At 37.9% G+C, this 72,089-nt stretch overlaps 1 protein-coding gene across 4 annotated transcripts; it reads right to left on the bottom strand.

Annotated features, from left to right (window-relative positions):
* Window positions 1-11,822: 11,822 nt before the first annotated feature.
* axin1 (axin 1) lies at window positions 11,823-45,749 on the bottom strand. 4 transcript variants are annotated; one of them, XM_084405885.1, is made up of 10 exons: window positions 45,227-45,749; window positions 42,370-43,344; window positions 27,525-27,665; window positions 23,579-23,675; window positions 20,388-20,525; window positions 17,243-17,790; window positions 16,721-16,891; window positions 16,330-16,578; window positions 14,472-14,621; window positions 11,823-13,181 (listed from the first exon to the last, which is right to left on the bottom strand). In XM_084405885.1, the coding sequence occupies exons 2-10, from the start codon at window positions 43,248-43,250 to the stop codon at window positions 13,055-13,057; spliced, it is 2,502 nt and encodes an 833-aa protein (XP_084262011.1). In that variant the 5' UTR covers window positions 43,251-43,344; window positions 45,227-45,749; the 3' UTR covers window positions 11,823-13,054. The 4 variants fall into 4 exon arrangements, with proteins under 4 accessions (XP_084262011.1, XP_084262012.1, XP_084262014.1 ...); XM_084405886.1 differs by lacking the exon at window positions 45,227-45,749 and adding an exon at window positions 44,148-45,162; XM_084405888.1 differs by having other exon boundaries at window positions 11,829-13,181; window positions 16,330-16,575; window positions 45,227-45,395.
* Window positions 45,750-72,089: the final 26,340 nt, after the last annotated feature.

Here is a 72,089-nt window from a genome sequence, read left to right as displayed (position 1 = left end):
ACCCAGGAACAAAACAGCATTATAGTGTTTCAAATCTGTATGGTTTTATGCGAAACCCCAAATAATATTTTTTTATAACATTGGGGTTTAACATAGGACCCAAATACATTTTTCAAAACGTCTTCTTTTTTTCTTTTTTTTTACCATTTAAAAAATATTTTTTATAAAATTATAAAATAGAGATGTGAATGAATTTATAGAACACAACAAATAACATGTTGGATATTTTTACATTTGTTAGTACTGTCAGAAGAATTGAATTGCTTGCACACATCTTTGATTCCTGCGGGAGAGAAATGTATGCATCCGTATCTATTTAAAGTGACACCCACGTGATTTTCCTTTGAAGACATTCTTCTGTATAATCATTTCCTATCATATTCAAAGTGAATATTTTCAGTAGTCCCTGCATTCGATACATCGCCACGTGAATGACGAACACGGTCTACATCAGTGGAGGCAAAATTTATGCTCATCTTTTTGTACAGCATTTAAGGCATCATGATCAAAGTAAAAGAGCAGTGGCACCCCACAGGTGTTCGAACATTTCTCTGAACAGTTCTGATGCTTTCATACTTGCACTGATCTTAACACTGCTTTTAAAGCAATCAGTCACAGCAGTTGCAGAAAATGGGCCAGTTTCTAGGCTGAGTGCAGATACAGTACAGGGTAATTGACAATGTGCCGTATGTGTGAAAAACACTAAATGGGCAATCCTGCTGCTGAAGAATGAACCCTTTCTGAGTAAGGTTAACAATGCAAAAGTGGGATCGTTTTTGATTCAGAATTGAGCGCTGACAAAAGCTTTCAATCTTTAAACGTTAGTGATCACATAACCCTTCTAAAGTATATTAAACAATATAGCCTATGTGATGATACACTGTAAAAAAATTCTAACCTCCCTAACTCAAAATTTTCTAGTGACTGATGATAACATCTACATTTTTCAATTGGCCCAAGTGAAATTCTGTAAATTATAAAATTAAATTTACAGAATTTCACTTGGGCCAATTGAAAAATTTAGATGTTATCAGTCACTAGAAAATTTTGAGTTAGGGAGGTTAGACATTTTTTACAGTGTAATAATAGACTATTGAACACAAACTCTGACTCGTTTGAAGTGGGATTAACTTGATATGCTCTATATATATGCGTTATGTACATATACATACATATGTTTTGAAAGAAGTCTCTTATGCTTATCTATTGCTATCTCAAAGTTCTGGCCTATTTAGCTCCTAAACTCTGGAAGAGTCTTCCTAACATTGTTCGGGAAGCAGACACACTCTGTCAGTTTAAATCCAGACTAAAAACACATCTCTTTAACCTGGTACACATAACACATTATCAATTTCTATAATTCAAATTATGTAAAATGATTATTAGGCTGCATAAATTTAGTTTTTACAATGGAAATGAATCAATAAAAAAAATAAAAAAACGTACTTAAGCTAGACAATGACTTTCTTCTAGAGCCGCTGTACAGCCAAAACAATCTGTGTTGCATTATTTTCCTGTCATCACTGTAAAGCTGCTTTGAAACAATCTACAGACCCTTTCCAAAAAATTAGAATATCATGGAAAAGTTTATTTATTTCCATAATTCCATTCAAAACGTTAAACTTCCATAGATTATAGATTCAGGGCCCACAACTTAAACGATTTCAAGTATTTAGTTGTTTATTTGTACATAATTTGGGCTTCCAGCTCATAAAACCCACGAAAACAGGATTTAATTTTTTTTGAATATTACATGAAATCACACAGTAATTACACAGTGATACCATGGTCATTGAACCAGGTTTTGGTTATTTTGGCAGTGTGGGCAGGTGCAAATCCTGCTGGTAAATGAAGTCAGCATCTCCATAAAGCTTGTCTGCTGAAGGAAGCATGAAGTGCTCTGAAAATGTCCTGGTAGACGGCTGCGTTGAGTGGACAGCACAGTGGACCAACACCAGCCGATGACCAACACAGACTGTGGAAACTTCACACTGGACTTCAAGCATCTTGGATTGTGTGCCTCTCCATTCTTCCTCCAGACTCTGGGACCTTGGTTTCCAAATGAGATGCAAACTTTGCTCTCAACAGAAAAGAGGACTTTGGTCCACTCTTTATTAAATCCAGAGTCAACGCAGCCGTCTACCAGGACATTTTCAGAGCACTTCATGCTTCCTTCAGCAGACAAGCTTTATGGAGATGCTGACTTCATTTTCCAGCAGGATTTGCACCTGCCCACACTGCCAAAATAACCAAAACCTGGTTCAATGACCATGGTATCACTGTGTAATTACTGTGTGATTTCATGTAATATTCTATTTTTTTTAAATCCTGTTTACGTGGGTTTTATGAGCTGGAAGCCCAAATTATGTACAAATAAACAACTAAATACTTGAAATCGCTTAAGTTGTGGGCCCTGAATCTATAATCTAAGGAAGTTTAACGTTTTGAATTGAATTCTGGAAATAAATAAACTTTTCCATGATATTCTAATTTTTTGGAAAGGGTCTATATATTGTAAAAAGCGCTATAAGGTGACTTGACTTATAAAGCCTGCATTTATTTTATAAAAAAATACAGAAAGAACAGTAATATTGTGAAATATTATTACAATTTTAAATATTTTTATATAATTTCTATTATATTTCTTATATTTCAATTTTAATATACTGTTACGTAAAGCTGAATTACTCTCATTAGCCATGCAGTCTTCAGTGTCACATGATCATTCAGAAATCATTATTCTAATGAAAACAATTTTGGGCGTAAAAATTCATTCTCTGAATCACAGGTACAGACATTTGAGAAATGATCTTAGATCAAATGTATGCAAATGTACGGTTTCTACGCAACATTTTATAAAATGAGGCCCCCGATCTTTAAAAGGCAGTCCATTATGAAGCTTAACCAACCATATTTACTTTCACCCTTTCAAAGTCAAGAGTGAGAATAATTATGCATACATTTCATAAAATAAACATTAAAAACTCTACAGATTAGTGCTTAAAACCTGTCTCCACTGTCCAATGAATGAACGTTAATCTTAATTCGAGTTTCATATTAAGAATTCTTTGCTTATGGAGCAAATAATAGGACTGGTCCAATTGTTTCTACTGTTTTCTGTACAAAGATCAAATTTCCCTTTAAAAAACTATTCAAATTTGGTCAACATCAAGGTTGGTTTTAAGTGCTGCAAAACAAAGACATGGAATTTTTATAGCCATGTATTGGAAAGACTATATTCTTTTGATTTTACATAACATTATTGCTTTATTGTTTTTCTACCCAGGAAAGCATCAATATATATAAATTTTTTGGACGTTTGGTATTGGCTAATCTGTTAGTGACACACACACACACACATATGCTTAGACTTGAGCTTTCTCTCAAAAATAATTAAATTCATCACTTATCACAATCATAAACCTGCTAATGAATGAACTGCATAAATGTGGTTTTATTTAAAATAAAAAATAAAATAAAAGTTTATTTTCAATTAGTTTAGATTTAGTATGCATGGGAAGAACATCCATTTTAACATTAAATATTTTTTTTTCTTCTTAGCGATCTACTCTCAGCCAGGAAAGAGTTCTGCTATTAGTGCCATTATGCAAACAGCAGTGTTGTTAAACCATGCAAAAATTTTTTCACATATTCTAAATGTAAATGGGAACTATGTGTCCATCTGATTTTTTTTTTTTCTGACGTTCTAAATATTCAATTTTGCACTTTCATCATTGAAGCTATTAGAAACCTAGGTGTATTTCAGTGCTGCGGTAACCATGGAGACTGCAGGATCCACTGATGTTAGGCCAGTCTTAAAGGGTTAGTTCACCCAAAAATGAAAATTCTGTCAGTAATTACTCACCCTCATGTTGCTCCAACCCCGTAAGACTTTCGTTCATCTTCGGAACACAAATTAAGATATTTTTGATTAAATCTGAGAGCTGGATCACTCCTCTATAGGCTTCTATGGGATCGAAACTTGCCGGCCCAGAAAGTTAGTAAAGACATTGTTAAAATAGTCCAAGTGACTACAGTGGCTCAACCATAGGTTTATCAAGCGACGAGAATACTTCCTCTGCGAAAATAAAATAAAATAAAATAACGACTTTATTCAACTATTCATTTTCTTCTATGTGAGTGAGTGTGTAGTCTGTAGTGTAACAGTGCAGCGCTTCTGGGTTGTACGTCAGAACGTAGGCTCACGATTTGCTGACACTGTTCAGGTGTGTGATGCTGGCCAATAGTGAGCCTACATTCTGACGTACAACCCAGAAGCGCTGCACTGTTACACTACACACTCACTCAGGCCCACACAGAAGAAAATGAATAGTTGAATAAAGTCGTTATTTTTGAGGGGTTTTGCGCACAAAAAGTATTCTCGTCGCTTGATAAACTTAAAGGGGTGGTTCAGGATTTTCGACATCGGACCTCATTTTCAAGTGAGCCTGGTTGTTATTCATCAGTGGAGACAGTTTTCAAAAAAAATCATCCAGTCCTTACTTTTGGATAGTTCGCCTATGCTAGGCTAGCGCGAGTCAACGGTGCACCGTTGACTCGCGCTAGCCTGCCATTAAAAACAGTTTCACCCACTCCACAGTACAGCAAAAGCAATTAAATTATAACGCCAGACTATCGATGTAAATGTCTGTCGAGAGAATAATGTTAGAAATCAAACTACCCTTTCATCGCATTGTCAGCGGCAGGTAAATACACTTGCATGATAGTTATGTGGACCGTGGCTCTCTCGGTTTCCTAGGTAACCAAATATAACTCCGCCGCTGCTGTAGACTGCTTATAAATACAGGGAACAAATTATAACTAATGCAATGCGATGAAAGGGTAGTTTGATTTCTAACATTATTCTCTCAACAGACATTTACATCGATAGTCTGGCGTTATAATTTATTTGCTTTTGGTGTACTGTGGAGTGGGTAAAACTGTTTTTAATGGCAGGCTAACAGATACCATTGACTCGCGCTAGCCTAGCATAGGCGAACTATCCAAAAGTAAGGACTGGATGAATTTTTTTGAAAACTGTCTCCACTGATGAATAACAACCAGGCTCACTTGAAAATGAGGTCCGATGTTGAAAATCCTGAACCACCCCTTTAAGGTTGAGCCACTGGAGTCACTTGGACTATTTTAACGATGTCTTTAGTAACTTTTCTGGGATGGCAGATATCGATTACCTAGCAGCCTATGAAGGAGTGATCCAGCTCTCAGATTTATGAAAAAATATCTTAATTTGTGTTCCGAAGATGAACGAAAGTCTTACGGGGTTGGAACAACATAAGGGTGAGTGATTACTGACAGAATTTTCATTTTTGGGTGAACTAACCCTTTAACTTTGTGCTCTGAGAGACAGCTTTATTCCTCAGGATTACACCTTATTTTTAATGGAGATTTATGGATTTTTTTTTTTTTTAATAATAGGAACACAGACACTCAATTTGTTCTTCTCTTAGACTATTATAGTCTCGTATTGAACATTGTGTGCTAAATATTTTATATGGATGTAATATCTGAAGAAAAAGTCTGAAAAGCATTACCTGTCCCAAATTTATTTATGTGACCTCGACAATTGTTTTTTCTGCATAAGTGTAACTATATAACCCTTTTTTTTATTTGTTAAGAGTCTATATTTCTGCATGGACCTGGGTGATATATCAAATATCCATGATGTTTCTGGTGATATAAAATATAACATCATGAATTTTGCAATTATTTGAATATGTCTTAATTGCAGAGTTCCTTCTTGTGAGTATGAGAGCATTACCCTGTAGTCAATCATTTTATCCCTTAAAACTCATCTTTGATCACCAAAATGGCATGTTTAAAAGTTTTTTTCTTGAAAAATAGCTTGAGTGTAACTCTACACCTTTGCCTCATTTAGTATATGAGGTTCTATGAATATGCAAATTAGCCCCACCCCCACTCACACCAGCTCAGAGATCCACTCGATGACGATCACACATTGACGTGATTGGTTACAAAGTAGTTTGTGAGGTCAGAAACACCAGTGATTTCAAACCGCGTTTTTGAGACTCTTTGGTTCACTGCAGTTTTAAGGAGGAAATACTCAGCAGTGGTGTTGACTTTGTGCACATGGTTTGTCTTAAAGCATATTAAAACCACCACATAGACATATAAACAACATTAACACTTGATTTTCACCACAGGGGGACTTTAAAACACTTTGGCATTCGAGTTAATTCCCTCAATCAATCAATTCATAAAAATTATCAAACGATTTGCTTACATCACTCAAAAATAATCATGGAAGTTCCTATCTGGGATTTACTTGTTTAACAAAAACATTTTAGTAGGTAGTCATGATAACTAACTACTGTAATATTATGGTAAATAATGATTATTATTAAGGATATTATTAATTAATTTGCAGATAAACAGTGCACCAATCAGATGTTTTGGGTTGGAAAGTTTTTAAATGTTTTTTTTTTTTTTTTATATCAAAGCTGCATTTATTTGATTAAAAAAAAAATACAGGAAAAATAGTAATATTGTGAAATATTATTATAAATTTAAAATAAATGTTTTCTATGCTAATATATGTTAACATGTAGATTATATCTGAATTTTCAGCATCATTACTCCAGTCTTCAGTGTCACATGATCCTTCAGAAATCATTCTAATATGATGATTTGATGCTCAAGAAACTATTATTATTAATGTTGAAAACAGTTGCGCTGCTTAATATTTTTGTGGCAACTGTGAAACTTTTTTTTTTTTTCTGTATTATTTGATAAATAGAAAGAACACCTTTTTACAATATCATAAATGTCTTTACTGTCACGTTTGCTCTGGAAAAAAAAGTATTAATTTCTCTTTTAAAACAATCTTACTAACCCCAAGCTTTTGAAATGTAGTTTATCTTCAGAAACACTACAGTTTAAACGTTTAAGGTAAGATAAAAAAAAAAAAAAAATTAATACATTTGAGTAAAAACTGTCAGAAGAACTTTATCAAGACTCACTATATAGCTATATTGTGCAGTCGCACTTCCTACTTCATTTACCTCCTGAGCTTTGTTTGCTCAAGTGTGAAAACTGTTTTTTGGTGGTCGAGGTTATCACAAAATGGGCACACTGAGCACAACTCATACAGCACGACAAAATCAGTTTCTCACACACAACCACAGGGAGCTCAAAATCATATTAAACCTGCCACAGCGGGCATGAGTCATCATTACTGAAGCCGAGACAGGTCCGGTGAGGATGAGAGAGGTACAGGTGGCCTGATCCGATCCAGCTTTAATCAGAAGTGTGAACCACAGCATCAGATCAGTATTTGATGAGTGAGGGTCTTAAATCAAACATTTACCCAGCAGCTTTGATCACAGAGGGCACAGGGGCACAGTTGAGAAAAACACTGCATATGTATATCCTGGAGATGTACCATCTGCTAATGAAAGTCTTTTTGTTTTTATTTGGTCCTTCTAGGCTTGGGTTGATACTGCGGCAGGACACCCTAATGATCTTTCCTTTTCAATTAAGCATCTCAGTTTCCGTAACCTGAGCTCAGCACGGTGTTCCAGAGTTAATTGGAAGTCCAATACGGGAGAGTGATCTAAATCAACAAACCTCGAGGTACTGAAGAAAACATGAAACGGAACAGCACACACACAGCCTCTCGTACAAGCAAAGCCCTGAGCATATGTTAGGGAACAGGCACGATCATTAAAAACCCCCTTGTGTTCCTCTTCGATGGAAGCAGTAACCGATCAAATCATTTTTTTTTTTCATGCTATATCTATGATGTTCTCAAGTTAAAAAGAGTCCATCAAGCTATATGCATTTTTGTGGCTATTTTCTCCAAGGACCTCTTTAAAAACCCATTAGGTCTCAGAAGTGCCGTCTACAAAAGAAATCCTCTTACCAAAGCACTCAGAGTTCCAACAGTGCCTGGACTTACTGGATGTCCACAAAGACCCAGATCCTGTCATATTACAAAGCAAAAAGGTTGTTTTTCACCATGAAATCAAAATGGACAAACCTGTGTTTATTTTATTTTTTTGGAATATAATGCAGTAGGCCTATTTATAATAAATTATTTATCCATGCACATAATTATGTTTTAAATTCACGTGCCCTCGTAATCTTTAATCAAAGCATCCCCCTCCCTCTTTCCGCGACATCTCTTCTCTGATGATGTGTTTACTGGCGTGAGGGCGGGGCAACCTGTCACTCACATGAGATCGACCAATAGCAAACCACAACCATCCAATCAATTCCCCATGGACTAAATCAAGTCTCTCCCTATACATTTTCTTGTTCGAGAAGCTGTTACACTCACATATACACGTCACAATAGGGAAGAAAAGACTATCGAAACTTCTGTTTCATGCTAAATTTAAAGTTGAAGTAGCCTACACAAAAGTTACCATTAAAGCAGTGCGGGGCAGCACGGCATAAAACATTGCCAACCCAAGAAAACACACCTATCTATAAATTGTCTTTAAATGTTTAAAAGGCAAGAAATGTGGCATTAAATTCAGATCAATTTGAGGGGTGCTTGTCTGGTCTTGACTCTGTCCCACCCTGTCTTGGTCTCGGTTTAGGTGGTCTCGACTACAAGAAGTTAGGTCAGAACAGATAGATGTTCTGGGTGTTTGCTTAAGTGTTGCTATAGGCGGTTGCTGGGATATTCTGGGTGGTTGCAAGGCTGTTGCTATGCTGTTGTCTGGGATTATCTGGGTGACCTTCCGTAACATCCACAGACAGACATTTTGGTTTCACCTAATTTTGAACTACATTAAAGTCACTTGTATATTAATACTCATTGGGCGCTGAACAAATACGGTTAACGTAACTTGATCATTTAAACAAAATTTGTGAATGTAGCACATGAGGTTGTACCAGACAGTCAGTTCTCTTTTATTTCATTATAAACTCTCCCGGTCCTTTATACCCCCGGTTTTGCAGACAAGGCATATAAGGCCCAGAGAATAAAATGCATATTTGAAGGTTTAACTGAAAGCAACAGTGTGACTGACATATCTTAAAATATATGTCAGTGCCATTTTTTTTCTCTCAAGATACACACCAGTAATGTTTATTTTTCTACGGCACGTTTATAAAAGCTACGTATATGCCATGACTTAATTGAACTAAGGCCTAATCCTGGCTTAGTCTAAGCCTTGTCTGTGAAACTGGGCCATAGTTACCTTTGATGGTAAAATTCGTAGACCTTCGTTCGTTTCGTTTCATCTTCCCGGCGCTCTTCTGTGTCATTGTCGCAGGAACTTCCCCCCTGACCTGTTCTGTTGCTGTCTGCGTTTCCATCGTGGTCTAATCCGGTGACGTAGGGCTGCACGCGACTTCACAGTTTCCGCTGGATTTCGCCCTCCTGAAGCATGTCATCGGTCATATTTTTTAAACTTCATTGTTTATTTGAATCGAAAACAACTCTTACCGCACGCACGCACTGCAACAGCTTTTAAAAAATGCTGCTTGAACTCAACCAATCAGCATGTTCAGCGCCCAAAAAAGTACTACCTCACGAGCAGGGACTTTGGCCCTGTCCCACATGGCACACTTCATATGCACTTTTCGCCCTTGATGTGCAGATTTATTTGGTTAAAGCGGCGTTACGTCACGTAAGTGCAGACTCGTAGGAAGACAGCGAGTGTTTACGGCGCCATTTGGGACAGGGCCTTTCTGAGGGGGGGATTTTACCCGGAACTTTTAGACCGCCAAAGTCCCTAGCTCCTGGGGAAAGTTCCTGCACTTAAAACATGGCTTATGTCCACTAACTCTCTCTTTAGAGTATAGGCTGTATTAGTAGAATTTAAGTTGACGTAGGCTAGTTGCAAAGTTACTTATATAGTCAGTAGAATGTTCACAGGGGACCATCGAAATAAAGTGTTACCGACATTTCCCGTTAATAACAGAAACTCAAACATCGTTTGCAAAACTCAGTGCTTTGATATTTCGCCATTTCTTTCCAACATTAGCAAATTCAGAAGTTTAAACTTCCTCTGATCAACTTCTGATTTAGCTAGGCCTATATCATCCAAGTAGCCTACATAATATTAATAAAACTAGGCTCCATGTCTTCCTAGTAAATGATAGAGACCTACTCTTACAAGCTCAATGACAAACGTGTTGATGTGATTAACAAGCGCAGTGTCCTCTACATGATTTAGCCTACATGTTGATTCGGAATCCGAACTTCCCAAGTTTATTTTATCTGAGGGAATAACGCCATCTCTGGGTTGGCTTTAAATCCTTTCATGTCTCGGAGTTGTCACCATCTCTGAAAAGCAGTCCGATCTTGATACGAGTTGTATAATGGGCTATACTTTATTTCTGTGTAGTTTGTAGCTCTTCGAACGAGGGTTTTTTGTTTTACTAACGGATGATTCCTCAGCTGGCTGCCTTTATGAACGATTAATTGTGTTAATGATTCTCATTAGTTGTGGTTATAAGCTGTCAGAACTGACGCGCATCACATGACTTTTTCTTTTCTGAAAATCTGACATTTCCCGCGAAATCCGTCCCGACTGCTCAAATTATAAATCATTATAATTATAAGCGTACCGGTGTGAGTCAGTGTTAATTGACTACAATAATTGATGTTAATTTTTATCAAAAGGAAATTCTGTATTGCAGATTTAATATGTTTTTAATAGCTTCTTTTATATGATCTGTCATAATTCATTGTTTATGTGGCACCTCAGCCATCGGCAGCTGCATGAGATATTGGCAAAGCTCATGAAACTGTTGCTAGGAAACAAGAGCGCCATCGTCTGTTTAGTCTTTGTTAAAAAAAAAAAAATGAGGAAGTCTTAATAAACTTTAAATTATTGGAGAAAAAGTCAAAATAAGCATTGAGAAAACAACCCAAATAACTACAAACACATAAATATAATTTATAAATAAATTCATACAAAAAGTAACGAGACCTACACTTTTATTCTTTTATTACATATCTTTATTGTCCAAAGTACCATAAAATGATAACTGTACAACTCGGCACACTTAAGCAGAACCAGGGCACTAAATATCCAAATTGGGTTGCTGGTTGTAGTTGAAGACGCATAAAAAAAAAAAAAAAAATGTACATATTTACAAAGACTTTAAGTGTGTTGATGCTCTTCGCATAGGAATCTAACAAAACAAAAAAAGTTCTTAAGAAACTTAAAAACATAATGCAAGTCCCTGGTACTGGATACATGGAGTGAGGAGAGCAGACAGTGGATCAGAGATGAGAATGGTCAGAAAGGCACTCTGTGATGTCTATGTACAGGTCATCCATCATTCAGTGAGAAGAGCTCACATCCAGGCTATTCACAGTAGTTAACTCTTTACATCCCAGTTGATAATTACACCGTAATTAAAATGAGTCAAAACAAACATGAGAAATGTTCCATATTTTGCATCAAGTACCCATATTGTTCAAGTTGATGGAGGACCAAAATAATTCCAATTGAATGAAGGTCGAAAAAAAACACAAAATCACTGAAACAAACATTGACGACAATGGCAACTTAAATCAAACTACACCGGGAATTAAAATGTTTAAAACTAGCATTAAGATGGGACGTCCAGAACAACAACAAAAACATTCTAACGTTACAGCACCACGTCTGGCTCGGTCTCGCCAGGCCTTCCCTAGCGGTTACAACACTTCTCAGTGTTTCGATACAACACGCAGCCTGAAAACTCTATGGAGGAGCTTCATTTTTGTTGCTGACACAACGCAAACGGATTTTAACCGGCTCCTGTGATAGATTGTTCTCTTTGGTGTTTCATGATCTCAACAAGGCTAAAACTACATTTTTTTTTTTTTTTTTTTTAACCATTCTCGCCAGGCACCACGTTTAGCCGTGTTAAACTGAAAAGGCTACAATTCTTTATTCGTTTCTTGTTCTGTAATACATTAAGGTAAGTGTAAACATGATCATTATATTGTCCAATGGCACTCGGTAGACGATGGACCCCAGGACGACCGGAACGTCGTGTCCTCTTCCACAAGTCTCACATTCTCCTGCTCATAAACAGGCGTCAGTGCCGCTGTGGGTCTTACACACGCGAGCACCTGGAAAGCAACCTTACAGATTTTGGATATAAACTACAGACCTATAGTTGTTCCACTCAAAAATCTCAAGATATTTGTTTTGTAATGTCGGGACATTCATCCTTTGCCCTCGTATCATGGTGTGCGTGAAGAGGGGAGGGATTATGCATTATGCATGTCATGACATCACCGAAAGACACGGAGCAATGTGAAGGCATCGTCGTATAGGACTTTCGCTCGAAGCGATTCCCCTTTGACATCAATGCATAATGCAGTGAAAAGTGCGGCGCCGGCTGACTCCTCCCTCTCCGATGTGGACTGATTACAAACCGGTTTTATGAGTTAAAAGCACTTGGTAAAGCGTGGGTTATGGTTTCCTCTCCTCGAACAGCCTCCGTAACCGCAGCTTCGTGAAATCTACCACCGTTTCGGGGTCGGGTTGATGCCGCAGCTTTGATATGGGTTAAACCGATTTCTCTCGCTCTCTTTTTTTTTCTTTTTTTTTTTTTTTAAATATTTAAATAGATATAAAACTTTCTCTTTTTCCTTTTAAACAGACAGTCTGTACATATCTGGTACCAGTACATATAAAATTACAAGAGTTGTTAAATTAGAAAGGATATGTTCCTTCTGATACGTCATATCAAAAATATGCAGCTTTAGTAAACATATTCTCATAGTACTTTTTTTCTAGGCTAACTTTACATTGCTACATTACATTTTTCAGAGTTAGAAATATAGCAAAAGTGAGAGAGCGCTGCCTCGCGCTTTCATCTCTGTGAGTCCAAGGGCTCTCTGTGCACAATGCAGTGATCTTGAGCACTGAGCAGCTGTTTGACTTGACTTTAAAAGCCGTTTGTGCAGAGGTAGAAGCCTCGGAGTAAATAGTGTACTTTCCACAGCAACCTTCCCTGTTTCTGCACCTCTCGCTCTCCCGCACGTCCACGTTCGCTGTACCAATCTCAGCACCTGCTCGCTCCTCTGCAGACCCGATTCCCTCGCATTCCCGTCTCAGTCGATCTTCTCGACTTTCCCGATGATCTTCTCCTCGAAGATGGGCAGGATGGCGTCGTCTTCGCGTACCTCCTCGAACACCACTCCGCAGTCGAACTCGTCGCTCACTTTCTTGAAATAATACCTGAGGTGTGGTGAGGGAGAGGGATCGTGATGGTTTAATTTCATCTATGTCAGTCAAATAATTCTGTTTAATTGACAAAAGTATGAATCAAAACATTGTATAATTAAATAGTATTATACAGCCGAAAGTGCTATCTGGAGGAGATATTTGTTTATGACCCTACAAGTTCGATTAAACCATAAAAATGAGGAAAATTTCACATTTTTAAAATATAAGGAGAAGAACAAAACACTAAACTTGGTTAAAGTATTAATCTGACAAAACGATTTAGCAAAAAGGCAAACTACTGTTACAGGTTTTATTTTACTATACAGAAAAATTGCGTGGTAAAACAAAAAGCTCACATGAAAAGCACACTCTGACTGCAACATAATCAGTTATTAATATGTTATTGGTTCTCTCTTGTTTTTGTGTGTGTTCATAATTTCTTTGTATGACAGCCTGTCCAAAAATGATGTCCGCACACTTTATCACAAATTAAACAATTAACTCCAAGCACAACTACACAATATATTTTCAAAATCTTTAACAAATGTTTAATATTTGAATAAAGGGTGAAAATGTCCATTTTCCTAGGCTGGACATCACTTTTGGCCACTACTGTATATAGCCATTTGATACTGGAAATAAGTTTAAAGAAATAGTTTGTTATCTGTCATTATTTACACATCCTCATAACCGTTTTCTATTTGAATATATTCTAAAATTCAATTTATTTCTGTGATGATAAAGCAGAATTTTCAGCATCATTACTCTAGGCTTCAGTGTCACATGATCCTTCGGAAATCATTCTAATTTGATGCTCAGGAAACATTTCTGATTATTGTTATTATCAATGTTGAAACAGTTGTGCTGGTTAACATTGTTGTAGAAACAGTGATACGTTTGTTTTTTCAGGATTTGACGAACAGAAAGTTCAAAGCATTTATTTGAAAGAAATCTTTTGTTATATTAGAAATGTCTTTAATGTCACTTTTGGTGCATCCTTGCTGAATAAACGTATTCATTTCTTTCTTTATTTAAAAAGACTGATGTGAAAGTGGTATGAAACCATTCTATGATACTTTTATACTGATATTGCATCCTTTTCGAAAGCTTCAGTCCAGGAGCGACCCGCACAGTGTTAAGAATTTCTCTTTTTGTATTTCACAGAAGAAAGTTAGTTTGGAACGACAGAAATGACAGAATCTTCATTTTTGGGTGAACCATCCCTTGATCATCTAAACCAAACACTACAGACGGCCCTCAAAAACCTACTGATGCTAAGAACAAAAAGTGTAGAAGGTTTACCTGTAGCTCCCTTTCTTGGTAAGCAGCTCCTTGAACTGTCCCAGAGTGACGATCCTCCCTTTGACGGACGTCCTGTACGGGATGGGCTCTCCGCAGAAGTAATAGGCCACGGTGATGTTCTCACAGGGCTGCTTCTTCATATTCTTATGCCTGCAAATGAACCGAAAGGCACTTGAAAAACAAACCAAAGCATTTATTCCATAATAAGATGGGATAAAATGGTGCCTTATAGCAACAAAATGAGAATGTCCTGAAGGCCGTATCTGAAAGCCCTTGTACGTGCTCTACTGGGTTTGAAGTGGACACGAGTGCTGGTGGTCAGCAGAGACTTGGTTTACTGTTGCAAAGTAAAATGAATTCCAGATGTCTGACAAATGTTCCTCAGAAGAAGGAAAAAAACAAACATTTGCACTGTTGTGGCGCTTTCATCTCATCCACACCAAAGCTTTGATGTCACCGCATATCCGCATTAGCTCTCCTCCAGCCGATCAGTGGTTAATACACTGGAACCAACCAAATCTGTGAGGAACTACGCGCTAAGACTGGTCAGTCTATATTATACTCTTGAAAGCGCTACACACAGAAGCGTTAGTGAACTACATGAAGGCACAGCCCTGACAAACACATGCAAGTGCATGTATCGGCAGCATGGGATGGTGAAAGGAAGGGCTACGCTCTATGAAGAAGTACTGGGAACATACTCTGACTCGGAGAGCTCCGTGTCGGAGACGGCGGGCTCCACACTGAGCGTGGGAAACAGAGCGGGCCTGACAGCGGTGCGACCCCTCTGGATCACCTCCATCACATACCTGAGGAACAACCCCGAGTTAGACACACCGGCTGCGTTTGCAGGCTCACACCGCCTCATTACACGCATGCACCTCAGCCAGCCACAGTGTGTGCCGGAACAGGGCGGGGAAGAGGAGGCAGCCTTGCATTGTGCATTACGGGTAATAGATGGGTCACTGACAAACGTCCAATAGAAAGAACAATTTTAAATTTAAATTGCATATGCAAAATGCTTAAAACAGTCTCTGGTTTCATGTGGATTTTAAAAACGTTAATAGCATTTTCAACAAAAGAGTTGATTTACTGACCTTAAAAATGTCATGTGGTGGAACCAGCAAGTATAAACTAACATTTTCCTTACACCTCAAGTCTTGCTTAGTCATTTTCAATAAAACTTTACAAAGGTAGAAAGTATTTGAGGAGTCTTGGAGGACACCACATGACCGGAATGGGCGAACCTTGCCTTGTCATAAAAAGGTCAAGCTATTTGATTTATTGGCCTTGACACAGTCATGAGGGTCTAAAGGGGCCCTTACTATGACATCATTTCCGAACATTGTTTCAGAACACTGGTCTAACTAGTTTGATTTGGCAGTAGTTTTTCTTCAAATATTTGAACAAATCCAAAACAATTCAAGATTAAAAACTGAAATTCTAAATATTATTATTATTATCATTATTCAGTATTATCAGTATTATCATTATTATTATTATTATTATTAATGATTCTACCATCATTACTACTAATAATAATAACAAAGATCATAAACTACTTAAGACTTTTTCAAGAATTTCGTTATTTTAAGATGTTTATTTCCATACATTATGATATTAGGAAAGTTTCACCCTGACATCTTTGATATTATGCTCCCCCCAAATTTTTATTTAAGTTCAGAAATTAAAAACTCAAAGTTTTAGAAAGTGCTTTTGATTTTGAATAAATTATCCAGGTCAAAAACGGAGCGTCATTGACCCAAAGGCAAATAACGTGATTATTTTCAAGCAATAACAAATCCGGCCACTGTGTTTCTTCTATGAATTATGACCTTCTGTGGACGCGTCCGCTCACCTCTGCTTGGCCTGCAGCGTTCCAGACTTCCTCCTCTCTTCCTCAAGCCGCCTGCGTGCCTCTTCCAGCTGTGTGAGGGGGTTGGGGGCTGGGTTGGGGGGCATGGTTGGGTCCTGGATGAAGGGATGGGAGGGCTGCACGCTGTTGCGGAGCTGAGCGGTCACCCAAGGGTGCACAGCCCCCGGCCGCTCCACCGAACTGGGCCTCGACACCTCGTGACTCGGAGCTTTCTTGGAGCCAGAGATGCTGCTAAGGAATATGCAAGACCAAAAGAGCTTTTACAAAAAGTGCTTTTTTAAATTTTGCATAATTTCTAACAACTAATTGAATAGCTGGTCAGACATCATTATTGAATAATGTCTCTAGATTATACACTAAGAAAGGCTCTCACCCGTAAGGGCTCCTCTTATAGCGTCCAGCTTCCTTCTCACCCTCCATCATCCACTGCAGTATCTTCTGGTTCCTCTCCATATCATCCAGGGGCAAGGGCTCTCGCATCTCATAGTTTCGACCATCTTCCCCTTTTCTGACCGGCCGCTTTGATAGAGTGCTGCCTTTACTGCTACAGTGAGACACAAGAACATCAAAATCACTGAAGATAAACGGCTTCACTTAATGCTTCCAATATACACCATAGTTCAAAAGTTTGGAGGTGGGGGGGGGGGGGGGGGGGGGTAAATGTATGAGCAAATGTATTGCTCATTGTTAGTTAGTTAATTCATTAAATAATGTTACCTTAATGAACCTTATTTGTAAGGTTACCTTACAATTTTACTGTTTTTGATTTATTAGCAAGTAAATGCAGCCTTGGTTAGCAGAAGTGAGTGTAGAAACATTAAAAATAGTTAACCAACACCAAACTTTTGAACGGTACTGTATATGTATATATAACAAAAGCCACTGAGACACATACCCGTAACCCATGGGGTCCATGCCATTGGGACCGACGCTCATTCCATCTGCATAGTTGCGTGACTTGGATCCATAGTGGTGTTGCTCCGCGTTCCAGGCTGAGCCCCCGTGCACCTTCGAGGGTTCCACCTCCACCTGTTCTTTGGGCTTCCCCCCCGCGGCATAGTGTGTGTGGTAAACGTGTTTGTGATGGTGCAGGTGCGCCGCATCAGCCTTCGGGCCCAGCCGAGCCTGGTGCTTGCCTTGGCCACCAGACAGTGGCATTATAAGCCCGGGATTCTTGCCCGCCGGCAGCCCGTCTGGGGAGCGGGACTTTGGAGAGTGACGGCCCGTGCCTGGAGATTGACAGCCGGGGGTTTTCATGACACGCTGCACATGTTCATCCAGGATGCTCTCGGGGTTTTCCTCGTGTGCATCCCGTAACTGCAGCCCGTTGTAGCTCGTTTCAGAGTAGCGACCGCCATAATGCTGCATGTGGACCGCGGGAGGAAACCTGTGATTGGCCAGGGAGGGAGCGGTGGACACGTCTGCATCGTCACCTTCTTCTTCCTGCATGACACAGAGATTGTTCAATGATGACAAGATCCCTTTATAAAATCTCAGACGTTTAGTATAATGGATGTGTAAAAAAAAAAAAATATATATATATATATATATAAATATATATATATATATATATATATATATATATATATATATATATATATATATATATAAATATATATATATATATATATATATATATATATATATATGTGTGTGTGTGTGTGTGTGTATTTATATATATATATATATATATATATATATATATATGTGTGTGTGTGTGTGTGTGTGTGTGTATTTATATATATATATATATATATAAAAGACAAGGAAATCAGCCAGGTGAGCAAGTCGATTACAGAAAATAAATAGGTTGAAGAATCACTGTGCAGTAACATGTTTGAACCAGCAGATGTCGCCCTTTCAAGCGTATATTAATTGGCATTTGTCATGGTCACATTCAAAAACGCACAATGATCTGAAACAGAGCCATGGGAGAATTCTCTTATTACTCAAAACATGACTTTAATATTCATTTTAATCATGATAATATTTCTGGACAAACACAGACCTCTCTTCATCAAATTATAAATGATCTGATATGTCAGTTTTCTTAATTTAATAACACTTGATATTTTACTTGCTTATTTGTTCTGCCATTCTCTCTGATTTTGATTTTACTGGCAAACAACACTGAATCCTGTTTGACAAATTTAGTTTCAATCATAGTCTGGTGACTAAATTACATATTTTAGTCACATTCTGTATTGTTACTTTTAGACAATGAAAATGTGTAGTTTTGTCTATGAAAACAGCCCTAAATCTGATTAAACTAATCGTGTTTCCACCATACAAACTCTGCAGTGTTACAGGCTAATTACTGGATATAATATCTTTAATCTGCATAGTATCCAACATATTGTAGCATAAGGTTGTTTCTGACTGTTTTCCCCCATAAAATGAATCATTTTTTGTGGAACTGTTTTCAGCAATACTAATTTAATACTAATTTAAAGTTATCACATTTTGTTAGTTGTACTGCAGTGTTACCATCATTGCACTTTGTTAACGTGAGTTAAACTATGCATAGTTTTCTTCACGGAGTATCTTTTCTGCTAGTTACTAATTAAAACAAATTTTATATGAATAGATTATATTAATCAGTCCACATTACAATATTTCACAAATTGACTAGTCATACACATTTTACTTGACTGTTGAATTGTACAAGTGTTTTTCTTCTTATTCTATTTATCAAGGATGCAGTAAATTGAACAAAATTTACAGTAAAGTCATTTATAATTGTTACAAAAGATTTATTTTTCATACAAATGCTGTTCCTTTGACATTTCTATTCATCTAAGGATCCTGAAAAAATATAATTGTATTACCTTTCCACAAAAAAACATTAAGCTTCATAAATGATTTCAACATTTATAATGTTGATAAAAAAAAAATTCTAAATAGAAAAGTTACAGAATTTCTCACAATATTACAGTTCTTACTGTATTTTTGTTTAAATAAATGCAGCCTTGGTGAGCAAAAATGGTGAGTTTTGAATGGTAGCACGTGTATTATTTAAAACTATGTTAACAACACAAGTACATTTTACTTCCAACAAATTTCCTTCTCCTTCAAACGTGCCTTTTCATTTGGTTGTCTTCTCATTTTCATAATGGAGAAAGTCAATAAAACCAAAGCCTCAGCAATGCTTTGATTCTCTCTCCAGGTAGCGAAGTCCAAGGAGAGAAGGAATTCTGAGGACTTGGCCTGAGCATCATTTTATTTTTACTGAACAGCTGTGCAGGTCAGCGCTCTGGATGATCTTCGACAGATCATGCCAAAAAATAAAAATAAAAAGGTGGGAGACAACACAAATCCAACCGCAATGCACAACCCATCCAATTCCCATTGCGCCGATTCAACCTCTAAAAACTGAACCATCTGAAAATGACCAGAAAACCCTGAAATCATCTTTCTGGGGTGTTATGCAGACTCGTCAAGGCTCAGTAGTTGGCAAAAGCATGTTTAACTGTCAGAGTCCTTCCTGCTCAGTGGACCACAGAGCACAAGTGCTGCATATAGAAGACAGTCGCTCGGCTGATAGGTAAAGAAAACTTGAAACAAGTTTGCTGAAAGCTGAGGCACCGGTGAGAATATCAATTAAGAGACAAATGACATTCCTCCTTCGGCTCTTAACTCAAAGTCACTGTTCTGTGACGGAAGTTCCTCTTACAGGAGGCCAAACTACATAAATAATCTGCCTTGAGACTTAACACCTGGCTTTGAGTCGGGAAAAAGATTCCCATTTGCGGTGCGCACAAGCATTTCTTCACGCCCCGACTGACTTCAAACAAAGTCATTACACTGAGGCAGACTAGCAAGTAGCTCAATCTCGGCAAGTGAATCACCTGACACTGAAAAAAAAAAGACGAAAGAAATGAGCGGAGTCCCCTTGATAAGACAGGGAGTCTTTATAACGCATCCGCCTGGTTCACTCGTGATGAGAGGCGGCACAGGCCTCAGTGTTTGATCTATCTCCTAAAGCTCGAAGTGCAGTGGAGACGTGACGATTCCCTGGCATGTTTGGATGCACTACTCACCAGTCGAACCCTCTTGAGCCGCTCCTCCAGTTTTTCTTGTGCCTCGCGTTCCCTCAGCACCCCCTCCAGCCTGCTGATCAGCTCCGCCGCAAACTTCTCCGGCTCGACGTGAATATCCTTTGGTATCCGGTTAGTGCGCTGATGGGAAGACAACGCGGGTCAATACTCAAGGTCACCATTCGCATTTAATGCAATGCCCTTTAAAACAAAACTACAGCTGCGGATTAAACAATAACACAACAGTGTAAAATACAATATTGAAAGCAGGAGAACATTCATCCAGGCTAGACAGACAAAAAATAAACACATTTTTGGATAATGTGCTATTGAGAATTAATGCACTGATTCTGTCCACACACACACTATGGTTTCAGTGTAAAAACATCAGCTTAAAAAGGACAAACAAAAGATAGCAGATAATAGAATACAATATCTAGCCTGAATTTAATGAATTCTTGCCTAAAGTATTAAAATAAATACAATTACATTATTTTTTTTATTATTAATAATATTACTGACTCCAAACTTTTAAAGTTTAGTTAAGTTTACTTTGAAAGGTAATGTACATTCCTCATAGTCTATACATGTCGTCAGACTTTCAAACTGAAAATAAAATTAAGTATTAAGTAAACTACACTCAAGCACTCTTTCCGCCTCTAGTGTCGACTGTGACAGCACAATGATCCGTGCCCTAACAGAATTACGCCCTATTTGAAACCCCATGGTAAAGAACGGGGCAGAGGAAGCAGTCAGAAAACATACAACTGAAAATGAGAAACGGTTAAATGCACAAAAAAAAAAAAAAAAAAAAAAAAAAATCAATCCACCTTCATATCTTGCACTTGCAACATGAACCCAAAACTTGTAACAAAGAAGAGCTGCCTATCAGATAATCACTCTTCATCTGAGCAGATCATGTTGCACAGGGGAAAGCTGCATATAGATCTTTATTGTACCATTTTCTCTCCTAAAACCAATGAAACTCCAAACAACAGACATCCAGGAAATGTATTATTCCAGAAGTCTGGAAGGAGAAAAAGAGAGACGGGGGAGGAGGACAGACACGTGAAGAAATATAGTTGCAGGCAGTGCCTGGACAAGGTCCAATAAAACCCTTACAGGAGCCGTTAAAATTTTGATTACAGGGCCAAATCTGATCTAAAGTCTGTTCCAGCTTTCTTTGTTCTGGCCTTCTGTTTGCTTAAGATTCATCAGTCTCCTCCGCAGCCCACACGGTTACATGCCCAGTGGAACTGCAGAATCTGTCAAGTCTTGACAAGGCGTTTTGGTTACTAACACTGCTTCCCTGCCGCAGACCACGCTTACAGAATATAAGAGAGCCTTTTAAACTTAGAGACAGAATGGGAGAATACAACCAAAGGGGAAAAGAGAAATCTAAGCGAGATGGTGTTAAAGGTTTAGAACCATAAACAATGTGAATGCAATGTAGCAAGATGTAGCAATAGGAATTAATGGTCAACAGTTTAGCTAAAAATTCTATCATCATTTACTTACATAACGTTGTTCTTTACTTTGTTGAACAAAAAAAAGCAGATGTTAGGCAAGTCGCTCGCTCTTTTTCATACAATGAATCTTAATTGAGGAACAGGCCAAAATTAGTCATTATTCACTTTTAAATCTCATTTGTGTGATTTTAATAAACACTACTATTGTTGTACCATCATTGGATAAGGGATGTCCCCGAAGAAAATGAGTAGTGCATTCTACGGAGCCCCTAAAGGGACACTGCTAGGGTTGCAGCGGTCGGTTACATTACAGTACATCAGATTTCATGTGAAGACAGTAAGGAGAGATGACTGACACGACAAAGGTGGAGGACTTGGTGTGCAACTTATAAAGCGTCAATTACAAACATCTTATCTTGTAAAATGTGAGGTCAGTACCGCCACTCCCTATACACAGAGTACGTGTGATCGCAAATTGGAAAGTAAAAAAAAAAAAAAAAAAAACCTTCCGTTCAAAAGCAATTCCAATACCCTGCATATTAAGAGCGGCTCACTGATGCCCGCAAGTAATATACAATAAAATTACCCAACTATGTAATTGGGAGAGAAAGCAAAAGCATTGAAATATTATATCACCACGTCCCTTTAAGGGCTCTGTAGAATGCATCATTTCCTTTCCAAACATAGTATTCGCTTCGGGTTAGTTCCGGTTCTCGAATCTGATTGGCTGAGAGCCTTTCTTCTAGTAATATCACACGGAAACGTTTCACAATTTGTATCACTCCGCTTGTTGCCGGATCTACACTGGCAGCATTTCTCACAGAGAGGGTCAATGGCTGAGGAGCAAACCCACTGTAATTATGCAACTACTACTGTTATTGAGTCACATGAATATCCTTCTAAACTTCATTTTGTGTTCAATTAAATAAAGCAAGTCAGTCATACAGGTTTGGAACGACATGAGGGTGAATAAACAGATGAACTCTCAGATGAACTCTCTCTTTAGGAAAGTTCGTACACCTGCAAATTGTGGTTTTGATAATCAGATATTGGTGCGCATGCAGAAAAATTAGTCAAGAGCTTCCCGTACGTCATGCACGTACAAGCTGAAGTGTCTTCGCTGCCTCCACAGCTTTCAGTCTCTATAGGATGAGTGAAAGGCCCCAGTGAGGGGAAGTGTATGTTTGCTCTGTTAAATTGGGCTCTATCTCAGAGGCTCCAATTATGCTGGAGCCGGTACAGTGGGAAAGCCGAGCCATCAGAGGAGGCGGCTTCACATCTGCTGGGGCAGAGCAGGCAGAGCTGACGAGAGCATCAGGAACGCTTTAGACAGCACACTCGCGCTCTCTCACTCTCCATCAGCTATTCGCCGGCACATGATCAAAGCTCCCCAGCCACCGCTGTGCATCTTAAGAATGCACATTCATTTTAGGGGCGATGGGAGAGACAAGGCAGGGGGAAGAAAAGAGAGAGTAAGAATGACAGGGAAAGACCAGAAGATGATGGACGGAGACAAGGCACAGAGAAGAAAATAAAAAGAAGGAGTGGGGGTGAGAGAGAGAGAGAGAGAGAGAGAGAGAGAGAGAGAGAGAGAGAGAGAGAGAGAGAGAGAGAGAGAGAGAGAGAGAGAGAGAGAGAGAGAGATGGAATAAAAAGGTAGAGAGCACACACACAAAAAGTGTTGTAAAGTCAACAAGGTGTTCTGGAAATCCAAAGCATACTTACAGGAATATGAGGTAGTGGCACTCGCCCATTAACTTTGGCACTTTCGTGTATCTCACGTCGATGCGGTTTACGATACCTATAAGGTGGGACCCCATCTCTGAAGGGAAAAAAACATAACAGGATTTTAATACTTAATCGGTGTCAATATGCAAAAACACCATATATGAAATCATCGTCTTCTACATAATTTTTTGGTCGAATGGTGGAGAAATAATTAAAAAAAAAACAGATGGCAATTTACTCACCTGTATGACTTTCTTTCATCCGTGGAAATCAAAAGGACAAGTTTAGCAGAATGCCTAAGCCAGTGTTGTTATAGTTAAGCCTAAAACTATTACAAATCGTTTTCGGTAACTGAAATCAAGCTAAAATAAAATATAAATATTAGAAAAACTAACTTGTTTCAGTTAGCAGCCAAGGCAACATTTTTCCTTCAGGTTTAAGATGAAGTACTTAAATGACTAAAAAATAAAATAAAATTAAATAAATAAATAAATAAATAAAAACTAACAATGAGCAACATATATGTCAGTATTTACTTATATTTGTTAATGATAGTTAAAAACAACTCTTCACTGTTACTTCATGTTAGCTCAGACAGGCCCATTAAATAATATTAATATATATAACTTTTAATCTTAATAATGTATTATTAAATGCTGAAAATAACAGTGACTGATGATAAATGCTTAGTTTAGAAGCATTTCTACTGTTAACTAATGTAAACTATTGGAATCTTATTGTAAAGTGCTATCGCAAAAACTCATTAAAATGACAAGTGACTAAAAATGAAAATATAAAATGTATATAAATACTAAAATAACAATCGTCTCAGCTGCTCTTTTCCATTCAGTTAAAGTAAATGGAGACCATGGCTGTATAAGTCTAAATTTCAGTGAATATTTCAGTCTGTTTAAAGCGCTTTAGAAAATATGACTTCAGAAGCCTTATGAACTTATGGATGGTGCTTCTAAGGCACTTTTTTTTGCCCTTTTGGAGGCTTAGACAATCAGACTTAGACATTCAGCTAAAAAAATCTCAGTTCCATATAACACACAAAGTCATACAGGTTTGGAATCACATGAGAAACGACAATTTTCATTTTTGAACAACCGTAGTATCATTTGTTTAATCTCCATTATAATATGTCAGTTTGCAAAGCTGGCATTTGGTGAAAGCTTCATCATTGTGTATTTCGTGATGGTAAGTAACTGTGCTTGCTAAATACAAAATGTTACCTCACTAGCATGTGTTACTTATAAAGAAATGTCAGTTTTACAGGGAACAAAATGGTGCTGTTGATTCGTAACAACAAATATGTGCATACAAGACGGTCCTTGTGTGAGAACAGACCTCAGACTGCAAAGCTAAAGTGATTGCAGGTGTTTACGTTTTTGTTGTGGGACTGGATATGCGAAAGCGTCCTCCTCCTCCTCCTCCTCCCATCTAACTGAATCCCTGGGGCAGTGGCAGCAACCGCTTCAGAGCAGAGCATGTTTGGGGTCCTTCATTGACACATGCACAGGGAGTCTTTAATCCCCCCGGGGTCCTGCTGCGGACCCCCCTGCATCTCTGCCTGGCAAACAGCTGATAATGGCCTCTAATCTAGCCCACTTCAGACACATGTTTTTGCCCTGATGTGCCTTTAATGTGTTTTTTTGTATAACATTTGTATAACAACCATCTCTGAACTCGGCACACTCCCTGTTGCTGCCTCTCCAGTCGAAACCCTCCCGAAACGAACAACCAGAACGAAAACGTAAGACTCTGCTAAACGACAGTCTGAAGGTACGGTCACATTTACCATTGTCCGGTTAATTTTTCGAGCGCAAAATCTAGTTATTTCCACATGAATGGGAATTTCAGGAGAAAGAATTTCCCATGCAGATTTTGCAAGTTGGTCATGTGGATTCGTTGACCTGGGGTGCGTTTCCCAAACAACGATGTAACTCGCTGCTTAACTACCATAGTACGATGCATCATTGGAGAAACTAACTAGCCAGTCAGTCACAACTGTTTCCCAAAACCACAGTAACTTTGTCGCATCTCCTCGTTAAAGACGTAAAAATGTAATTTGTATATACACTCCTGGGCAAAACAAATGGGCCAAGCCCAAAATGGCTAAACACTAAGCTTTTAAGCCTTAACCACAGATTATTGGTCAGGAAATTAGTAAAAAAAATGTATTAAAAGCCGTTGCTGTCTCAGAAAAACATCAAAGACAGAATTAAGTTTTGGGTGAATGAAGCACACGTTGCGTTGTGACGCTCCAGAGCGGTGCCTTTGAAAATCTGGAGAGAAATATAATAAATGCATCTCTAGCACAGTGAAGCATGGAGGAAGAGTGTCATTGTGTGAGAGCCTTTTTAGCTGCTAGTATTGGTGAGATACTTCACTGTCAAAAGCCATTTAATGCTTTGGGGTACAGGAGAATATTGCAGAACGGCTTGTTTCCCACAAATGAAAAGTTGGGATCTAAAGAGGAATGATCAGATGTTATTTTTCAGCAAGAAAATGCTCCGGCCTAAACTGCAAAGACAACCAAGAAGTGGCTTGAAAACAAGTCTATCTGGCTCATGTTTTGGCCTGGTCAGAGTCCAGATTTGAACCATATTGTGGATATTTTGGTCTCACAAGATACTTTATCTACAGTATTTGTGCAACTTGTGCTAATTTCCTGACCAGTGAATTGTGATTAAAATCATCAAGACCACCAAATATTTTTCCATTTTTGGCGCGGCCCATATTTTCTTGGCCAGGAGTGTATAAATAGAATGAAAGATTCAGAATACACAGCACGTTAGCTTGCTTATTTTACTAAGAACATGATCTGTTTAAAGTTCACATGTCATACTAACCAGAAACTATGCTTCTAACCACAGGTGAGAGCTGCATGTCTGTTGTGATGTTAAATAAAACATTAAAAACTGAAGAGTATTTCCTCCTATTTTAGTACGTACTGATGATGTATTTGTCATCCTACCAGTGCTCTCAGTCTGGATGCACGTAAATTCACAGTAAGGATGCTTTCCTGTCAAATAGCCTATCACATAAGCGAATTTCTAATAAGCCCAAAGAACGCGGGTTAATGCGTTACATGCCGGGAGAAATCAGGGTATGGGGCAAAAATCTAGAGTCGATCGGTTTATACTTAAACTTAACTTTTAGCTTTACATTGATTACCACTTCCACGTAAACGGAGGGAAAATCATTTCACATTGCAATATTTTCTCCAGCAGACCACGTCCTCTTGTGTCAGGCATTTAATTGCATGAAACCAAAAATATTTTGGTAGCCATGAAATGAGACAAATTTGATTACACCTAAGGCCAAAGCACAGTTTATTCTTTTATGAGCTCTTATTTTCAGGCCTTGCTTGTTTTCAATATTTCATTTCCTGTTCCCTTCTGTAACCTGCTTGTGTAGGGTACGGCGTGAAGGCCATTTCCTTTGTTTTCAGGGAAAGTTAATTTGAAGGAAAACAAGTCAATGCCTTCAAATTACAGCCTGCAGCGCCTCATACCTCCCAATTTGAAGCTCTATAATTAGCATAAGTAATGACATTTAGAAGCTTTCATTGGTGTGGATAATGAGCAGATGGTCCTCCTCAGAGGAGAGCAGATTTGTTTCTGTTCCCAGAGCAGAGCTGGGGGAAAATGGCACTGATTCTGCATGCACGAGACACTGCTCTGAGACCAGCCTCCACTAACAGCTGCCAATGACGTTACATCGAGCTTCGTCTACGCATCTTCCGTTCTACGGCCGAAATATCTGGGCTTCTGCAGAACTGTCTGCGAGTTTCTTGGAGGAGGAAAATCCTGCTAAATTGACTCGGGACGACGTGGTGAAATTGAATCGCTCTAAGCTCTCGGACGGAACGTTCCGCCAGCTTGCGGTGGTGAGAATGGATCTGTGTGTATTTGTGTGTCTATAGATGTGTACGTACACACTGCTGTCGGTCAGGGAGAGAGTGTCTGCATCACTGGACATGCTCTGCTGCTCGCTGTCATTGGCACTGGTGGCAGGAGCCAGCGCATAGCCGGTGTTCACGTAGTACGGATTGACTGGCTCCCTCCATGACGCGTGTCTGTTGATGAGAAATGGGACAGAGGAGATTCCTGTTAAACACGTGATGAAGAAAACAATACTGGTCATTTCAGGGAAACACATTCCATTCATTCATTTCTAAGTATCAGACATAACGGCATATGAGGGATGCTTAGCTGATTGTAATCGGTGGATAATCACTTTCTATGGCTTGATTGTTGGTTTCTCAACTTGACCAGTAAGATCACATTTCAATAATGCAATAGACACCAGCCTGCTTTAAGAATTCAGCATCACCTTCCAGGGGCAACAAATAACAGAGGTAATAATATACCATCAACATCAACCAAATGAAAAGGCAAGGAATGTAAATTCAATTTACAATCTTTAGACGTTAGATAAAATTGGGTAAATATAATAAAAGTAACAAAAAAATTATTAAATGGCAACAATGAAAAAGTTAGTCTATCATGAACACAATGAATAATAAATAAACACAGAAAGCTCTCACATCAAGTGTTACGCCAATGAGTTATCAATTAAATTATTTCCTCATAGGCCCATGTATGCTAATATGGATATTTTGCATGGGCTTATTTGTAAAAATAAAAATAAAAAAAATTAAAATTAAACTTAATACCAGCCGATATTTGCCATTCTTTTAAAAATCGGCATTAGCCGATAATCTTTTTTGTTTGCCCGTGGCCGATGTGTCGGAAGCGGGACTTTTATTTTGATGAGGCTGAGAACGCCAGCGCCTTCATTAGTTATGATCTGTTTAACAGTTTTGTCTAATAGTCTAGACATGATAAAACAAAGAAAGTAAACTATAAAAGCAAACGCTAAAACACCTTTTCGTATATATTATTAGTAACAGATAGGCAAACACTGTAATACTTTCTCATTTACCGTCAGCATTCAACAAGTACGCATTTATTTCATTTAAACAAATCTTGAAATATCGAATTAACATTTCATTTCACAAACCTTGTAGACTTTGTAGTCAAATAAGAGCTGTCAGATATTCTGAACAAGTGAGCATTTGTAGCCTGCATGAATGTGCGTGTGAATCGAATGCGGACAGGAGAGTCAGTTTTACTGGAGACGTACGATTGACAAACTTTAATGCCCTTGATTTCAAACTATGCTTCGCTATATTCAGTTGCCCACTATGACTAATTTTTGTCATTTTAATTGTGCTGTATTTAAAGTGTTACCTTCTGTTTATTAAAAAAAAAAAAAAAAAGATTCCCAGTCCCCACAAACTTTATTAGCCAGATTAGCCCAGTGCTGATTACAGTGTTTACTTACTTTTGTATTCCTTAAAAAAAAAATATATATATATATATATATATATATATAGTATTTGTGAACAATACTGTAATACGATTACAGAATCAAGAGGTTGCCATCTAAAGTCAGTCAGTTTTATTCAGAGATCTTATGCATCTTTTTATGAATGAAGGCCAGCAGTCTCACTGATACTAATACTGCTACTGATTATCAATGAAAATTATTTTGTCCCAATTGTAAACATTATAGCCATTCAACATTACAGTGTAATTGAAAGCTATACATTTTATTTTTAACATTTATTAGGCTTCAAAATATAAAACAACTTTTAAATTAAGTGGACTTAAAACGATCCTCACATAAACCGTTATTACATAAATGTCATATTTACCTGTGTAGGAAATTTACCTGTGAGAAATTATCAAACATGCATAAATTATAAATTAAATATAGATTAATCCTTATTAAAGCTAAAAAAGTGTGCACGATACTGACACGTGTCTTTCTGTGTGTGTGTGTGTGTGTGACAGACAGGACATTCACTGAAAGTCTGGTCACACTTGAATGGTTTAAAAGCATTTGCATGTATAAGAGAGTGATCATGTAATGTAACGCTAGTCAAAATATGAAGGAAAAAACAGATACTGCGTTAATTGCGTTAAATATTTTGAAAGTGTTAAACTGAAAAAAAAAAATCGTATGCGTTAACGTTGACATCACTAATATATATATATACACACACACACACACACACACACACACACACACACACACACACACGTACAGGCTTTATATCGGCCATCCTGCTCTCTAAGATATCAGCATCGGCCATCAAAATAACAATATTGGTTGACCAATAATTGTTTTGTGCTTGTTTAACCAACAGTTTGTTTTTTACTATTTGTTTTAATCTAAACAACAGCTATAGTAAGGATTGGTATCAGACTACACAAACCAAGTTTGTCAGCTGTAAAAACCTGAAGCATCCTTACGTCATTCAATTATAATTACATACAAAAATGTCTTAGACAAAATGTTCATAAAGACAGCTGCGCGTGCCCCACCAGATCTGTCTTATTCTTGAAGACAAAATCCTTTAACAAAAGGACTTGCCTTCTATTAATGATAGCAAACAGCTAATCAAGAGTTTCATCATCTAATTAACCTTAAACATTTTCTAAATTAAGTTTCAGCTGGGTGGAGGCAACATGCAGACAATCAAATTCTCAGAAAACCAAATTATCTTGCGCCGACAAAGAAGAATAACATGCCACACAGTTGAGGACACCATCTTGTCATGCGAAAACTGCAGCATGAATAAGTGTAACATTGTTTAAATGCTCTTAAAATATTACCTGGTTAATGCCTGTTCTCTATAGCTACAGGGTTCCTGCACATTTTCCATCTAAAAATTCCATACTTTTCCAGACTCAAATTTTCCAAGACATTTTTTGTTTTTGACTTAGCACAATTTGTAACAGACTCTGATCAGCTTTGTAGAAGTAGTAAATATGACTCTTGAGCTATAATCCTTCTCTTCTGAAATGGTCACATTTATGCATTTTGGCAGATCAGTGCTCTAAACTGCGACCATTTTTCCTGCTGGTGCGACTACATTTTGTTAAAGGTCGCATTGGTCTGGTGTCACCACCACTGGTGTTGCCCAACTGATAAGAGCTGCACATTTTTGTGGCATATAAGAAACATCAAACGGCAAACGAAAGGAAAGCAGAACAAAACCACGCTACTCGTTTGAGCTGTGCAGCGCAGACCTCTTATCTCGCAGCGCGAGCTCAGAACAGGTTTACTCGTGGGCCGATCTCGATCACGCGACACCATTACGATGCAGCGCTGGGAGATCCAGTGATAAAGTATTTGAATTCGCCGGACGGCCGGAGTATTAACATCTCAGCGAGATCTAGTGAGGAGCATTCAAATTCTGTTATACACCACGGATATCAGATCAAATAGCGCTGATGTGGAAACCAGGAGAAACATTGTGCCATGAGAAGGCTTTTCAATCCACAGGTCACCCAACATTCACCATGGATTTAATGTAGTAACCCTAACTGTAACTATGGTATTGTGGCAGAAAGTCGAATGTTTTTACATTATTCATCTCAGGCTTCAAAATCTTTTTTTTCTTTTTTTTTTTGAGAATGAAATTCAAGCAAAAAAGCAAATTCAAGCTCTAAATTCACTTTAAATTTTATTTTTAATATGATGACCAAAATCATTATTCAACCTTCAAAGATTGTCCCCAAACTAAAAGCTAAGATGTAGAAAAACTAACGCTTGGCAAGCATTTAAAAATAAAAAAGACATGAAATTAGCACTATAGCCAGTATTGTTTTAAATAGCTTGAAATACGATTGGAATCACTTCAAAAAGGAAAATACAGTTAAGTGCAACGCTAGCCTGTCATATAGGCTACTTTCAATTATAATGAGAGCACTACTGTAAAAGAATGTTGTGTATTCTTTGTACCTTCATGAATAGCTGTCAAGTTCACTTGTGCATTCACAACCTTTTGTGCAATTGTAAGTTGGAATGTTTATTTTGTGTACACATGATTTCTTATAAAGGATGCATTTGGTTAAGTTAATTAACGTGGTAATTAAGCACTTTAGCTTACCGGTGATCATGTGTAGTTTCAGCGCATGCAGCTCAGACAGCAATGCAAGACATTAATAACTGTGATTAGGACTGTCATATATCACATTTTATTACATGGCTTGGTTGAAGTCCAATGTAGAATGCGGTCTGTTATTTCTTGATAACAGACCGCTGCGAAGTATAGCCTAGGCTAACACACCGTTGCCATGAAAACGTTGCTATGGACGCGGAACAGACTATTTTCTTTAGCGAAAGCAAAACAATCGTTTTTAAATTAATAAACTCCTTTTTAAATAAAAAATGTGTCAAATTATTTATTTATTTTGTAGGTAGCCATGTAATAAGCGGGATAATGTATAGCGAGTGGGTTGTTATAGCGAATAACAACCCCTTCAGGCTGATTCAAGATTCCCGTTCAGCCTGTTGGGGTTGTTATTCGCTACAACAACCGCCTCGCTATACATTATCCATTACATAATGAGAATACTATTGTAATAAAAATGAATTATTTGGGTTTAGTTATGTTGTTATAGGAAGAGCGCATCCACCGCAGGAGATACACATTCTGACTAGCACGTAACTTCAAGTTCAAATGTGCATACGCGTTATTTTGTGCTTTTAAAAATTAAGATAATAATAAAGATAATAAAGAAAAATACAAACTGCATGAACACACACATTCGCTCTGGACACAGTAACCTGTTCCTGTCATTTCTTTATCCTCTAAACGTTAGAAACATCTTACATTTATATTCAATTGCATGTTATCCCTTTACAGTTAACTCTCATTAAATACTTAAATTACAAATACTTTAATGTTGACTTTTAAACCTAAATTTAACGTCCATTAACAGATATTTCAGCAAAAATGAAAATTTGTGCGATAAATATAAATGTGTGTTCCTCTGAGTATCTGAGGCACGTGCGCGTCGGCGCTCATTCGGTAAAGTATGACGTTTAACACAGACTTTCAGGACGAGCATTCATGCAAAATAGAAATACTCACGTGAATTTGTAACACTTACAGATAAGGATATAACCAAAAAATGTAAGTTTGCGCAGAGAAAACATATCACACATTAAACTGCACACGCATCTGTCAACGCGCCTGACAAACAATCCATGTTGAACATTACGCTTATGCATTAGCTTGAAGCTTAAAATAAAGAATTCTCATGTTTCAGGCAGCTTGGATCACGCACCTATCCCGCAACAGCTCACTCCATTTCCCCCACTATTTTTAGATGAATTTTGTCCATAGAAATGCGTTATTCAGTACTGTAATTTGACGCGACTGGCGGACGTTTTCCGTGCACAGCGGGCAGACATGACTAATTGATAATGACATTCATTGTCGATGATTTTTATTAACGATTTTATCGATTAGTTGTTGCAGCCCTAGACACACCATGTCCTGATTTTGGTTTGTTTACATGTCTTTGGTCAGTGTTGTGTTCATATTTCATTCAAACCGCACCAGAGTTTGTTTGGAAGTGGACCGAGACCCCTCTCTTTCAACGGTCTTGGTCCGCTTGTTTGCTGCGCACCAGGGTTCGGATGGCAGCGTTCACACTCATTCAAATGAACCGTTCTAACAGAGCAATTGCTCCAGGGTTCGTTTTAATCTAACCAAACATGCCAAGTGTGAACACAATCCGCAGGCAAAGCCTTACAGTTTACCGGTTTAGTGCAGCGCAGGCAGCTCAAAGAGCAATGCTCATTAACTATGATTGGGAGTTTCATTTAAATAACATTATAATATGAATACTATTGTAATAAAATGCTGTGAATTCGTTGGGTTTAGTTAAAGTGTTTTTCAGCAAGTTGTTACATGAGGAGCGCATCCACAACAGGGATTAGGATTTTTGCGTCCAATCATTGATTACTGGAAGCAGTATTGGCCAATACCGATCACCGAAATAAATAATAGGTAGGGGTGGGCGATATGACCTAAAATTAATATCACGGTATTTTTCATCTTTTGAACGGTGACGGTATAATATCACGGTATAACTTTTTTTTGGTACATTTTGGGAGGAGTAGCCTGTCCTGTCTCTCTTTAGTATGTGAATAAAGTTAATATTTTTATAATATAATAAGTAAATGGTAGGTATCCTTATCAAAAAGAGACATTATGCATTCTCAACATTTATTTTGCAAAAAACCTAAAGATCTTACTTAACAGTGTACAACAAAACAAAAATTAGCAGTGTAATAACTAGGGCTGTTTTCGACTAAGGATTTTCATAGTCGAATCTGATTCGTTAGATTTTGCCGTAGTCGATTGATAGTCGAACCTTTTTTTTTTTCTTTTTTTTTAGATAGCAGCTAGATTTTTTCCATTTCAAACAAAAGAGCTAAAACACATATATCACACATATATTATAATATTTCATAAACATGAGGAGCAATATGAGAGAGAAATTTGGTGATCGTTGTTTAGGTACATTAAACCACGTAAAGCTTTTTAACGCACATGAGAACCGCGTGGAGTCAACTCGCACATGAGAACCGCGTGGAGTCAACTCACAGCCGCTCCGCAGCCCTGCTGAAAATGTGAAGCAGAAACGCTTAATATCAGATAACGTCCATAATAATTGGACTCCGGGTTCGATTTTTTTTTTACCATTTTCAGTGGTTATGAGGAGCAAAATGAGAGGGAAATTTGGTAATCGTTGTTGACATTAAACCACGTAAAGCTTTTTAACGCACATGAGAACCGTGTGGAGTCAACCCACAGCCGCTCCGCAGCCCTGCTGAAAATGTGAAGCAGATTTTTGAATACATTTTTATTTATTTACATTAGTAAGCTACAGGACATCGTCTTTCAAAACATGACCTGCGCGAAAGCGAAAAAATAAATAAAAATGTACCCAGCCCTTCTGAAAATGCGAATGCGTCTCTGTCCCCAGCACATTTCAAACCAAAGGTTTGAGGTTCATAGTCGAATCAGACCTCTCCGAATCGAATCGTCGAATCCTCGACTATTAGAAGTCAGCCCTATTATTTAGAATTAGATATTATTGATGTAAATGCAGCCGTTCAAGGAACATAATTGATTTATTACGGTATTGACGGTATTAGAAAATCCATGTCGTGGCGCAATGTCACACCGGTGATGACTATGACACCGGTGTACCGCCCACCCCTAATAATAGGCCAACTAGAGTTGTCAAAAGTACCGACTAAAAAAAAAAAAAAAAAAATTACGAAACCAGTATTTCCCTCTAGCATAACAGATTCTTAAACACCTCTGATTGCTCATTGTGTTGACGTGCTCAACACGTATATGATTGGCTACAATGATCAATGCTTCAAAAACATGTTGTCTTTCACGCTCTTTATTGAGCGCTTACAAAGATGCACACGGGAGCATTTGAAAGCGGCGTCTATCAGCCAGTTGACACGCACCATTATAAATGTCCTTGTACATTTTACTTTCGCTATTGAATTAGCGCCAATTCAGGGGCGGCAGTTGCTTGATTGGTAGGTTCATTATTCTTAATGAAAAACACAACAAAACAGTACAATGACAAACTCGCTTAAATAGGAGCTTTTCCATTTCGCTTTGAAACCAAATCTTCCACCATCGTCTTGTCGGTCACTCTCTTAACGTTATAAATGAAATCTGAGTTCTGCTACTGATTTGTGCTGCAAATCGGCTCACGCTGCATTGGGCAGACACGTTCAGTTTTTAATTGTAGTGTGGTTTCTAACTGAACTAGATTTATTACTATAAAAAAAAAAAGTAACAATTTTTTACGACGGTGGGTGACGTTGCCACGGTGCGCAAGTAATGTAACCAGTGTTACAACTGAACACTGGCAACACTGACTATTGCAGCAAGCCTAACACCTGGTAGAACTGCCAGTCCAGAGAATTGATTGAATTAATTGATTAAACACGGTTTTTGATTATTAAAATGATTGAACATTAAAAGTACCATAAAAATGGAATGCAGAAAAACTAAAAAGGAGATTTGGAAAAAAAAAATTTATAAAATGGAATTCAGGGGGTTAATGATTTCATAGGTCCCTTTTTCAGTAAATAGTTTTAATTACTATTATGTAATGGTTCTTTTTATGGCGCATAGTCAGGTTTTTCTCATTAATTTTTTTTAATATTAATATTTCACTTTTAAAATAAACAAGTGTTCAAAAGCACATTACTTTCTGCTGACATACTGAAAATGTCATATGAAAGAATATAAAACTCTATTCCCTTACATCATTTTAATATTAATGACAGCATCCTCTGCTCAGAATGAATTCCCCCAGCTAACACACATCATGCCAACTGAGGAATGAATCCAGGATGGCCAATATGAGCATGACAGAGATGATGTAAATAACAGCAATGGAAAAATGTAGTCAACCATGCAATACGGATTCCTTCAAGGACGAACAGGTATGACAGAAATTAAAATGCTTCTCTAATTATTCATTACTGCCCGCATGTAATTTTAAAGCAACCACAAAAGGAGCAGGATGTGTTTTGAAATGTACCAGACGATATTATTTCAGAATATGGCACTCTCGCTGTGTATATAAGAGCGATACAAGGCTTGTTTATTGTGTGGCACTAGGGAACAGCTAGGCACTGCTTGAACCTCTCACAAAACGAGACAGAAACATCTCTTTATGACCAGCCTAAGCAGAGGGGCAGAAAGAAACCGACAGAGGCAGATAGAACAGGAAAAATGGAGGGGGAGAAGAGAGGGAGAGAGAAAAAGAGAGAGAGACCCAGGCTCTCTGCAGTCTCCAGTGATTATCCCTCGCTCTCAACCCATCCACAGTCTTCTAATGATTCAAGCAGCAGCAATGTCAATATTCACCGTATAAGAGATACCCAGAAGCCTTCAGAGACGATCCCGAGCCTTCAGCAGCTCTCTCCACATGCCCAGCATTCCCCATTCCATTTGATTCTCCACAAAACAAAGGCTTTAAAACAGGCAGGGGGCATCTGGAATCTCTGTATCATTACTGCGATTCAAAACGAATCGATCTGCTTTCTCTTCCCCTCAATAACATACACATGCCAACATCCAACTGAGCGAACACATTAATTACTGCGACATCTCCTACAAAGAAAAAGCAAGCTCTCTCTAAAAAAGAAAAAGCACAGACACATTAGGATTTAACTGGCTCCCCTCGCAGCCCATTACCACTTAAAAATCCTTGCATCCAAAGCCAACTTCACTGGGACAAAAGCACGATGCGCATTTGAAAGGAGCCATTACCTAGGTACAGGTTACATTGCTGTGCCCAAGATTTGTGCACCTCCCCGCACTCAGAATAATTATGAGCTCTTTGTCATCCCATTTTATATGTGATCACACAGACTCCAGACTCCTACAGATTAAACCCTCAAAGGCAGATCTGCGCTCAAGAGCACAGGTAAAAGAGAGAGGCTGAGATTCAGATTACACTTTCCCTCTTAGAGAGCCACGTATCACTCAAATGAAAGAGAAATCACTGACCGGCTAATAAACAACTGTGTCTGAGACTAACCTGGACATATAAAAATTACAATCTCCCTCCTGACATAAAAAAAAAAAAGTCATAGTAAAACACTAACACATGGAGACAACTTGACATTCCACTTGACATTTCATCTTGATATTAGACGTAGACAGAGTGAAATCCGATATATCAATTAACAAGAACTAACACCTTACTTATGACCATATTAATCCAAAATGCAAGATAATTACAATTAGATTTACTATTAGGGATTCACTGATACTAAATTCTGGCCAATCCGACACTTAACTGTAAACCCTATTGTTGTCATTACTAAAGTTATCATAACATTACTCAAAGGCGCAGTATGTAATGTTAACAGCTAAAGGTTGAAATTGGTACTGCAGTCGCCGCCCCCTCCGCCTTGCACGGGTAGCCAGATTGAGGACGTGCAAAAGCAACGAGCGCAATGGACAATGGAAAGCGACAAACCTTACACAAAGTTGATCAGCTAATGTATATGTTCACATTGTTTATATTGCTGAGGCTTTTTAGGTCGGGTAGAATCTACGATCTCTGACCCAGTTCATGTACTGGCTTTCATGGCTGCAGTACGCTGTATTTTCCACCAACTGGCAACCCGGGGTGTCAAAAGACCACTGGGTAACTTGGCAGTGGACGGGATCTCACACATCGTAACAAAAGCAGACATTCCAAAGAAGATTGGAATTTCAAAATGGAATAATTGGCTGTAACATTGTTTTTCGGATAAACAAGTATTTGAACTTAGTATATTTGCAGAGATTTGGGAAACATGGTATTTTTATGCTTTAGTACAGTCAAAAAACATAATACAGCACCTTTAAAATACCATGTTTTGGCATCAAAAGTCAAACAGGTGTGTTTAACTTATTTGGCAGCAAAATCTTTTGAATTAAAAATGTAAGTGTTCAGAACTCAAAATATATTTAAATTGTCATTATTAAGTATTATTATTATTATTATTATTATTACTTCCAAGCTTTATAATGGGAGTTAATGGGATTGAGATTTTGAAGCCCAAAAAAAGTGCGTTCATGCATCATAAAAGTAATCCATATGGCTCCAGGGGGTTGATAAAGGCCTTCTGAAGCGAAGCCATGCGTTTATCAGAAAAATATCCTTATTTATGACTTTATAAACTATAAATCACTGGCTTCCGGTAACGGCCGTATGCGAGTCAAGTGACCTCCTACTCGACGTAGGATGTAGGAGTAGCGCAAGCTTAGGTGAGAGTAGACGTCTCTCATGGCTAAAACAAATAGGGCTGGACAACAAACTCAAGCTCCTCTTCTTTTATATCGAAATCCTCCTACGTTTCTCTTTAAAAATTCTTCTTTTATATTTCTAATTTGTGACCGGTGTTTTGTTTTGATTTTTAAGGATTTTTGTTCCTATGCGCTTCTGCATTTGTCATACGTTAGGGAGGAGTTCACTCTTCACAGTGATTAAAGTTTATAAGTGTATAAATCTATTTAAATATATATATTTTTTCATATAAAAACGCATCGTTTCGCTTCAGAAGGCCTTTATTAACCCCCTGGAATCGTATGGATTACTTTTACAATGGATGAATGCACTTTTTGGGGCTTCAAAATCTCAGGTACCATTCACTTCCATTACAAAGCTTGGTGGAGCCAGGATATTTTTTTTATATCTATCTCAAATTGTGTTTGGCTGAACAAAGAAAGTCATATACACCTATGATGGCTTGAGGGTGAGTGAATTATTGGATAATTTTCATTTTGGGGTGAACTAACCCTTTAATATGCTGTTAAATCACTATTTTATTCAAGTTTGGCTATGAAATGCAATAAAACCTTAATAAAGCTGTTGATGTGAAGTAACAACTTGTTTTAAGGATTTATTGCTTGTTCAATACAAGTAAATCATGTATTCCTACGTCAGTGCAAGACAAACAAAAACATTTTCATATTGAGTCCTGCTGGACCAAATTCCTCTTAAAATGTCTAGATTTAGATTTAGATTTTGACCTTGGTTGGTATAGCCGAGGAATTATTTCTAGAGTTAAAGATGCACGTTACAGACAATCACTGTGGCCTTATTACCAAACTTATTACCAAAGAAACTTCTGAATTCCCTCACTTCCTATAGCTTTTGCCAGCAAATGAAAGACATATGACTCCTGCAAAATTTACATGCATGAAACCCTAAAGCATTTACCTAAAAGGCTATTTAAAAAATAAACGTGACGTCTTTCTGTAATTCCAGCCAAATACTTCATGTAGGCCTAATGAAAAAATCATTTGAACACAGCCTCACAAATGCATTGCTCCCGCTAATTAAAAACACATCAGGTCCAGAGGCAATGGAGAATAGGTTGAGCTGGGTGGAGTGTAGAGGGAGTTTCTGCAGTTTAACAATATCTATCCGTCACTGAGTGTTTCGTTTTGTCATTTTAAATGTTTTTTTTGTTTTTTTTTAAGTTTCCTTTAACAACATCCAAAAATTAAAATGCTACACAAAGCCCTCCGAATGCTAAACAAACTGTCGGGAGAAGATGCGAGTCAAAAGGAGGAAAGGAAGAAGATGCTGCAAAAACAATCTCAAAGAGAGGCGCATTTCCTTTCAGAACACTCCTGGGGATGTTTCTCATCTTTATACCTCACCTGAACATCTAAAGCTCTGAGGTTTTGGACAGAACAGGGTTACTGCACCATCAACAGATGTCAAGGTTTGTCTCAGACAGTTGAGAGAAAACTGGGTCAACTTCTAGGGGTAGATTTCCGCAATTTTCAATCTCTTTGCGGGAGGAGTGCCAGCAGTGAACACAGTGCAGTTGAGCACATCAGAGCAGCAGAGCACAATGTATGCTTGAGCATTTTACAGAGGCTAAATCAAGCTGTGTAAATCCTCCTCCTGCTCCTCCATGCCTGCTTAGAATTTAAGCTTTAGCTCTGAGAGGGGAAAAAACATGGTGTACAAAATAAAAAAAGAAAAAAAAAAAGAGATAGTTTAGGTGCAGTTCCTTATAAAACGCCACTTTTAAAATTAATGTGGTTACTAAGTTGTATCACATCTGCAAACAGACAACAGTATGACTATTTATTCTGACTGTTATGATTAATATGATCTATTTTACTGATCTCTGTTTTACTGTATCTTACAGTCTTAGTTTTAGAAAAGCAATAAGCTGCTCAAAGCTGTGCATTACAGTAAATGCATTTACATCAGTGGCCCTCAACCGGGGAGGCCCGGGTCCAATAGGGTCCTCAGCAAACTTCCAAGAGGGCCTCAAGAGGCCTTAAAACTTATTTAAAATGAGACAAAAACAACCAAAAATCAAGACATTTCTTATTTTAATTCACTTTCTCAAGTTTTTGTTTCTTTCTTTCTTGAAAAACCTATATGAGGTAGCCTCATTCTTTATGCGTTATAAAAAATGTAATCTAGTGTGATTTCGAGACTTGTATAAGTCATCCATGGGCATTTTTATAATTGGATACACATTATAGTTATGCAAAGCTGCAAAATATTTTTATCAGGTAGAAATTTAGACAAAAAAAAAAAAAAAAAAAAAAGATTTACAAATTATTCTTAAAAAAAAAAAAAAAACGGGCCTCTGAATATTGTTGTGGACAATGGCCGGGGCCTTGGAGTCAAAAAGGTTGAGAAAACAGTTGGACAAAAATAATAATTTGTCTTTTTAAAATGTCATGCAAGCACTGCAGTCTGGCTGAAATCACACCAACCCAGTTTTTTAAAGGGACAGTTCGGCCAAAAATGAAAATTCTGTCATCATTTAACCCTCATTTTGTGAAAAACCTGTATGAATTTCTTCTGTGGAACAAAAAGGAAGATATTCTGAGGAATACTGGTTACCAAACGGTTTTGGTTACCATTGGCTTCTATTGGAGAGACAAACAAAAGGGGCATTTCTTAAAATCGCTTCTTTTTTGTTCCAGGGTAGAAAGTCATACAGGTTTAGAATGACATGAGGGTGAGCAAATGACAGATTTTTCTTATTTTTGAGTGAACCATCCCTTTAAGTCGGAATATCAGAGCAGGATAACGCTATTTTAGCTCAGCTTTGTCCGGCATGTATTCATATTGTACTACAATTGTCAATTTGGCATTTTGTGCATGCTCTAAAAGATAGAGGTCACATGGCAACATGCATATCATCCATCAAATATTCAATTATGCAATGCATCATGCGTATAGCTGAACAGCTAAAGCCTGTAGCTTGACCGCACAAAAACCTGCTGCAGTTTGATTATAACACCGCATGTAAATGTAAATGTAAAAAAATAAAAATAAAAAATAAAGTTGTTTTACCATGGTAAAAGCCAAAAAACAACCCATACCTGGAGTGCCTTGTTGCTTTGATATCTCATTGTGAAAGCACCTGTCGATATATTTGCTTTTAAATCTAGGGCGGAAAGCTTTGTAATCTTCAGCAGAGGCTGTTCAAAGGCCCACATGCACCGCTTTCTATTCCAGCAGGACAAGGATTAAAGTATTTAGCAGTCACATCTCTAAATCCCATTTTGCTCATATGGAGGGACTCGAGGCTCTGATGCATCAAGTGATTTGCTGTAAATTTCACAGCACGGCTTAAAAAAAAAAAAAAGCACGTCCTCCAGATTAAACGATGTTGGTGCGATGCACGATATCAACGAGAAAGATAAAAGAGCACAATGGGCCGTCACAACTGGTGGTGAGGAATGCCTCGGGAATATCTGAGCGCAAAAAAAAAAAAAAAAAAATGCATTGCAAAACACAATACCTGAAGCATACATTCCAATACGCTCGTTCGCCGAGCAAACTATGGGTGGTATGAGAGATAGAGATCTAAACAATCAGAAACACAACAAATCCATACGCAGCAATGGACTTCAAAGGGCATTAAATCAGATACATAAATCGTCCCCGAATGCATCTGTTAAATCTATACCGCAAAACTTTTTGGAGAGTGCACATTCTTTCTTTCTTGCTTGCAAAATATTCAATGCAGTTTCTTCTTTTGTGCACATTCTAAAGAGAATCCATGTTGTGGTTCTCCTGAAGAAACCTTTATTCTGCTCCAAAGCCTGCCATTCAAGAGACACCTGCATGGAGAACACAAAGAACACCCACTTGCACCAACTCGCAGTAGGCAAAGACAACGCTGCGACCCAGTATCTGTCTTGCTACCTCAGTCGCAGCTACTTAGAGGTTTCTGCCTATACTGCATTCCTCTCATCTCCTGTGGAAGGCTGTGCTTAACTCAGATTCCCTTTTTATCTTTTTCTTCTGACTGCGATTGCACCGCGAGGGGGGGAAGGGGGATGGAAGAAGAGAGACAGGCTTTTCAAAGCTGCAGGGATTTACCTGTACTCACGGTTGTCCTGATATCTTTTACTGTTGGCCACCCGTTGAGGCACGGTTTCCATGAGCAGCTTCTGGGTCAGCCTGTTGCTGGGAGTGGGGTCGCTTTCAGAGTTCTGCTCCTGCTCCTGGTCGCACCTCCATTCCTCGTCTTCTTTCACAGTTGGCAAGTAGCCCGGCAGGATTTTGCCATTCCCTGACACCGAGCTCTGGTCACTGAACAGTTTGGGACTCTCTCCGCCCGTCCTAGTGTATTCCAAGTATATGTCGGACTTCAAAAACAAAGGGTAGGTGTTTTCCTCCATCATAGTCTGAATTTCGGTTTGAGCCTGGTCGAACATGGCGGGATCGATGTGAAGCTTCATCACGCAGTCTTTGATGAAGCTCTTGGTGGCTGATTTGATCTGCCTCGACACGATCCCGTTGTTATCCAGGATGTACTTTTTGTAAATGGCTTTCGCGAGTTTCAGCATCTTCTCGTTGCCGTCGTTGTTCTCCTGCTTGCGGAAGCCGCTGCAGGCGAACCAGAAGTCCAGCATGTCGGCGCACTCCTCCTGTTTGAGGAAAGTCCTGAACAAGTGTATGCCGTCTTGGTCGTCCAAAAGCGAGTGCAAGGACTCTGCCCACTTCAAATAGGGCGGCGTCGGGGAAGCGCTACCCTCTGGCTCGTAGCCCAGATCCAGGTCGGGTCTTCTGGGCGTAGCTATGGGGGCTTCGTTCTTGAGGCTCTCGCTCTTGGAGGAGTAAAAACTGTGGCTGTACTGTGGCCGTCCATCGCTGGACACCAGATCGCCCTCCTCCCCAGGGACCGGGGGTCTGGGGGCATCCTCAGTGAAGCTGCTGCCCGGGTCTGCTAGATAACACAAGTTCTCGTTTAAGCTCATGCTCACAGTGTCCCTGCACCCTGTCCCAGTACAGCCCACAAGGCAGAAAGTTTATATCCAGACTTCTATTAATGCCACTGTGAAAGAATTCCTCCTATAAGAGAAGTAAAGAGAGAGAGAGAGAGGCATGGAAAAACATTCAATGAGGCTCGACATGGTCAGTTCAGCAAAGTAATACCGCTTGATGCAGAATACAGTGTAAAACCCTGTGTAAAACAGTGCTGCTAATGTCAAGAATCACATAACTTCAACCTGAATTTGGGTACTTTATATCAACAATCAATCAAATACCTATTAGGGAGAATAACATTAAGGAGACCACAGTGTCATCAATAACTAAAACCGACTCGTATCATAGTGTGTTCTTGTGGATTTTATGTTAAAATATAAAGATGTATAACACTATGACCAACTGTTGCAGATGTATCAAGTAAAAATGTTGTATCATACTTGAGCTTATTAAATACTTGTCAATAAAAAGCTAATTCTGTGCATTGCATATAGCATTAAGATGAGAAAAGTAAACACTATTTTTAAAGTGTCTTTGTTACAGAGTAAATAGTCAAATAAATACTGGCAATATTAATTAACCTAGTGTGCTTGGTTGCATGTCATAATGCATAGTTTACTGTTATTAATATAGTAGTGCATATAAGGAGGACGCTAAAATAAAGCGTTACCGTAGATTTCCAACGTTAGAGATACAAGTCAATTACACTGTAATAAAGGCTCTAACAGTACAGCTTTTAGCAATTTAAAACCAGTACCATCTAAGTTTAATTGAACACTGCAGTGCTCTACAACCGCTATCTAACTTGCCGTGGCCTTAGGCATCTATCTTAAAGCAAAGATAGTGCAAAAGGGCAGCCATCATGCCACAAACACTCCTGAACTTACCTGTGACACGATTTATGACACCAACCATAAATCCAACACTTTCAAGTTCCGACCTTAAAACCTGTGACTGCCTGCCAGCTACATTTCGTCTGATGTTCTTGATGAAGCCAGCTAAGGAGGAGAGAGAAACCTTGAGCTTTCCTAGTCAATAACTTTAACAGCGCGAACTTCAATGGCGATGAGCTAGCAGGCTAATCCAGCACAAGACGCGAATTTATAAACATTTTACGCACACAAATGCTGTTAATTGAAAACAAAGCCCCGGTAAACACCACGGGTGTTGAACTGAAAGAGGCCACTAACTAGCTAACTACAAAACAAGCTGTGATAACTTAAAAACATAAATGCAGCGAACATCCACCGCATCAAAGAACGGAACGCGCGAGGATAGGAAGTACGTGCGGCGCGAGACCTTCCCGAACAAGTGAGCATAGACGGTGAAAAACACTTTCACCATCTTTGAGTGCACGAGCCGACATTTCTAGTGAGCTTGTTCTGCTGATCCACTCAACGGTTCAGACTCAACTAGTGTGAGAACACGTTGTCACAAGCACGCTAGCCATCTTTAACCACTAAAAACGCCAATATATCCGATCATCCCACTTATGCACGGGGGGGAAACGGCCATCTAAAAAGGGATCGCGTTCGCTCGCGCTGCGTTTTTCCTTCGCTGACGACATTACAACACCCCTTTCGCTGCCCTCGCGATCTGCTTTGAAGTGAGCCCCACATTCATCGCATTCATGTGTCGGCCTCAGCAGCAGCAGGAGCGGATGGGGGAGGGGAAAGTAAGAAACAAACTCCACACACACACACACAGCCAGGCCCTTCCGCAGCCCAGGGACTAGTGTGCAACTTTGCAACACTGATTTTCGCACTCCAACACGCGCTGATAAACCGAGCGCGAGAGCTTTATAAGCGCGCGCTCGACCTCGCAGAGGATTCGAAGGCGAGCAGCGAAAAAAGCGACGGTGCATTTCATCCCTCTCACTCTCTCTCTCTCTCTCTCTCTCCCTCCGCTACCGCAAACCCCCATTACACCCAAGCCAGGAGGAGGAAAAAAGTGCTCCGTACTGTACCTGTGAGAATCTACTTTCCGTTTCCGAGCGCATCGGGAATAGCGTTGTATGCGGCGAGATATGAATCGTGTCATCGATGCGGATCTCGGAGTTTAAAAATAACAAAGAAAACAGTCGCTTCTCCACCTCTCCATGGCTGTCTCTCACACTCCTGTGCCCGTGTGCGAGTGAGAGAGCGAGTGAGTGAGTGAGAGAGGAGCAGGAGATGTGAGCGCCGCGCACGGCCAGAAATCACACTGCCGCCTGGAGAAGAAGAAGAAGAAAAAAAGACCAAGGCGAGGAAAGTCTGGAGTGTGAAGAGAGCGCATTCAATCCACGTCCATTACACTTTAAAGGTGCTCTCATGAATGTTTGCTAATTAACCGGTTCCGAGGCGAACAGCACTTCAAGAAATATAATTTAAACGATGCACACATAATGAGATAAGATAGCAGTCTTCTAGAAAAAGCTGTTTACTCTACAATGAGCAGGTCGCCCCCTCATGGACGCCGCCATGTTGACATCACATGACCAGCCGTGTCATACGTTTGACCATTTACTAATACTAATATATTGTTTACTTTCCACTTACAATAAGTGCTGATCTAAACAAAACAAGCATACCAAAATAGTATTAAAAAAATAATCATTTACTCATTTTGCCAGGACAACAGGCATTTCCTTTAACCCTAAAACACAACACAATGCAATGTATAATTTAAAATGCAAATAAAACACCTGTGAACAATATGGAAAAAATTCCTTAACATTAATACAGTACATATACCTAAATTATATATATATTATTTTTGACAGGACTGAGATTGATGCTGTGAGGGAGTGAAGTACTTTGTGTTCAATGGATTATTATACACATACTGTTGTATATATATACTGTTGTTTAACAACATAATTATTCAGCTGATGAATAAAAAAAACTTTCAGTAGACAAAACTACATAAAACAGTTTTGAAAGTTGTGAATTTCGAAAATTACTACACTTTTATAGAGCATTTGCCATTGTAAAGAACGTAAGTCCAACCCTCACAGCCTCATTTTCATCCGCATAGAATTCAAAATGGCGTCTACCCTGGCTAGGTCTATTGGGTCCTACATTTTTACGGACTTTTCTTAGAATATGTATGTATACAGACACAGTATTACACTAGAGCGTGAGTCAACAGCGTAGTCTAGAGTGATCAACGTTTGCATATCCAAACAAGCAATCATTCCCTGCTATAGTGATGAAACATATGCAATGACCTGCAGCTCCTACAGACTAAGGATAAACAGCAGGAGATCAAGCATCGCGCGCAAACACACAACGGCCACAGCTGCCACACCACAAAAAATGCCTCCGTCTAACACACAGCCGCTGTAGAGAGAGAGAGGTCGTGGCAGAACCACCAACAACATGCAAAAAATTCTTGAGACTGAATGCAAGAATGTGCATTATATATATAGTGTGAGACAGAGAGAAGAAAAAAAAATAGATGAACAGGTATACACAACAAAAGATAATCAAACAACTTTAGTGTGAAGAGGCATAAGTAAACACACTTCATGCAGCCAAACTGACTGGTCAGTATAAAGCCCAAGACCACACTAAATGAGTGCACCTCTATTATCTATACATTTTGTGAACACATTTTTGTCTGCTGATGAGCCAGTCTGTACGCTTTATTAATAGGCTTAATCTGAAGATGTACATTGAGCAGTCATAGTGGACTATAACCTTGAATAAAGGCTTATGCAGTGTCATTGACACACATTTCACAGCTCTTCCGTGACATGCTATCTGTTTTTAGTTTTTTTCAGCGGTGATCAAAGGTGCTGTAATCAAATAAAGTTTTTCAGATGTTTGCCAGGTGCACGTAATGCCCTTCCTTGTTTGTGAGTTGACTGTAAAAAGTGATCGGTTGACTTAACTTAAAAAAAAAAAAAAGTGAGGAAACCCGTTGCCTTAAATTAAGTTAAGCTATGTGGAATTGTCAAGTTCACATAACTTAATTTTTTCAATTTCGCGTGAGGTTTATTTACTGGCAACTGGTTTCCTCACTTTTTTTAAGTTAAGTCAACTGATCACTTTTTGCATTGTGTGCAGTATACATTGTTGTGGAATAAAAGATCAATCTTCATCTTCTCGTTAAAATTTCAACAAAATGCAGTTTAGCACTCAAAAACATGAGAAACTAGAGAAGAAAAAAAGCCTCCACTAGTCTTTCAATGTGAAAGGAGATTAAAATCAAGGTGCATTTCAGATTATATCTCTCCATCTGACAAAAGATGAAAGCAATGTCGGGGAAAGAAAGAATGTAGGCGATTTAAACACTGCTCTTTTCTTTCAGTCGTGAAAAAGTATGCAGTTGAAGGTGTGTACATGTATCTTTATAATCCTTATGCATGTTTTCAAAGTCTTATATACCATACAGATAAATGACCTCTCTCCCATTTTTAGCCTATTGAAGACTATAAGAGCAAGAAAATGTCATCAGACTGGACACAGACGGACCTACACTACATGTGAGGGAGTCGATGAGAGATGATATGCACAAAGTAAGAAGGGATGTATAAGTTAGTTCAGTGAAGGAATTCCTATCTTATGACTTTGAAAAAAATTAGCAGGCCTTAAAGACGAATATTACTTCGTATGCTCTGAAGCTCTGAAGTTATGACTCAACACCTGGATATAATCAGGCATGTAATCTCATGGATTCATTGCAAAAAGATCAAAGGCCTTTGGAATGTGAAGTCCTGTTCCTCCTTTTTATGGCTTTATTTGATTAGCTCATCTGAAAATGAAAGAGTAGTTTGTGTGGAACCATGAATTTAATGACATATTACAAATTGCTCATGGGAAATCAAGACCGGGCGTAGTTAGGCATTCATCTCGGAATTTGACGCACCTTAATGTTCACAAAAGAACATTAAAGGAACATTTGTCAAGGTCTGCCAAGCCAAGTTCTCCTAAGAAATTTTGCTGACCTCACCAAATGATTTGTTTGCAATATACAGTAATGTTCAAAAGTTCAAAAGTAATAATAAAATGAAATATCATTACACTTTAAAATAAAAGTTTTCTATTTGAATATATTTTATTTATTTCTGTGATAACAAAACTGATTTTTCAGTGTCACGTGATCCTTCAGAAATCATTCTAATATGATGATTTGCTGCTCAAGAAACATTTCTGATTATTATCAGTGCTGAAAACATGCAGTTAATATTTTGCACATTTTTCAGGATTCTTTCATGTATAGAAAGTTCAAAAGAACATCATTTATTTAAAAAAAAGAAATCTATCTTACTGTCTTTCTTCTACTACAGTCCAATTTAATCTTGGTAAATAAAAGTGTTCATTTCTTTTAAAAAATCTTACTGACCCAAAACATGAATGTGTGTATATTTTAAAATATAAATATATATATATATATTAGCAAGGCTCTTATTGTTATGAAGTACTCTGTAAAGATCTTTAGCATTCATGTATGTATATGTGCACTGCACTTCCATACTTCAGTTGGTTAATAATGAAAAGGTAAATGCATTACCTGAGGAAATCGTATATTTCTGTCTTGTGTTTTCTGGCATCCCCCAACTCTCCCTCCATTGAAAGAAGATTCCATTTCAATAGCATTGATTATTTCAAGTTCCAGTAAAAACTGCATCCTCCTCGTTTTCAGAGAATCCAAGGTGGTTGTCCACAAAATATCGGTCCATTCCAGGTTATTGACTGTGTCCATTCGAATCTGAAACACAGGTATAAAAAAAAAAAACTTTAATATCAAATCATTAGAAATGTTCAACTGTGTACTTTTATTTATTTATTTTTTAAAGCTCCAAACTAAGCCTTTACATTTAGTGCGGTCAAAAAGTGGCGGTCAAAAGTTTGGAACAATTTAGATTTGTTTTAAATGTTTTTCTTATGCTCACAAAGGCTGCATTTATTTAATGAAAAATACTTAGCGTGCAGTTTTGTGAAATATTATTACGATTTAAAATAACTGTTTTCTATTTGAATATATTTTAAAATGTAATTTATTCCTGTGATGTCAAAGCTGAATTTTCATCATATTACTTCAGTCTTCAGTGTCACATGATCCTTCAGAAATCATTCTAATATGATGATCTGATGCTCAAGAAACATTTATTATTATAATTAATGTTGAAAACAGTTGTGCTGCTTAATATTTTTGAGGAAACCGTGATACACTACCATTTAAAAGTGTATGTAAGATCCTTTATATATATATAGAGAGAGAGAGAGAGAGAGAGAGAGAAATGACACATTTAGCTAATTGATTCAAGTGACAGTAAAACATTTATAATATTACAAAAGATTTCTATATCAAATAAATACTGTCCTGCTGAACTTTACATTAATCAAAGAATCCTGAACAAATATATCACAGTTTCGACCAAAATATTAAGCACCGAAAGCTGTTTTCAACAAGAAATGTAACATCATATTAGAATGAGTTCTAAAGGATTGTGTGACACTGAAGACTGGAGTAATGATGCTGAAAATTCAGCTTTGCATCACAGGAATAAATTACATTTGAAAAGATATTCAAATAGAAAACATTTTTTTTTTTATTATAATAATATTTCACAATTTTACTGTCAAATAAATGTAGCCTTAGTGAGCATAAGAGACTTCTTTCAAAAATTATATATAGTGATATTTTTTCAAAATATCATGTTTTTCAGCCAAAGGACATATTTCCCTATGTATGGGCTAGTGAATACTGGGCAAGTGCTCAAATCAGATGGCATCAGCAGCTGCAAACTCAGATCTATCCTTGCCCTTCCTGAGGCCTGGCTTTGATTACTGGGCCCCCCACCACGAGCCAACACATGGCCATGAGCGCATACCAACTCCGTGCACAACCTCGGAGCAACCACTTGGAAACAATCAAGAGGTAAATAGCATGAAATAGAGGTGTTTGGAAACGGCTTGGAGAGATCGGACAGATTAGGAGAGTATTTAGTAATTGCTCAAAGCCAGATTATTCTTGCCTTTGGAACATTCACAAAGGGCGTTACAGTCGGAGGCGAGCAGGAATCCGCATAAAGTCATTTGGGAAACTGTAACCAGAGGTCAGAGTCACATGGGTGAATGTCAGATTGTTCTATCGTCGTTCTTCTACATGCGGTGAAAGTCACGGTCCCAGAGAAAACTATTGGAATCATTTGACAGCTGTGCTTCCTGCGTGAGTTTTGACGGAGGTTGTGACTGGCAGCTGTAGCTGCCATTCTGCTACCTGTTGAGTGGCCTTGGAAGTCTTAGACAAATGACATGACAGGTGCACGTTCAGCTTAAGTACCTGCTCCTCTACAAAGCAGCTGCCGTGTGATTGCTGGTAGGTTGCACAAGACAAAGAAAACAACAACAATTACACTACGTTTGCTCATGTTTTCCAGTTCTCCTCTCACCAGTGCAAAACACAGACTGTCAGAAGCTAATGAATAAATCCATTATCTTTAGAAGAAAAGTCAAATAAGCACACGCTCAACAGATATAGCCGCAAGGGCAGAACGAAGAACACTTGGTGAATTTTTTTGCAAGATGAATTTGATGCAGGGATGTCAAAAATAGAGTATATTCGTTAGAAATATAATGATAAATCAATTCAACACCTGCACTGTAAAAAATTACATGATTATGACAACAACATATGTTTTTACATTGCTTTAACTCACCAAAATAAGTTGAGCAATTTTCAAGTCAGTTTAATAAGTTGAAATGACTTAAACATCCAAGTTGATTGTACTTCAAAATTGAAAGCAGACACTTGTTTTACAGCGTGTAATACAATGCACTCTCAGTAACCTTATCAGGTATTTGCACAAACAATGCAATTCACTTCCTTCCATAATTACACATAATATCAGGCAGACTGATTATTTTTTTTACTTGATAACTTAAGTAAATAAAATGTGAAGTAAAGTAAAAATGTCTTCCTTTGTAAGTCTTATTCAAGTAAAGTTATCTCTTCTGCAATTGATAGATGTGTAATTGGTGTTTTTGGACCTGATTTGTTAACAATTTTACTGTACACTTTATTTTAAGGTGTTCTTACAGTGTAATTACACATTTAAAAACTGAGTAATATTATTTGGTAACACTTTATTTTACAGTGTCCTTGTTACATATGTTACATGTACTTACCATAGTAATAACAGTAAATTATGCATAATTACATGCAATTAACCCTAAACCAAATCCTAATCCTACCCTAAGTACATGTTGTTAATTATTATTACTCAGTACTTAAATATATAATTACACTGTAACAATGGCACCTTAAAATAAAGTGTAACCAATTATTTAACAACATTTAGCCTACTTAGGGTTAGGATGTGGGGTTATATTTTATTTTAAGGTGTCCGTGTCAGTGTAATTATGCATTTGTGTAACAATAATTAACTGAATGTACTAGGGTTAGGATTAGGTTTGGTTTAGGGTTAGTTGCATGGAATTATGCATGACTTTATTACTAATTATATACTAATATGTGTATTATTATTAAAGTTATTACTACAGTAACATGTAACGTGTAATAAGGACACTGTGTTACCGGATTTGGTTTACGGTTAGTTGCATGTCATTATGCTTAATTCACTGTAAATGATATAGTAAGTAAATGTAACACATGTAACAAGGGCACTGTGAAATTACTGGAATTGGCACATGGGATGAGTTTTTGTACCGAAGTGTGGATATAGGTTTTAAACCACAATTCAAATTCAGTTGTTATACGTTTAAAAAGTGTCTCTTTGGTGTTTAAACTTTGTGCTGAAAATATATGTGTGATAAAAATATGTATTTTCGGTTACACTTTATTTTAAGGTGTCATTGTTACAATGTAATTATACATTTAAGTACTGAGTAATATTAATTAACAACATGTACTTACTATAGGGTTAGAGTAGGTTTAGGATTTGGTTGAGGGTTAGTTGCATGTAATTATGCATAATTTACTGTAAGTACATGTAACATACGTAACAAGGACACTGTAAAATAAAGTGTTACCGTATCTTCCATTGCTTGAAAATATGTATCATGTAAATGTATTATCAACATATGTATTTCCATATCATTTGTCCCTGCTTCATAATGTGACTATAACATCAGCTTTTTTATACTTCCAGTTTGGCTTATGTAACTTGTTAAAGTTATACGTTTAATGGGCAGGTAGATTTCAAAGATATTAAAGGCAAAATTTCAATATTTTTGGAGCAACGACATTATATACAGCATGATATTGCTTCTTTTTTTTTTTTTTTTTAAAGTACATACCTTTAGTTTCCAAAAACCTGTTGGTATGATCTATTGGTAAGATTATGAGATGAGGAAGATATATGCAAAAAAGTAGTTTTGCTTTCAGCTGAACACTGGTAATCGTAAATTCCAAAGGTTTTCAGGTCTAACTAATGAGATTATTGTGTCACTCTGGCTTGTCTATATCAACGAGAGTAATTTTCAGCTTCAAGGACATCCCGCACCATAAACGCAACTCTGAAACTTTGTGGTACGTGACACAAGGCATGATAGCAGGCCCATAAAAGTAATTACCTATGTTTTCTAGCATTGCCAATGACATCATAAACGTTCTTGTTCAAATGTTTGTTACATCAACATGTGACTTATTGTAATGTGATGAATCCCAGTTCTCCCTCTGGGCACTAAAATGAGAACATAAAACAGCTTTATGTTTATACATCTTTCCTGTTTTACAGTATTTCTGAGATTAGCCACATTGATTTGTAACTTTGACCAAAAATATTGAAATAAACAATATCACTAAAATATATTGGAACAGTTATAGCATATAAGAGAGAGAGTAAATATTACTTTGCTAATTTTAACAGTCAGGACATGACCGAGGAAATAACACTGGGGAAGGGAAGACACAAGTTAAGTCCTCACCTTTGACTTTCTATAAATGCAGATTAGAAAGCAGAAGAGAACAGCACAGTCTATTTCATGCAATTGACATACATTTACAGTGTTAAAATCCTCATAAAAGGGGGCAGGTATACCGAATATGAAAATAAAGCATGACAGTAAATGTGGCAGGAAAAAGATAAGTTCTTTGCCCGAGGTCATTCATTTTCATTTTGAAATCACCTCTGACTAAAACATGTGGTGGCACCCATCCTTTTGCGGCATCTCACATCTGGCAGGCTAAGCAGGATAAGCTAAGTCAAGCCCACGGCGCTCTTCCATGAACCTAATGTTTGTGACCACCCCATCGGCTCAGAGGAGTGGGTATCTGCAGGGACCCCCCTCACAGAAGTTTCACAGACGTTACACTTGTCGAATTACTTTTTCTTTCATTCATCTTTTAAATAACACATATATTTAAAGGGTTAGTTCACCCAAAAATGAAAATTCTGTAATTACTCGCCCTAATGTTGTTCTAAACCCGTACGGGACATCTTCGGGACACAAATGAAGATATTTTTGATGAAATCTGAGAGTTTTCTGTCCCTCCATTGACAGTCTACGCAACTACCACATTCAAGCCATCAGGAAAGACATCATTAAATCAATCCATGTGACTCCAGTGGTTTAACCTCAATTTTATAAGGCGACACAAGTGCTTTGTTTGCGCCAAACAACATAATTTACCACTTTATTTACAAATTCTCCAACGCACGTTCACGAGAGCACCGCGAGACATGCGTGTTGTGTTGACGCGAGAGCAAACGTTGTTGCGTCAACCCACGTTGGAGATTCATATTTTGTAAATAAAGTGGTAAATTATGTTTGTTTTTTGTGCAAACAAAGCACTTGCATCGCTTCATAAAATGGATTACTTTAATTATGTCTTTACCTTTCTGGGGCTTTTTACTGAGTTTTTACATTGCTTTAACTCATCAAAATAAGTTAAGCAATTTTTGTATAAGTTATATAAGATTCAAAAAAAAAAAAAAAAAAAAAGTCAGTTTAATGCAATTTAAGTTGAAATTACTTAAACATCCAAGTTGATTGTACTTAAAAATTTAAGGCAGCAACTTTTTTTTACAGTGTCTATGGAGGAGCGGGAGAGCTCTCAGATTTAATCAAAAAGATCCTCATTTGTGTTCTGAAGATGAAAGAATGTCTTATGGATTTGGAACGACATGAGGATGAGTAATTAATGACAGAATTTTTGTGAAGTAATCTTCACCGTCAGTTACTTGTTGCACGATATCTCAATACACACATCTGCATAACTAATTGTTTATAACTATAATAATTGTTTATAGATCTTTAAAACATTATCAAACTCATACTTGCTTAAATTAATGTTTAATAGATCTGTATTGCTTCCCCTTACAGCTTTAACCTTTAAAAACATGCAAATAAATAAAGTACAGTATTCATAATTAGCATTGATTTCATTGCTCCTGACATCGATGACACCGATGACTGTAACGCAACAAGCCTATAAACTACACAATAGACATTCCAGTCTCTCAGCTGCATGTCACCAGGTCTTGTGTGCGCCGCCTCGGCGTAACCATTTCAGTGGCTGTCACAGACTAATGTGCGACTCAAGCCTTCAATAAAAAGGTGATGACAGCCATGTTAGGTGAATGAGGATTTGAAGAAAAGGAGTGAGTTCAGCAGGTGCTCCTTTAGCTATGAACCAATTTTGATTCCAGCAAACTGTATATTCATTAATCATCAAACACAAAAGCACAAAACATTGACCATGCCTATTTTGTTTACTACGTTGTAAAAAAAATATTTTTTCGCAGTTGCAAATAAATCACAGATGACTGGAGTAGGTGTTACAAGAAAATACTATTTCAGTCTTAAAGTTTACGTTTAATTTCAATGTGTTAATTGCCGTTTCATTGTAATTATTTATGAAATCAACTAGCAATTTCTCAGTGAAAATTGTTTCAAAGTAAATCCTACACCACTTTTTTCAGTCTAAAAGTTTCTAGTTGTGTGATGAAAGACTTCAGCCAATGAAATGAAAGGTAAAGTCTGTCACGGTAGAAACTTTGAATGATTTTGAAGCATTGTTAAATTTCACTGTTTATATTAAGAAACTCACAAGCAATATGCAATAATTTGCCCTTTTCAGAAATCAGACAGATGTTTGATTTGTGCAACTTGCCACTTTTAACTTTATAATTTGCATTGGAAACACGGTGAAACAAACAAGAAGCATAATGAGCGAAAAAAAAAAATTGAATGATTATTCTGATGTCATGATATAAGTCCTCTTGACAGGAGAAAGAAACCCCATTTCTGGCCAGCATTCCTCTGTGTTGGTTTTTGTTACAGCTGCCAGTGCAAATTTACCCCTCCTCGTAGGCTGTGCTTGAAATAGGCTTATCTTTTGAGGGGCCTGATCAGTTGACAATAGCCCATTTAGATGTTAAAGCTGAGTGCTGCTCTTCTCATTTCTACAAAAGATAATTATTCCTTCAAATAAGTTACTTCAAGGCTCCTTTTAGCACTTCTGTAAAAAGTGGAATAATAAGGCTTTGAATTATGAGGGAAAAACTGAGATTTTCGAGATACAACCGACAATAGACAAAGAAGCACATGCCTGAAATGGTTGGGCTTGGAGCACTGCGAAACAAAGACGACGAGGGTCTGGTTTGAGAAAAGCTGATTTATATTTGAATGATTGGGACATCAGAAAGGGAAAATGTCTTTGGTGTATTGATAAGCTGCTCTTTTTAGCGCTCGCAAGTCTTGGGAGAAAGGTGGTATCTAAAGACTGTCAGAATGCACTCTGGAGTCCTGCTGATATCTTTTGTCATAGCTGAATAAATCGTGGCTAACAAGGCCAAGAGTGGATTAGCCACAGAGGATTTAACAGGTTGTTGCTTGAGGTTTGTCTAACACCAAACTACTGATTAATGTGTCCATAAGAAAACATGCACGAAATGCTACATTCGGGGGGCGCTTTAGCTTATTTCGTTGACGAACAATGTGGCGCTAATGACACGGGGCTACAGCAACAAACGGGCGAAAGATTCAGATCGTGAATGCTAACAAATGCGCAGCCAGAGAAGCTTAAAAGCTTGTTACGATCACCAACACTACGAGCTAGAAATGCACAGCAAGCGGTCGCAACAATTGAAGCGGCGTCTTTGAAAGCAAGAGGGCCGAGAGAGACGTAAATAATAAAGACAGTGGGAAAAGAGCGACAAACAACGCTACGTGGAGGAAGAAGAAACTGCCGCCATTATCAACGGTACACAATTGATGCACATGCCATCTTTACAGTTACCTCAGTGCGAGCGAGAACAACTTTTGAGCTGTTCTTCAACGTAGACTATCCTGATTGTCTCAACAGATGGAGTCTCGTGCTATACGCAGTCTGCAGCATCCCCGGCCGCCATCTTTAAGCACAACTGGCTTTAGTTGGCGATGGTCCTCCCCTCCATCTTTCTTTATCTTCTTGTTTTCCACCCAGCCCCCTCTCTCGGTTTGTTTTGAGGGGTCTTCTTTTGAAAATCATATGGTGGGATCGACAGGTTGACGGACGGGAATCAACGAGAACATGGAGCTCTTGCTGCTGTGCTTCACCCAATGATGGATCCTCTGACCATGCTTGATTATCTCGAGACATATCCGCTGAGGACAAATATTCATCCCAGATCTGAGGCCTTTGATCTGATGAAGGCCCGATTTGAAAGCCCCCTCCAAAGAGCCCTTTAAAGACAGCGTTCCCTCAGATGTTCCAAGTAATGAGATTTAGAGTGCTATGATTAATCTAGGCCAATTTCATACACACACACACACACACACACACACAGATGAAAACACAAAAGACATGGACATATGCATTCTCGGACCGATCAAATTAAGTTTGCGCGACGATTCCTTCCATCCACAAATTAACGGAAAAAAAATATATACGAAAAGCGAACAACAGCCCAGCTGGAGTTCTTTGATCGCGCTTTGGGGAAAAAATTGATCTGAAGAGGCTTCAACAATCATATTGAAAACTACGGCCGCGCCGTTTTTTCTCGCTTTCATTTGCGCCGTCCAGACTATTATTATCCTTCGAGCTCCAGGACGACCAGCGTTTATTTGGACTGGGAATGCTAATCTCGTTGACCACCATCTCTGACACATTTCACAGAGTCGACTCCAAGAACAATAATGTGAGTTAAGTCTCAAAATGGTTGATGCTCTCACCTGCCTCTCCTGCTGGGTGTCTCCTCCGCTGTGATTTCTGCGGTCCGCCATGACTGGGCGCAGTCGCCTACTCGCCAACCCCAGAGTACTTTCTTATACTCATGGATCTCTTTCTGTTTCTTACTACTGTGTTGCTGAAAGATGTGCATCTTTACTTTATGTTGCAGCTTCAGCTCTGCAACCTGATTGGTGGAAGCAAGGACCAGATGATAGACCTCAGAACCCTATTGTAACTATGGCAACAGACCCCACAGGCATGAGTGATTTGCTCCTAATTGCAAAGTAAACATTAGAAATGGAACTGGATATTATCACAAAGTGTGACGAACCTTGGGGTGGCGATTACAAAAATTAAATAAGCTTTGAAAGAAAAAAAACAAAGCCGAGTGCTGTCCGATATGCTGCCCATTCTAAGCCGGATGAAAAGGGAAGCACAAAGACCACAGAGTAGCGGTCCTTTTCAAACCTTAACGCCAATGCTGTTTGATGTTTGGGAGCATTTCATTCATCGCAAGAAAACAACAACAAACCAACAATGGGAAAAAGCCACAAATATACATAGCGAGACGAGACGAACAAAATCGGTGTAGGCAGATGAGCGTGCTGGAAAGGAAAACGTAGAGAAGGCGAAAGATGATATTGCCTTTGTTGGGCAATGTTATCAGCTGCTTACCTTTCATTCGGATTTCACACTTGCTTGTCTAGTAGCAGCCAGGGTCAGACCCAGCAAACCCTTCCCACAATGACCGATTTTCCATTCAAACCATCCTGGCGAGGATCCTTGGTATTGCCTGCCACTTGCATTTGCATTGGCGCCACCACTCTCAAACAAATTTACCACACACACTTAGTCTTGTTTTCAGGACTTCACATCATGCTGTCTTTGGGCTTGCGTCGGCTAGCCGTGGACTCTTATTGAAAAGACACTTTTGATTCCGCACGCTCAAGAACAGCGATGTGACTAGTGAGAAAAGAAAGTCACCGCAAAATAGCAGCTGGCCATTAGTCTCAGTGGCCCCTCATGCGTTTGGGGGGGGGGGGACTCAGGTGGGGGGTTTCTGAACTGAGGGAGACCGCAGATACATTATATTTAATGAGTCGAAAACTACAGTAGGTACTGATCCTTTAAACACTATAGCACTATTAAGTTAGACATATTTAAAGAGACATTTCTTTTACTAACGGAACAAAAATGTAATTAGAATAATGAATGCAACTTTGAATAAATTAGTCCTGTAGTTCTATTAAAATACTTGCACTATAATTCAAACGTTTGAAGTTAATGCTTTTATTTTCAAGACGCATTCAATTCAACTGGTTTTTAGCATTGATGATTTCTTGAGCAGCAAATCATCATATTAGAATGATTTCTGGAGGATCATGTGACACTGAAGCTGAAAATTCAGCTTTGATCACAGGAATAAATTACATTTTAAAACCGTCCTTTTAAATTGTAATAATAGGTTATGTTTTTACTGTATTTTTGATCAAACAAATACAGCCTTAGCAAGAGACTTTTCAAAAACATTAAAAAAAAATCTTTCTGACCCAAACTTTTGAATGGTACTGTACCTTTAAATTGACTTCTCCGCGCGTGTCTGAAAATACGTTTTAATCATGCTACTTTAAAAATTGCAATTATTTTGATAATATCTGTTATGCACAGTGAATAAATCTCAAAGCCCAGAGGATAACATTTGTTTTTGTCAGGATTATCCAGGTCATCACAGTTATTATAGTCAATTAATAAGAGCTATTTTCGCCCAAAAGCAACAGTGTTGCTAGGATAGCTACATTTGTTTTTTATTTCATTCCCAAAATAAGTAGCCCAATTATTATAGGTAAGGTACTGGATGGTAAATAACAAACCAAACAAGCTTCAAGTGATTGTTAATAGTGGGATTATTAAGTAAAAAGAGGACATATTCTCATCAAAGTACTGCAGTTGATGCAGTGGGAAATATCTTTTGCCGATGATGAAAGATAGACTGTTCTCTTTTTCCCTTCGGCACCGAAAGGGCACATAATACACTAGTGCAAGACATCATTAAAATACTGCACAATACCCACACACAGAGCATACAGCATGAAAAAACATAAGCACCAGGGGAGAGTCAAAATACTTTTGTTTGGCTCATAAACAAACAATACCTAGCCATACCATTGCTAAGGTCAGATGTATAGGTCATTATAGAGCAGACTGATGTATTATTCAGAGGAGAATTCTCTTCTGAATAATACAAGAGATTCATCCATTTTTACTGCCGCTCTTGTTGACACAAAATGATTGTGGAACATGTGATTAACACAATCTCTGACAGTAAAAATGTAGATGATTCATATAATTGTAGTCAGAGCACATCTTCGCCCGAGATTAAACAGATAAGAACACAGAAAAGTGTCAAATAATAGTAAGGTATCCATTTCAAGGACTGAAACAGACTGGAAATGTCAGGAGGAGTGGCTTAAAAGTGTCAGCAAAAACAGAGTGAAATATCCTGAGGCTTTGAAGGTGTGTCAAAAGAGTATCCAGTTTCTTGCTGGCAAAATAAGGGCAGCTAACAGTTCATATCACTTTAATGGGACACCTCTTAAATAGAGCGAACGTTAGCATGCCGACTGAACTACTCCAACAACAAAAGGACTCTAGATTCCTATAAAATTGACAACCGGCAATGATAAATCAACAGAATCACGGGTTCTGGTACACTTATCCTCCGTGAAGACTGCAAGTCACATGCTGAAATCTATTTTCCTTTGTAAGACAGACAGTCTGTCATTTTATCCTCGGGATCATCTATCAGAATTGTCTTACAAAGAGCTACAGAGAAAGGCTTTCCTCACCTCAAACAGTGAACTGCTTCACCTAACATAATTCACAGCTGGAAGACATTCTCAGAATTCCCTGTTCTCACAAAGAAGGTACGAACAGACTTTTTAGTCGACTATCGCATGAATAAAAATGCCTCATTAAGGGATATTGAGACTCAGGGATGGTGATACGTTTGCAGCGCTGCATTGATTTGAAGATCAATGGAGAGCAAAGGTGTTCAGAAGACTGAATCAATTCTGCATAACAATCAGATCCAACACCTCAAAGATCGCTCCATCCCCCTTTGACTCAAACTCACTCCTGGCAGAAACTAAGACACAGTGTGCTTGACGAATCAAATCCCACCTCATAAATGACAAAGAAGTCGTTTCTGATTTGCAAATCTGCATGTTTTAGTAATATATAAGCACACAAAATAAATGTGACTTTGACCAAACAATTATGAAATTAAGAAACCAAATAACCAAAGTCAATTAAAATTTGCAAAGTAGACAGCCTTCTAGTTATCTTTAATATCATCATTTATTTATTTATTATGGTTATCCTCTAAATTACTATAAAATTAGACGTTTGATGCCTCCGTGACTAAGAACTATTTGAATTGACAATAAATCCCTGTTAACAGTTACTCAATTTACATTCATCATTTTACAAGAAAAAATTAAGACAAACGTTGTTTAGAAAAATGTTACTAGCTCTATGTATTTTTTAGAAAGAAAAATGTGCAAATAAAGCATAAATATGATAATAAAAACAGAAAAAAGTGCAGAAGTGTATTTTGACTGAATAAGCTATATATATATATACACACACACACACACACACATATATATATATATATATATATATAAAATATTCAAATTGTGTATATGTAAATTGAGTGTATATATATATATATGTGTGTGTGTGAGTGAATCTATAAAAAGTTGGGATATATACATTTAATATATATATATATATATATATATATATATATATATATATATATATACACACAAACACACACACAATGTCATGATAGGACATGCATAATACAATGACAATGGTGATAATCATATATGAATGCACACACACACACACACACATATATATATATATATATAACCATCACCATTGTCATTGTATTATGCATGTCCTATCATGACATTGTGCATATTAAATTATGAACTGTGTGAAATGTAAGAAATATGAATATCATTATAGATACCTTTTTCTTCTTTGTCTACACTAACATACATCAAAAGCAGCACAAACATTATGGGCAGACATCACACAGCGCTTTGAAAGTATAACACTCACAGAGCATTATTCAAAATATGGCCCTTGCCTGTACAGTGCCATTCCTATTCGCTCTGAAATCTCAGTCAAGAGCTCAGCATGCTCAGGTTTCAGCAACAAAAATTTGCTCTTCTTGCATTCCCACCCCCATCTGTGTACTGCTCTCCCCCTCCCACCTCTGGCTGTCTCTCCCAGAGACTCTTGTTTATTCCTCCCCTCAGGCTGTAGGATTGGAGCCCGGGCCTGCCATGAAAGAGCGCACACAAAACAAGAGAAGATTAAAGGACAGAGAGATATAAGGAGTGCATCTGACCAAACCATCTGTGCTACTCAAAACCATTTTATTTTTCACCCTACACTTCCATGCAGAGGTGTAAGAACCACAGTGCAGACAACCACATAGGAAACAGCAAAATAAATACAAACTATGAGGGTTTGTTTATGGATTCTGACATAGAGGTCGCAAAGTATATAATGAGTTCAGCAGGAACAAAATTAAATTTACCAGCATAGAACCTTTTGGCAAATACTACAAAAACCAATGTAGCTCTTCTCTCAGATTCTAAACACTGATGCAATCCACTGAACTGGATGAATAACAAATAGATTTATGCACTTGTATTAAGGGAGGAAAAAATATATTTCTAATACACATTTATGAGCTTCACTGAGCTGAACGGAAAATGCAAATGACATACTTTCAAAAGGATCTCTTCTTCGAAATCTGCGTTTCACCGTTTTTTTTTTTTTTTGCCTCATAGAAAAGAACATTGAATTCACTGCTGAGATCATTTAGAAAAGAAAAGAGGCATATTCTCATACTCATACATTATATCAAAACTGAAACTGGTGTGAAATGGTCTGGACCTTAAGTGTGTGCCAAATAATGATCATGCAGTAGCCTACCTTACATTCAAGAACTGTATGTGTCTGAAAGCCACGTTGTGGATTTCGCTGAATGCTTTTGTACACGGGGTCTGTAAACTCATATTTAAAACATATAGGATTTAATTTATAAATATATAAATTATATTAGAATTCATTAATAATGTTTAAATGTTATTAATGAAAGTTATTATTGTGAAGGCCACCACAAAAAAAAAAAAAAAAAATCCAGTGGATGTCTTATAATGTTGTTATATATACACTACAGGTCAAAAAGTTTAGAATAATTCAGATGTTTTTTTAAAGAAGTCTCTTTTGCTCACCAACGCTGCATTTCCTGGATCCAGTCCAAAGTCTAAGGTTTAATCTGTGCAGATGTTTTTTTTTTTTTTCAGGATCATGATCAGGTCAACAACAGCTCAGCGGTCTCAATTTTACATCATGAGCATGGCGATCATGACAGTGCACCAACAAACTCCCTGCTTGATATCATAACTAAAGCCACGATTCAACAGCCTCCCCTGGTGGATGAAACGAATCCGATGTAACGAGGATGATCTGGATGAGTTTACAGCCTTTAGAAGTTTGATTCATTTCAGCGAATCGGTTCAAGCTGTTCAAAACAGCGATTCACTGATATACATCCGACTCATCTATCCCAAAAGATAGATGTTCCCAAAAGTAAATAAGTGCTAAATACTGCCTCTGTGTATTATTTGTAGCCTATACTTACACGCGTCAAAAGTTTGTTATATATCATTTCAATGTCACAGAGACCTGACTTTGACAGACTAAATAACGCTTTGCGAATTGGTTCGAACGATGATCGGAAATTAACTTTGAATACGGACTCATTCCGAACCTTCTACTCAGTGTTTTAGTTTTAGTCCTATTACAGTTTCAGACGTAGATAAAGCCCTCAAACATTTGGACACAACAAAATCTGCAGGCCCTGACAAATTGGATCCTTACTTTTTAAAGTTAGCAGCTAATTTTATTTCCATGCCTTTAACTAATATTTTTAATCGGTGCTTGAACACAAATGTCATTCCGTCCATCTGGAAATCAGCTTTTGTGGTTCCCCTGTTAAAAGGTGGTGACCCTGCTATATTAAATAACTATAGACCGATCTCTAAATTGTCTGTCCTGGCCAAGGTTTTAGAGTCTCTTGTCAGTGATCAATTAAAGATTTTTTTAGACAGTAAAAATGTTCTATCTGACTTTCAATCCGGTTTTAGAAAAAGGCATAGTACAACATCTGCAGCTCTTAAGGTTTTAAATGACTTAATTGAATCCATAGACAAAAAGCAGCATTGTGCAGCCCTTTTTATTGACCTTTCTAAGGCTTTTGATACAGTGGACCACACAGTGCTTAAGCACAGACTGTGGAGGGCTGGACTTTCTGAACAAACACTAAGTTGGTTTGTTAATTACCTTACAGACAGAACTCAGTGTGTGCAGGCGGAGGGAAACACCTCTAGCTATCTCAAAATAACAAAAGGCGTGCCACAGGGATCAGTGCTGGGTCCACTGCTTTTCATCCTATATATAAATGATATAAATCATAACATATTGAAAGGAAATTTTCATTTTTATGCAGATGACACTGTACTGTATTGCTCAGCACCTACAGCAGTCCAGGCCCTCTCCCAATTACAATTTGATTTTAATATGCTTCAACAGAACATTTATGATCTGAAACTTGTTTTAAATGCAGAAAAAACAAAAGTAATGCTTTTTTCAAATTCAAAATCCAAATTAAATTTGCCTTCAATCATCACTTCTCAGGGTAAGAAGATTGAATGTGTTTCTAAATACAGATATCTTGGTATTTTAATAGATGAATCTCTTTCTTTTACTTCTCATATTCAGCAGCTGGCAAAAAGATTAAAACTTAAACTAGGGTTTTATTTTAGAATCAAATCCTGTCTCTCATTCGAATCTAAAAAGAGGTTAGTTGCTGGTACTTTTATGTCTATTATTGACTATGGTGATGTTTTATATATGCATGCTTCGTCTCAAAGTTTACATGCTCTGGACACTATATACCATGGAGCTTTGAGGTTCATCACTGGTCTTAAAGTCCTCACTCACCACTGTGAACTGTATGAACGTGTTGGATGGTCTTCTCTGTCAACACGGAGACTTCAACACTGGTATGTTTTTATATACAAGGCTATTTTAGGTCTTCTTCCATCCTACCTTCTGACCTACATCAGTGTAAAAAATATTGGGACTTACAATCTTCGGTCCCAGGATCTTGTTCTTCTGTCTGTACCAAATGTTAGAACTGAGCTGGGAAAAAGGCGTTTAACTTTGCTGCTCCCTCTGCATGGAACAAGTTACAGAAAAATTTGAAACTTAATAAGCTTGTCTCATTGGTTACTTTTAAGAGGATATTAACTGACTTGGAAGCAGCCACATCTGGCTGTAGTTGTTCTGCATGATATGCTAAGGATTTGTGGTTGATGTATCTGCTATTTTAGTTGTTTTATGTTATTGTGTATTCTGTGTTGTATGTATGGTTGTACTGCTGCCTATCTTGGCCAGGACACTCTTGAAAAAGAGATTTTTAATCTCAACGAGTACTTTCCTGGTTAAATAAAGGTAATAATTTAATACGATAGGTAAAGACAAACAGCATTAAAATAGTCTAACTAAATCATACAGTAGTTATGTGTGTTTTGACGAAAAATGTACACAGACGCTAAATGCTGTTTACGATGCAGGTATCTTTCGATGAAACGACAGATGTAGCTATGCTATGTATACGTACAGAAAAACAATGGCATCACAGCGCAGGCGCGGTGGCCAAGTGGTAAGGCGTCGGTCTCGTAAACCGAAGATCGCGGGTTCGAACCCCGTCCGTGCCTTTTAAGTCCATTACAGTCCAACAACATGGACTCATAATGTATGGGCTTGGTGAATAACATATCTCAAAATGTTGTAAAGCCCTGTTGGTTTGCCTCAAGATCTTGAGGACGAAATGCACTAAGACATGGGCATATTAAGTAATTGTCTATAAGGGCTGCTCCGTCCAGGTAGAGTTCAGCTCTAACCCGCTAACCCTAGCCAGGTCTTCTATTCAATGTCTTCTGACTGGATCACTTGATAATTTCGGGTAGATTGATGGATGGAGCAGGTTCCTTCTCAAGATTTGCTGCCATGCCATCTCTACAGATGAAGGTTTTTTTTTTTTTTTTTTTTTTTTTTTTTGCCAGTCACATTACAAGCAATGAACATAACAATAGTAATTTCCAATAGTAAAATAATAATAATAATAATTTAACAACAGAGGACGTTACACACAGTGTATAAACAAACTCGGCGGCGTCACTTCCGGATTGTTCGCAGAATTTGTTTTAGAGCTTGAAATGAAGCTTGAAATGAAATGTGATTATGTGACAGACTGAAGCCATCCATTTCCTAAGCTTTTTTGGAGCTTTAAATTCGACACACACACACACACACACACACACACACACACACACACACACTAAGAAAACTATAACGATTGTTGGCTCTTTGATGTTCTTCTTCTGTAAGTCCCTTTAGACAAAAGCGTCTGCTAAAATGCATACATGTAGGCTGAATGTAGGAAATGTTTCAGTAGCTGAACCTGAAATAAAAAGCGCTGTTATTAAATCTGACCAGTGCCTATAGCCTACTCTTATAATGTGGTAAAATGTTTATTAAACAACGAAACTACATCTTGTAGTTCTGTTGAGTATGTTCAATTTTCTTTCTTTCTTTCTTTCATTTATTTATTTTTCTTTTATATGTTATTTATTTGAAGGCATGTTGCGTTATTCAACAACATGTAACATCTAAGTTTGATAAAAAAATAAAAAAAATAAATGCTGAATAAAATAAAAATATTATAAAAAATATTACAAACAGCAAGTATCCCAAATAATTCTCGTTAACATTAACAACAATGCTTATATTATACATCATCATCAGTACCACTTGTCTGAGGAACCCGGAAGCGCGGTTGTATGTTGTGTGACGTCACTGAAATGTCATCACTGTCACGAGCTCGGCATTGTCGGCAAAAGAGGGCGGCAGAGAGCAACAAAGCAGTGCTCTAATCCTACAGGTTTGATTGCGGATTAATAAATCACATATTTCCATGTATTTAAAGACGTTCGTTTGAATCACGTCTGACATATTTGTGATGTTCGGCGCAGAGCAAGACGGCAATTCTAGCTATATAAGCTTAATTGCATCGTAGTACATGTAATCAAGTTCTTCCGTTTAACTGACGTGACATCACGGTCAAAATGACACTAAATGGATGGATGCTACAGCTGACAAAAACAGCGAAAAGATGTTAACTCGGTCATAACAACTCAGGGGTATCTAACGTCCCTTCCTTGTTTCTATATTTGGAAATGACTTCTAGGAAAACAGAAACTGCCAGCTCCATATCCAGTTCCACGTGTTTGACTCCGCTCCCTTTTAAAGCAAAAGAAAAGCATCGGGCAGCATGACACTCGCATGTGAGCGATTTTACATACTGCCACCCATTGATGATCATTAGGCTCGAGAATGTCCGCGCGGAATTTAGCGCACAATTGGCGTATGTTGCTGAAAATGGCATCTCCCCCTGGACGGCCCCTGCTTTATAGTAGCGTGACCATGAAGCAATGCACGAGCAAGAGAGATCTTAACATGCACAGAGTCAGTCTGCTCCTCTAGACGCTTGCTCATCTCGCCAGCAGGAGCACGTATAGCGCGCACTTAAAGAAACAATATCAGACTCAAAGCAGCAGACAGATGTTTCTTTCAATCCCTCAATTCGTTCGAGGTAAGTTTCAAGCGATATTGCATGGATATGCATTTGCGCGTCTTTTTTAATGGCAGGTGTAATCGGAAATGGGGCATCGGGCAGAATACTTATTAATTCCATTGATGATGTCATAATAGATATTCTGCTGCTAACCGTTACAATGGGAATTTGCGTTTGCATTTAAAAAGGGACAGATAGAGATGTTGTATGTGACGTGTCCTTTTAAGCAACCGCATGACATATAGGTGCATATCGCGTCTTTTCGCGGATGTTGCTTCCCGACAGAGGCAGACAGATTGTGTCTGAGAGAGTACCTGAACTCTCCAGGGAGTCGAACACACTGTCTGGGACTCAAATGACGCCCAGTTGTCTGCTAACAAAAAGCTCTTAATAGGTCGGACAGGGTTTTAAAAAGCTTTTTAATGCTTTCCTCAAACCATATGCTTGGAAAGGACAGAAGTTCGTGCGATAGCTCTTGTAGCCACTGTAATTACTGCATGTGTGTAACATTTTTCAATTGAAGCCATGACTCAAGAAGGTCACTTGCTTGTTATTTGTGATCAAATGTCTTAAAAACAAGCCTGGAAATGTCAAATTAATAACCATGCTTGGCATGTGTCATATTCAATTTAATTCAATAGTTTAGTGCTTCTTACAATACAGTTTGTTTCAAAGAAGCGTCACTGAAAAAGCATGTTTCACTGTTACATTCAGGAAGTACATGTATTGTTATCAGTCAGATATGAGTATGCATAAATATACAGCTATAAGATAGGTTAGTATTTGTCACATCAACCAGATGCTCAGAGGTTGTTATAGAGAAAATGAATGTTTTAGTCTTTGTTTAATAGTGGTGTATGTGCTATTAACTGTTGATGTTTGAATATATTGATGCATTGTGAATTCAGTGACGGGACTTTGAGGGCAAGATGAGTATCGATCTCAATCCAACTGGCCCGCAAAGTCCCGCTTCTGGGACACACTCTTACAGCGTGACAAGAGTAAATAGTTAAAGTTATTTCTTCATCAACTGTATCAATTACATGTTCTCAGTTTAATTACATTATGTCATATTGACATGTCTGTGCCTTATGAAAGTGAGGCAAATGGTTTTATTGCATAAAAGTTCTGTTTAAACATGTTTAGTCACAAAATCAACTCTGTGTGTTTGCAAATGCATATGATCTGGAATTGCAGTGTAATGCCGCAGGGAGAATGAGGGGCTTTTGGGGGCACTTGTGTTTCAGTTTCACCATCATAATGCCCCTAAAAATCCTTATTGCTCTTGCACTGATCACCATTTAGAAATGAGATGTTTACATGCATATGTTGTGAATGCATAGTCTGCTTTTATTGCAGATTAATTTTGTTTTGGCATAGAAAGAGTTGTGTATTCCAGACGACTGATGGCCACAGAACGTGTCTGCCTACACTTATGTATGATACATAAATGGACATTGCTAAAGCCACCTCTTCCATTCATTTGGGAAAATCCCATATTATGTTTGGTGCTCAATTATGTGGTGCTGCACCGAAGGCAGCTCACTAAATGCCTTAAGCATCTGCTGCATCTACTCAAGCGTTCTGTCATCCAGCTGATGGTGGCAACAATCTGGTTTCATTTTCTGTCTCCATTTTCTGTCATGCACAGTTTGATCTTCTTGCTAAAACTTATAGAACGGGCCCGTCCCCTGAGGGTCGCTCAAACAGACAGAACAGTCAAGCACCAAAGAAATTTTGAAAGTCCAAGTAAATCTCTATGGAAATGATTTGCCTGTCGTTATTAATAATGCTGCTCATGAATGGCTAGGAGTTTGACACTCCGCAGCATTCATTCATGTCAATCAAGATTTAATTATGAGACGCTGCCCAGAGCTAATGCTGACAAAAATGAACGAAGGAGTAATGCTGGTATGCCTCATGTAAATAATATGGGAATTTATATGACAAGAAGAAACAACTCAGATATTTTCATGTCAAATCAAAAACAAGTGGAAAAAGCAAAAGCAACTCCCTTTAGTGATCTTTTAGCGCACCACAAAACATATCATGCCATGTTATTATAAGAACAAGGGGTCTATTGCTAGTTGAGGGAACAGGATGTGATTCCAAGAATGTGAAGAGCCTAATGCCACATGTGAGTAGGGGATAGTTTTGTTACGCTTTGCCAAACTGCAATACTTGGGAATATTAAGTAGTAAACTTTCACATACTCCGTGTCTATTTTTAGTCATCTTTATTAGGATTAAATGCTTTATGGTTCATAATCACTATATAGTAACATTACATTGCCAGGCATTTTGGCTTGCGCGTCTTTAAAATCTCTGGGCATTGGGCACAAGTCCTGCTGGAAATAGCTGTGGTGCTTTCTCTGTTCTGTGGCTCTGTTACGGCTCAACTCATGGTAATAGGAGAAAGGGAGAGTTTCAGATGGGAAAGTAATTATTGACACCCCACAGAGCCAACAGTTCATCCTTCCTCACTGAACTCTCTTCACATGACAAAAGTTGTGGTGTCTGTAACCGTAATAGACTTCAGCGGCACACATTTCTGTATGTTAATGTCGAATGATATAAATTAGAAAGCAAACAGTGAGAGCAACAAATGATTTCCTGCTACTTTTTAGAGTATACTCTTAGAAATAACGATTCCAAAAGGGGATTTTCGCTGTGATGGCGAAATCATTTTGGGTTCCCCAAAGAACCTTTTTTTTCTTTGTGGGACATTTTAAAAATCTAAAGAACCCCTTTTTTTCACTAAGAACATTTTGTGTAATGGTAAGGTTCCATAATTGATCAAAACACTTCACGTCACCATAAATACCCCCCAGAAAATAACCTTTGTTTTTATGAGTGTATTTAAACTAATAAAATCTGTCAAAGATCTTGAAATCTCTCTTAAACATAGTGTTAAATTTCTTGCAAAGTCACTTGCTCATTGTTCCTTTTGACGTCATTAAGGCCTCTGAATCAGTTTTAAAGAATGCTCTGGAGAGCCATTTGTGCTGAGTTGGCAGTTCACATTAACAGTCTTACATGAAATGGTTTGGGTTGTCAAAAACCCCATGTAGAATCTTGCCCTGACAAAAAGAGCCTTCACACTACTTAAAATGGAGAATCTGTCAAAATTCTTGCAAATATGTGTTTCCCCCCTCGCCCTCCATGTTTGTGCTTGTTTTATTTATTGTACACCAATGGAAGTTAAGCTTGTTAGCAGTAGAGTCATTGTTTCTGCATGGATCTGTCACCACTGTCAGTTTCAATTATTTGATAAAAGTAGAAAAGTCCATTTATATCTTATTATCAACTAAGCCATTATATTAGCTTAATTTTAAAAGACCGTGAACTCATTAAAAGATCGTATCATCTGCTCAAACAAGTGAACCTCTTGAGAAGTGTTGGTTTAGAGAATAATGTGAGAACTCGCAGCTTGTGCCTGTTATTCCATGATTTTTATTGTGATTTTTTATTATGCTTGTTACTTTGGAAACAGGCAGCAAAATGTTTTCCTCTCTTCTGTAATCTACATCTCTCACTCTTTTTCTTGGGGCAAAGCTGCATGGTTATACCAAAAAAGATTTACGTTTTGTAAACATCACCTATTTATAGTTTCAGCACTATATGGTATTTAATTTAATGGATTAAAAAATGATCATTTCATGTGATAGACTATATAGAGTGAATGTTATTTAGAAATTTACACAAGTGTCATTTTTTCAATATACACTCTAAAAAATGGTGGGTTGTTTTAACCCACTTGTGGGTCAAATATGGACAAACCAAACCGTTGGGTTAAAAATGTAATTTAAAATTTTGCCATATTTGACCCAAAGTTGGGTTGAAACAACTCAGCATTTTTTAGAGTGTGGTTTGTCACATCTGTTAGTTAACAGAAGATCAGACATTGAGAGGTCTGAACAAAATGAACTGAATCCATTGGGAAATAAACTTGTCTCGAAACGATGAGATGAGAATGCAATTATTATATTTATTTAAAAACTAATGTAAACAACCAAATCATCAGTATGGCTCACAGTGGTACTGTAAAACATTTATGTACAGGTCATACAGTGCATTGGATAGGCCCTCAATCAGCCGACATAATGACAGAAGTAATTCATGCATATTTCTTCATAAAAACAAACAAACAATAAGAAGTATAGGAAATATACACCAAATATGACCGTTGCACTGCTTGTAAATGCTAATAGGTATATCTTAAACGTCAAGATATGAACAAACGTGCAATATTTCTTCTGCTGGTGCACCAACTGGTTTGTAGAAATACCATCCCGAGCAATGAATCTCACAGGTCTCAGCAGGGTAAGATATATAGAAAAAGCACACGTGACAAGTTGCCCTTGCGCAACGCAAGAGGAATATGTTTACCGTTTCTTGCCCTACATTTATATTTAGAAATCAGCAGAAAGTATGAACAGAAAACAGGGTGCATGTCATCAGAGAGCATGAGACATCCCCTGGAGGATATCTATATCTGAGAATGATCAATCTGCAGCTTAAGTCTTTCAATTTCACTTTGATGTAATTTAGCTGATTATTCCGAATATGTCACGGTTCACGGGTGCGTGTTCATTTTGTCTTATTTTATTTCCCTCTTTGGCCTGGTTGGCCGTCACCGTTGCCACTGATGAGCTAATCAGATCAATCGCACCGGTTTGTCATTCTTCATCACATATATATACTCCCAGTCATTCCTTGCCAGCTCATTGTTTGCTCATGTCCTGGCATTTCTTTGTTTGCCCAAAGTTTGTTTCAGTTGTTTTCAGTTGTGCTTTTCTCGTTTGTGTTTTGGATTACCTGTTGCCTTCTCTGCTCCTGGATTTCTCTGTGGCTCTACCAGTCTACAGTTTGCTTCTCCAGTCCATTGCAGTTTGCATTGTGCTGCCAAAGCCTGTTACCTCGTCATCGTTTCT

The sequence above is a fragment of the Rutilus rutilus genome (genome assembly GCF_951802725.1).
Source record: "Rutilus rutilus genome assembly, chromosome: 1".
Taxonomy (NCBI): Eukaryota; Metazoa; Chordata; class Actinopteri; order Cypriniformes; family Leuciscidae; genus Rutilus; species Rutilus rutilus.
This window is presented reverse-complemented; position numbering and strand designations above follow the sequence as displayed.

Coding starts and splice junctions, on each gene's coding strand:
- axin1 (XM_084405885.1), bottom strand. CDS start 43,250: ATGAGCTTAAACGAGAACTTGTGTTATCTAGCAGACCCGGGCAGCAGC. Junction 17,791..20,387: donor GGCTCAAGAGGGTTCGACTG/GTGAGTAGTGCA, acceptor TGTGTCATGCAG/GAAGAAGAAGGTGACGATGC. Junction 16,892..17,242: donor ATGGACCCCATGGGTTACGG/GTATGTGTCTCA, acceptor GTCTCACTGTAG/CAGTAAAGGCAGCACTCTAT.